At 54.3% G+C, this 66,903-nt stretch overlaps 6 protein-coding genes across 12 annotated transcripts; 4 read left to right on the plus strand and 2 right to left on the minus strand.

Moving 5' to 3' along the window:
* The first annotated feature begins 358 nt into the window (after positions 1-358).
* On the plus strand, positions 359-7,510 carry KIRREL2 (kirre like nephrin family adhesion molecule 2). Its single transcript, XM_069458124.1, has 15 exons — positions 359-866; positions 1,094-1,243; positions 1,840-1,989; positions 2,150-2,310; positions 2,711-2,861; positions 3,163-3,268; positions 3,371-3,519; positions 3,713-3,840; positions 3,913-4,045; positions 4,333-4,433; positions 4,598-4,817; positions 5,278-5,394; positions 5,660-5,760; positions 6,076-6,141; positions 7,175-7,510. The coding sequence occupies exons 1-15, from the start codon at positions 359-361 to the stop codon at positions 7,508-7,510; spliced, it is 2,577 nt and encodes an 858-aa protein (XP_069314225.1).
* A 1,647-nt stretch (positions 7,511-9,157) lies between these two features.
* Positions 9,158-17,932, plus strand: APLP1 (amyloid beta precursor like protein 1). Of its 2 annotated transcripts, none has more exons than XM_069458495.1 (17): positions 9,158-9,375; positions 10,290-10,433; positions 11,234-11,366; positions 11,572-11,684; positions 11,949-12,082; positions 12,195-12,379; positions 12,838-12,968; positions 13,345-13,419; positions 14,220-14,378; positions 14,456-14,584; positions 15,321-15,420; positions 16,201-16,308; positions 16,548-16,574; positions 16,749-16,828; positions 17,065-17,127; positions 17,258-17,401; positions 17,503-17,932. In XM_069458495.1, the coding sequence occupies exons 1-17, from the start codon at positions 9,229-9,231 to the stop codon at positions 17,599-17,601; spliced, it is 1,971 nt and encodes a 656-aa protein (XP_069314596.1). In that variant the 5' UTR covers positions 9,158-9,228; the 3' UTR covers positions 17,602-17,932. The 2 variants fall into 2 exon arrangements, with proteins under 2 accessions (XP_069314596.1, XP_069314595.1); XM_069458494.1 differs by having other exon boundaries at positions 16,767-16,828.
* Positions 17,933-20,771: 2,839 nt separating this feature from the next.
* Positions 20,772-28,374, minus strand: NFKBID (NFKB inhibitor delta). Its single transcript, XM_069458126.1, has 14 exons — positions 28,333-28,374; positions 27,636-27,760; positions 27,462-27,562; positions 26,073-26,173; positions 25,852-25,912; positions 25,275-25,492; positions 24,815-24,960; positions 24,626-24,731; positions 24,288-24,434; positions 24,140-24,191; positions 23,901-24,049; positions 21,876-21,992; positions 21,410-21,574; positions 20,772-20,825 (listed from the first exon to the last, which is right to left on the minus strand). The coding sequence occupies exons 1-14, from the start codon at positions 28,372-28,374 to the stop codon at positions 20,772-20,774; spliced, it is 1,584 nt and encodes a 527-aa protein (XP_069314227.1).
* Positions 28,375-28,814: 440 nt separating this feature from the next.
* On the plus strand, positions 28,815-30,312 carry HCST (hematopoietic cell signal transducer). 2 transcript variants are annotated; one of them, XM_069457975.1, is made up of 4 exons: positions 28,815-28,999; positions 29,391-29,414; positions 29,858-29,989; positions 30,219-30,312. In XM_069457975.1, exons 1-4 carry the CDS (start codon positions 28,957-28,959, stop codon positions 30,257-30,259), a joined length of 240 nt encoding a protein of 79 aa, XP_069314076.1. In that variant the 5' UTR covers positions 28,815-28,956; the 3' UTR covers positions 30,260-30,312. The 2 variants fall into 2 exon arrangements, with proteins under 2 accessions (XP_069314076.1, XP_069314077.1); XM_069457976.1 differs by having other exon boundaries at positions 30,222-30,312.
* A 192-nt stretch (positions 30,313-30,504) lies between these two features.
* On the minus strand, positions 30,505-33,057 carry TYROBP (transmembrane immune signaling adaptor TYROBP). 5 transcript variants are annotated; one of them, XM_069457008.1, is made up of 5 exons: positions 32,910-33,057; positions 32,484-32,510; positions 32,196-32,330; positions 31,979-32,025; positions 30,514-30,736 (listed from the first exon to the last, which is right to left on the minus strand). In XM_069457008.1, exons 1-5 carry the CDS (start codon positions 32,965-32,967, stop codon positions 30,671-30,673), a joined length of 333 nt encoding a protein of 110 aa, XP_069313109.1. In that variant the 5' UTR covers positions 32,968-33,057; the 3' UTR covers positions 30,514-30,670. The 5 variants fall into 5 exon arrangements, with proteins under 5 accessions (XP_069313111.1, XP_069313110.1, XP_069313109.1 ...); XM_069457007.1 differs by having other exon boundaries at positions 31,979-32,022; positions 32,907-33,057; XM_069457006.1 differs by having other exon boundaries at positions 32,907-33,056.
* Positions 33,058-56,628: 23,571 nt separating this feature from the next.
* On the plus strand, positions 56,629-63,928 carry LRFN3 (leucine rich repeat and fibronectin type III domain containing 3). The gene is made up of 3 exons (XM_069457218.1): positions 56,629-57,642; positions 59,066-60,495; positions 63,334-63,928. Exons 2-3 carry the CDS (start codon positions 59,081-59,083, stop codon positions 63,797-63,799), a joined length of 1,881 nt encoding a protein of 626 aa, XP_069313319.1. The 5' UTR covers positions 56,629-57,642; positions 59,066-59,080; the 3' UTR covers positions 63,800-63,928.
* The last annotated feature ends 2,975 nt before the right edge of the window (positions 63,929-66,903 follow it).

Raw genomic sequence — 66,903 nt, forward strand, 5'->3', positions numbered from 1 at the left:
GAGCAGGGAGAGGGGTCCTGGGAAATGAGGGGCTGGCGGCCTGGATTCCCGGGTTTAGAACGTGCTGTGCTTTGCAGTGGTAACGAGGCAGCAGAGGGATATATGGGGCGGGGGAGGTTCAGGTGGAGGAAGCTAAGCTCCCTTCTTCTTAGGGTCCCAATTGCCCCGCAGGCACCCGAGTGCCCTCTTCCCGACCCCCAGGCCCAGGGGAGTCCCAGACCCCGCGTCCCCAGGGCGCGGAAACTGGCGAGGCCCCCAGGGCTCCCATTTATAGCTCCGTTTCCACTCAGCGCAGTCCCTCCAGGGCCTGGGCTGAGCAAGTTTCTTCCACTCCCTCCCTTTCCTCTTCGTCACCCCCATGCCGCCCCCTCCACCCCGGCAGGGCACAGGTGTCCAACCCGGCCGAGACCCCCTCCTGGGACCCAGGTGTTCCGGCTCCCAGACTCCAACTGGGCTGGGGGGCCCGCCCCCCGGAGAACCCGGCCCGGCGAGCCCGATTCACGCGCGCCTCGGCCCGGAGTTTCTCAATGGAAGGGGCGGGTCCCCCGGGGCGGCCGGGGCGGGGCGAGCGGGATCCGGCCCCCCAGCCAAGCCGCTCCGAGACCGAGGGCGCGCCATGGGCAGGCGTTTCAGAGCGTCTGGGGCTGCGGGCAAGCAGACTTGGGGGGCTCCCGGAGTCTTCTGGCCTGGCGCCGAGAGGAGCGCGAAGGGGGCTCCGGGCCGGGGTGGTGGGAGGCGTGCTTCCGAGGAAGAAGTTGGCAGGAAAGCCAGCGCAACTGCAAATTTCGTGGACCTTGGGCGACACGCACTCAGGATGCTGGTCCCTGCCCTGCTTGTCCTCTTCTTCTGCATCAGAGGGCGCGCAGGTACCGCAAAGGGGGGAGAATGAATGGGGGCGGGGAGGGGGGTGATGGCCGGCTGTCACTTTACTAGGCAAAAGGGGTTGGGGGATCCTGGGTCTGGGGGAGAAGAACTCTGGAGGCCCGGGCTTCTGAGCATGAGGGAAAAGGGGGCTGGGAACTGGACTCCTGGGTCTTGAATGAGGGGGTTCTTGCATGTGTTAAGCTCGGCTCTGCTGCCCCCATTCTCCTAGGCACGTCGCCCCATTTCCTGCGACAGCCTGAGGACCTAGTGGTGCTGCTGGGGGAGGAGGCCCGGCTGCCTTGCGCTCTGGGCGCCTACGAGGGACTGGTTCAGTGGACCAAGGACGGGCTGGCTCTAGGGGGCGAAAGGGACCTGCCAGGTGAAGCTGTTCTCTCTACCCAGGGAGGGGCTGGGTCTTGGGTGGCGCTGCTGGGCTTGGGCTATATCTGAAGTTTCTATTTTGACATTTCCAAGTTTGAGAAACTGATGGGCTTGGGTACACATTTGGGAGTCCTGACTTTTGAGCTGCTTCTTTGGAGGTGCCCCATAGAGTTTGGGATTATTTTATTGTGAAATAGTATGTAAATGCAGAAAGGTGCAGTAAACATAAATGGAAGATTTGCCACGTTAAGTAGACACCTATGCAGCTAATAACCAGGTCCATTGCCAGCCCTCCCACAAGCCCTCTTTATTTCCTTCCCCGGTCACAGCCCTCCTCTCCTCACCCCAGAGGTAGCACGTCACCTAACTTTTATGGCAATCATCTTCCTGCATTCCTTTCTGACTTCATCACCCCCACATTTGAGTGACTCTGTATTGGGAGGGAGTAATGGTCTCTCTGGGCCCAGGACATACTTTTTAATAATGTCTTACCAACAAGTGTGTGGGACAGTTTCTGGTGTGGGATGTCTGGGGATGGAGGGCTGAGGCCAGGGACTCAAAACCATGGTGTGACGGCGTCTTTCCTGACTCCAGGGTGGTCCCGGTACTGGATATCAGGGAATGCAGCCAGTGGCCATCATGATCTCCACATTAGGCCTGTGGAGCTAGAAGATGAAGCATCGTATGAATGTCAGGCTACACAAGCAGGACTCCGCTCTCGACCAGCCCAATTGCACATACTAGGTGAGGACCCAGCCTACTTATCCCTTGAGAGCACAGGGGGGCAGCCAATGCTAGCTGGGAGTATCAGGAGTTCAGGGAGAGCAGGGGAGCGGTCAATTGGAACTGAGAAGATTAGTGTCTCAGCCCATTATCCAGCTCTGATCCCAGATCCATCCTGCAGTGCCCCCAGAAGCCCCCCTGGTGCTGGGAGGCCCCTCTGTGTCTCTGGTTGCTGGAGTTCCTGCGAACCTGACCTGTCGAAGCCGTGGGGATGCCCGCCCCACCCCTGAGCTGCTGTGGTTCCGAGATGGGATCCAGTTGGGTGGGACCACCTTCTACCAGGTCAGGTCCAAATCCCTGTGCAAGCCCTTGCTCATTTAGGAAAACTTGGGGCCCTCTCTGATCACAGACTCATCCAGAAGAGAAGAGGGCATGGGAGGGCAGGGGTTCAAGGGCTGGGCCCCCTTGGAATATGATTCTGGGTAAAGACTCTAGGGCCAGACTACCTGGGTTCAAATCAAGGCTCAGCCACTTGCTAGTTGATTGTTCTTGAGTAAATTATTTAACCTCTCTGTCCCTCAGTTTCCTTATTTGTACAATGAGGACAATAGTAGTATGCACTTGATAGGGTAATTGTGAGGATTAAAGAAAGTAATACCTATAAATGCCTAGAAGAGTGCCTGACACATAGTAAGCGCTCTGTAAGTGCACATAAACTCACTGTTGTTATCCACACCTCCAGACTGTGCTGAAGGAAGGGACCACTGGGTCAATGGAGAGCACCTTATCCTTAACCCCTTCCAGACGTGATGATGGAGCCACCTTGGTCTGCCGAGCTCAGAGCCAGGCCCTACCTGTGGGGAGGGACACAGCTATTACACTGAGCCTGCAGTGTGAGTGCAGCCGGCCCTGGGACAGAGGGGTGTGGGGCCAGGACTTCTGGGTCTAAGGAAGGAGGGGACTGTGGCCCTTGGGGAAAGAGGAAGCTGGGGCCTGGACTCCTGGATCCGAGAGAGCAGGAGAGGACAGAAGGCTGGGGGACCTGGAAACTGGAAGCCCAGACTCCTGGCTCAAAGGAAAGAAAGCACTAGGGACCCAGACTCCTGGAACAGAGGGACTAGGCACTGGGTGCCTAGGACAGCAATGCAGGTGTTCGTGGTCCTTGCTCCGCTGACCATTGTCCCACTCCAAAAGATCCCCCAGAGGTGACTCTGTCTGCTGAGCCACAGACTGTGCAGGAAGGAGAGAAAGTCACTTTCCTGTGCCAGGCCACAGCCCAGCCTCCTGTCACCGGCTACAGGTGAGGACAAAGACCAGCTCTCAGCAGGCTTAGGGAGGGCTGGGACCTGAGCGGGTGTGCCAGGGAGTGGAGACAAAGCTAACAGCACCACCACCTCCTCAGATGGGCAAAGGGGGGCTCTCCGGTGCTCGGGGCCAGAGGGCCAATGTTGGAGGTCCTGTCAGATGCCTCGTTCCTGACTGAGCCGGTGTCCTGCGAGGTCAGCAACGCCGTGGGTAGCGCCAACCGCAGCACCGCGCTGGACGTGCTGTGTGAGCTGGGGCGGGGCTGCGATGGGCCGGGGAGGGAAACGTGGGGTCCGGGGCGGGGCCTAGGCGTGCGGGTGTGCCCTAGACAACTAGTAGGGACTTGGGCCTTTGAGGATGCAGTGCTTCCCAGGGGCTGATCCCGGGTCAGGGGCTTCATTCCGTCCCGTTCATGTGACCCTTCCTCTTCCTCCTCCAGTTGGGCCGATTCTGCTGGCAAAGCCAGAGCCGGTGTCGGTGGACGTGGGGGGAGACGCCTCCTTCAGCTGCGCCTGGCGCGGGAACCCGCTCCCACGGGTAACCTGGACCCGCCGCGGTGGCTCGCAGGTGAAGCAGTGGCTGGCGGTGGGCCGGGCTTCCTCTCAAAGTCCCGGCCCTGATGTCCTTTCCCTGTCCCAGGTGCTGGGCTCCGGGCCCACGCTGCGTCTTCCGTCGGTAGGGCCGGAGGACGCAGGCGACTATGTGTGCAGGGCTGCGCCGGGGCTCTCAGGCCTGGGCGGTGGCGCCGCGGAAGCGAGGTTGACCGTGAACGGTGAGAAAGTAGGCTTTCTAGGGGACCTGGCGGGTCGGGGATGCGGAGTGGACGGAGGGGGCGAGGTCTGGTGGAAGTGGGAGTGGCCTTGAAGGAGCTTAGTACCTGGCGGGGCCTGGCGATTGGAGCCCGACCTCCTGAGGGCGGGGCTTTGGGAATCGGAGTTTGTTGAGGGGCGTGGCCCTGTCGGGTGGGGTTAGCCGCCCAGGCCTGGTCCCGCTTTGGTGAGAATGGCCTTGGGGGAGGGCGAGACCTCTCCTCTAGGTGACCCACCGTGTCCGTCCCAGCTCCGCCAGTAGTGACGGCCCTGCACTCCGCGCCTGCCTTCCTGAGCGGCCCCGCTCGCCTCCAGTGTCTAGTTTTCGCCTCTCCCGCCCCAGAAGCCGTGGTAAGGAAATGTCGCCCCTACCATGACCCATCATCCAGCTGTGATCCCTGGCCTCTCACCCGAACCTCCGAACTGCTGTGACCATCTCTGACTTTCCCAACATCCCACCAGCTTCTTCCCTCCGTCCCCAGTCTCCTCAATTCCCTCCCTCATTGTGCCCCCAGGTCTGGTCTTGGGATGAGGGCTTCCTGGCGGAGGGGTCTCAGGGACGATTCCTGGTGGAGACATTCCCGGCCCCAGAGGGCCGCAGGGGACCGGGTCCAGGCCTGATCTCTGTGCTACACATTTCGGGGACCCAGGAGTCCGACTTTAGCAGGGGCTTTAACTGCAGTGCCCGGAACCGGCTTGGTGAGGGAGGCACCAGAGTCAGCCTGGACCGTAGAGGTGAGACCCAGCTGGAACACCCCAAATCTGGGGATTCCAAATCCCGCATATATAGGGATCCCCAAACCCTGTGCTGCCAAACCTCCCGCCTGCAAATGCATAAACCCCCAAATCTTGGGAGCTTCAAAACTATGTGTTCATTGAGTCCCAAGACCTCAAAACAATAAATTCCCTCAAATACAGAATCCTAAACTGAGAGACCCCTCACAGCTAGGGGCCCCGAGAAAGGGAACTGGGAAATTGCAAAGTACAAACTCAAACTCTAAGACTCCAAGACAGGGAGTTTAAACTCAGTACTCTCAAACTTGTGGGCCCCAAATTCATGGGCCCTTAAACCCTGAGTGAGGGGGCTACAAACCTTGGGAATCCTCAAACTTGGTGAACCCAGGTATCCCCAAAGCCAAGCCCTGAGCCCCCACCCCCCAATTCCTTCTCAGGATGCCCTCTCTACTCCCTGCAGACTTGCTGCCCGCTGTGCGGATTGTGGCCGGAGTGGCCTCAGCAGCCACGACTCTCCTTATGGTCATCACTGGGGTGGCCCTCTGCTGCTGGCGCTATGGCAAGGGTCTGTGGGCCTGTGCCCCATCCCAGCCCTCCAAATCCCCAACCCCCCTTCCCCACACACGCCCTCCCCAGTGTCTGGGTCTGGCTCTGGGACCTGGCCCCTGTCCCATCTCTAGCCCTGTGCAGGGCCTGGCTCACCTTCAGGATCTGGGTCTCCTCGGGGCCACCTCCTCACCCTCTGCCCCTCCGTCCCACCCCCATCCTCTCTCCTCCCACTTATTGCTCTCCACAAGCTGAGACCCCATCGCCTTCCTCTCCCCTCTCTGTCCCGGCCTCAGGCTCTTTCTCAGAGCAAAAGAACATGGTGCGAATCCCCGGCAGCAGCGACGGCTCCAGTTCTCGGGCCCCCGAGGAGGAGACCAGCAGCCGTGAGGACCAGGTAGGATGCCAGACCCGACAGTGCCTCCAGACCCAAATAGTAACCCAGTCCCAAGTGGGCTGGCAAACTCAAATAGGGGCCTGGTCCTAACAGACCCCCCAGACCCAAATGCCCCATGTCCAAATGTGCCCTGACCCAGTTATTCCCTAGGCCCACTATGTCCCCAGTGTCCTCTTGCTGTGCTGAGTCTGGTCCCCAGGTCCCAGGTGCTCTCAGTCCCTCCTGCCTCTAGTGGTGGACTGAAGGTCCTTGGGGGCTGGCTCTGGTACAGAAGGATACTGTGACCACTCCGTCTCACTGTGTTCCCCACCCCAGGGCCCCATTGTGCAGACCGACCACAGTGACCTGGTTCTGGATGAGGAAGGGGCTCTGGAGACCAAGGTGAGTGCTGTGTTCGGAGGGGAGGAGCCCTCTTCACTGCGTCTCCAGCTCTCTCCCACTTTTGTCCCCTCATTTTTCCTTCTCTGGACCCAGACCCCTCTAGTCTCCTCCTCCGGCCTCCAGGGCCATCTCTCCCAGCTCCACAGCCTCAGTTCTCACTTCTGCTGCCTATGCCCGAGTGTCTATCCCAGTCTTGCTCCTCTGCCTTGAGCCCCAGACCCGGGTTCACTCTGCCTGTGCCTTCCCCATAGCTGTCACGTTTCAGGTGTTCTAGATGCTTCTGCCTGATTGCCCTCTCACAGACCCCTTCCACCTACCATGTCCTACACTGGCCGCACATCTCCCCAAACCTGCCCTTCCTTTGGGGTCCCATCTTGGAACAGCCCCATTGACTCCAGCCCCAGCCCCCAGGCCAGAGTCCTTCTCTCTCTCCTCTGGCCTGAAACACTCCCACTTTCCTTCCCACATCTACCCAACATCCCCCTTTGTTCCTCCACTCTCAGCTCAGACAGTCGTTCCCAGAAGCCCGTGCTTCTCTCACCACTGCCTGGTCATTCTGCCTGTGCTTTCCCCACTCGCAGCCTTGACGCCTCTGGGCTCTGTCCGGTGATTTGTCGTTTTGTCCTTGGCCTGGGATCTCCACGAGGACAGAGTCCAGCTCTTTCCTGGTGACACATCTCTAGCAGCAGCACAGGGCATGGCACAAGATCAAAGTCTAGGGGCTATTGGGCAAATGAATGACTCTCCTATCCTCTCTGCATCTTCTGCCACACTGCCACCCCTTAGCAGGCCTATATCTCTCCATCTCTGTCTCTGCCTGTTTCCTTCTGTCCCTTGGTCTCTTGTCACTGTTCTTTGTCTCACGTTGTCTCTCTGCTGGTCTATGTATCTGTCTTTGTCTCTGTGTCTCTGCCAGCTCCTGTTCCTTTCTGGTTCTCTCTCGGTCTGGCTCTATCTCAGTGTGTCTCTTCATCAGTGACCCTCACACCCCTGTACCCTCGTATACCCTACCAAGTCTTATTTGTCCCCGCAGGATCCAACCAATGGTTACTACAAGGTCCGAGGGGTCAGTGTGAGCTTGAGCCTTGGTGAAGCCCCTGGAGGAGGCCTCTTCCTGCCACCCCCATCTCCCCTCGGGCCCCCAGGGACCCCTACCTTCTATGACTTCAACCCGCACCTGGGCATGATCCCCCCCTGCAGACTGTACCGAGCCCGGGCAGGCTACCTCACCACACCTCATCCTCGAGCTTTCACCAGCTACATCAAACCCACATCCTTTGGACCCCCAGATCTGGCCCCTGGGACTCCCCCCTTCCCATGTGCTCCCTTCCCCACACCCAGCCACCAGCGTCTGCAGACTCATGTGTGACATCTCTCCAACGGATGAGTCCTGGGATCTTCAACTTGCCATAATGGGTTGTCCTGATTTCTGACGAACCAGAACAAGTTGACAAACTTACACCTCCAAAATTGAACACTGGGGGAGGGAAAGACCATTACAATTGTCAGGATCATTGATGTACAGTCAGCTTGGCCAAAGAGGATGCCCCAAATGGGAGCAAGATAGCCACTATGCCCACCATTCCCCAGTGTAAGAGAGATTCAAGATGGCAGATAGGCCCTCTGTAAGGGATGGGGACAGTGGGTGATGGGAGTTAGGGGCAGGGATGGAAGTTCTTTCTAGCCACTGAAAGAAGATATTTCAAGATAACCACTTGCGTTGAGAAGAAGGGTACCACAGGGCAGATCAAGACAGAGGGCAGACCCCACCCTGCCCTGGTGCTGCTTCCTGAGGGGCACTTTGCTTGGGCAATGGAAGTGCAGCCAAAATGGCCGTTCACTCCCTGGGAACCCAAGATGGCCACCATCTTGATTCCTTCCGCTTTTCTTAAAGAACTGGACCCAAGGAGTGTGAATAGGGTGAGGACTGTCACGTGGAGGTGAAGGGGAACCTGGGAACAACAATATTTATGTTTAATAAAAAAAGTCAAAGAGGCAAATGTGCCTTAGGGATTCTCCTGGCATTATTACCCTCCATCAAGGAAGGGGTCCATCAAATGTGTCTCAAGGTCCTTCCTTTACCCTACCTATGAGGTGGCTATAGGAACAAAACCATGATCCACCGCTCAGCCTTTGCTACCTGTTTAGCACTCTAGGCTGTTCTAATATACATCTATGCAAACACACATAGATGCATACAGAGTTGTAAACAGAAGCAGCCATAGACACACGCATGGGCATGTACACACAGACAGACACACATATAGATGTGCACACACAGCAGGGCTGCCCCAGTTGGCTTGCGGAATACAGAATTCTGCACTCTCATTTGAGGAGACAAACCAGTGAGCTCTGAAGGGGAGGTGGTGGGAGAGACTAGGGGTGAGAAAATAGAAATTCCCTGGTCCTTAGAGCAAGGGTGGAGGTCCAGACACTTGTCCTGAGGTGCTGGGTCCTAGGTGTGCCCATCAGGACCTGACTCAGGTCATCCTTAAAGAAAGGGCCTGGGGGCTTTGGTTTATGGACTCTTGAGCTAGGAGTTAAAGGTCCAGACCCCTGGGAGCTTTAGGAAGCAGGGAGACTGAACTCCCGGGCCTGCGGGAGAAGGGGCGTGGGGCCCAGACTCCCTGATCTGAAAGAGGAGGGGACTGAAGGCGGGGGCAGTCTGTAGTACTGGAGACCCTAGAGTAGGACAAAGCGCAAAGCTGATCGTGGGTGTCTGGGTCTGAGGGAGAAAAGAGCTGGGGGAGAGAGTGCTGAGGGAGGACTCCAAATCCACAGCGGTGCAGCCCATGACCCAGACTCCTGGCTCGGCTCTTCATGGGGTGGGACGCCTGGACTCTCAAGGGGCGGGGGCCCGGCGCAGGCTCCCACCCGGGGTTCCCGAGCTGCTCCACTCTGCGCAGAGCCGCCACGCTATTGTCCTGGCCAGGAAGGCGGGGCCGGCGCGGGGCGGGGCTGGCGGCGCCGGCGCAGCCCGGGGGCGGCGGGAGGAGGAGGCGGCGGCGGTGGCGCTGGAAGCTCCTGTCACCGCTGGGGCCGGGCCGGGCGGGAGTGCAGGGGACTTGAGGGCGCGAGGGCCGGGATATGGGGCCCGCCAGCCCAGCCGCGCGCGGTCTGGGTCGCCGCGCGGGCCAGCCGCCGCTGCCGCTGTTGCTGCCGCTGTTGCTGCTGCTTCTGCGCGCGCAGCTCGCCGTCGGGAGCCTGGCCAGCGGGAGCCCCGGCGCCGCCGAGGTGAGGCCCAGCCGGGTCCTGGGGGTGGGGGAAGGGGCGGGACCGGGCCTCGGGGCCCCGACGCGGACTTGTCCAGGGCAGAAAGCTCGATCTTTCCAGCCAGGTGGCCAGCCCGCAGGCGCCCCTAACGGCACTAGGCATTCACGAACCCAGAATTCCAGGCCCCAACTCCCCGACCATCTGACTTCCCAGCCCTCTCCCACCCCCAGGATACCAATTGCCTTTTCCAGAAGCCCTGGTCCCAGAAGTCCAGCCCCACCCCCAGACCCTCTTACCCTAGGTGACTCGGCCCCAGCCCCTTCCCACCCGAACACTGTACCCACCAGACACCAAGGCATTTGGATGTAAGAATCCAGGCCCCTTGCATCCTCTGGACCCATATGAGAGCTCTCGCAGGCTCCCAGGACCCAGGAGTCCATGCCTCCAGACACTACCAACCCCAACCAGTATGTAGCTCTCTAGTCCTCAAGGACCTGGTGTCAAGGCCTGCAGGGCCCTGAAACCAGGCCTTGTCGTCTTTACACCCTGCAATGGGAGCCGGTGCTAGGGATGGAGGGAGGAGGGGCCAGAACGCCTGGGTTCGTGCGGCCTCCTCCGCGATTCAGGTTTAACCCCTTCGGGCTCCAGCACCTCTACGCTGGAGTGTGGGCGGAGCCTGTCTCCGCAGCAACAAGGCCGAGAGAATGGAGGGGGGCGCACCCAGGTTGCCATAGCAACAGGAGAGCTGGGGCGCCCGCGCCCTATGGGAGCTGTTTCCCAGGGAACGGTGCCTCCACGGGGGCGGGGGCGCGGTCCTTGGGGGAGGGGGCCGGTGCTGGGGGTCTGAATATCTGGGTCCTAGGGAGCCATAGACCAGAGAACCCTCATGCCAACGTCCCCCGTGCCCTCACTGTCCCCTCCGCCTCCACCTCCAGGCCCCGGGGTCGGCCCAGGTGGCCGGACTATGCGGGCGCGTAGCCCTTCACCGAGACCTGCGCACCGGCCGCTGGGAACCAGACCCGCAGCGCTCGCGGCGCTGTCTCCGGGACCCGCAGCGCGCGCTGGAGTACTGCAGACAGGTGGGCGGGGCCCAGCGGAAGGGGCGTGGTCAGAGGGTCCAAAGTGGGGAGGGGTCGGCCATTGACAGGACACTTGCAAAAGGCGTGGTCCAGGGCGAAGAGGGAGCTAAGAAAGCTAGGGAGGCTCGGGGGCGTGGCCAACGAAGAGGGGAAGCTAGGCTAGGGCCCGACCTCTTTTGAGAAACTGAGTCAGGAAAGGCAGAGAACCGCTCTAAGGAAGATAGCCAGAGAAGAGGCAGGGTTTAGCAATCTGGTGGGCTTTGCAAGGAGTAGAGGTATAGGTGGGCGTGGCCAAAGGAGTGGTGGGGCTAAGACAAAAAGATACTTTGTGGACCCCCAAGATGGGGGAAGGGGTGGAGCCCAATGAGAGCGCGGGTGGCTAGGAGGCGTGGCTATGAAACACAACAGAAGGACACTTACCAAGAGGCCAAACAGAGAAGGAGGCGGGGCTTAGAGGAGGGTGAGACCTATGGGAAGATGAACCTGATGGGGGAAGGGGTCGTGACCAGGGAGGTGGGTTTAGAGGGTTGAGTTTATGGGCAGGTGAAGGGCCTTCATAAAGAAAGTAGACAGGAAAAGAGAGAGGGCCCAAGGATGGCGGGACTTTTAAGGGAGAGCTACTAGGAGACGTGGCCAATGGGCACGAGGATCTTAGATAGCTAAGGCTGGTTCTAGGGAGAAGCAGGGCCTAGGGAGATGTTCTTATGAATACCAGAGACTTGAAAAGAGCCATGGCCAACGAAGAGGGGTGGTTGGCAGGGGCGGGGCAGTGGGTTGATTGCTCCCACCCGTGCCCCCAGATGTATCCGGAGCTGCAGATTGCACGTGTGGAGCAGGCTGCGCAGGCCATCCCCGTGGAGCGCTGGTGTGGGGGTTCCCGGGGCGGCCACTGTGCCCACTCCCACCACCAGATTGTGCCCTTCCGCTGCCTGCGTGAGTCACAGGCTGAGAGAAGGGAAATGAGGAGGGAATCTCGCGGGGGGGGGGGGGGGGTGCTGCCTCAGGCCCACATTAGGGGGCTGGGTACCTGGATCCCAAGCTGGGCAGAGAAGCTTCTGAGGATAAAACATCGGCATTCTGAGGAGGGTGGGGTTGGTGGCTGTGGGAGGGTCTCAGCCTGCTGTCCCCCATTTCCCAGCTGGTGAGTTTGTGAGCGAGGCCCTGCTGGTGCCTGAAGGCTGCCGGTTCTTGCACCAGGAACGCATGGACCAGTGCGAGAGTTCAACCCGGAGGCATCAGGAGGCACAGGAGGTCAGAACCTTGGCCCACCCGTCCCCACCCCTCCCAAACCCAGGAGTCCAGGCCTTTGACACCCTCCTCCACTGGAACTGAAGAGTCTGGGCCTTCAGCCCCCTCTTCCCACTGGGATCTAGGAATTTCATGCCCTAACCCCTTCCTCCAAAACCAGGAATCCAGGCTCGCAGCCTCATCCTCCCCCAAGATCCAGGTTCCCAGATGCCCCATCTACCCCTTCCTGACCCACAATCCTGGCATCTGGGTCCACTCTTCCCACAGGCTTGCAGCTCCCAGGGCCTTATTCTGCATGGCTCGGGCATGCTTTTGCCCTGTGGCTCAGATCGGTTCCGAGGTGTGGAGTATGTGTGCTGTCCTCCTCCAGTGACCTCCCACCCATCTGAGACAGCAGTTGGGTGAGTGGAAGGGAACCCTCCATGCCCATCCTAAGGCTCCTGAGGCAGGGGATGGAAACCTGAGGGCCTGGGCCTGGGTTCTTACTGCCTGGGTCTTCTCCTGCTCCCTCAGTGATCCCTCCACCCGGTCATGGCCCCTGGGGGGAAGAGTAGAGGGGGGTGAGGACGAGGAAGAGGAGGAATCCTTCCTACAGCCAGTAGACGATTACTTCGTGGAGCCCCCACAGGCTGAAGAGGAAGAGGAGGAGGAAAGAGTCCCACCCCCGAGCTCCCATGCCCCAGCAGTGGTCAGCAAAGGTGAGGCAGTCTCTGAACCCCTAAGCCTCTCCACCATGGAGGGAAAATGATTTGGGGGAGCCTTGGTATGGGGCAACTTTGGGAGGGACTGATGGGAGAGAAGCCCAACTGGAGGGAATAGAAGAGATAGGAGTGGCTTTGGATGCAGCAAAGGTGGCAGGACTCGCCTGTGAAGAATGCAAAGGGACAGGGTGGTTTGAGGGTGCTTGTAAGTGGAGGGGCCACTTGGTAGGTCCTCAGGGTCATTTGGGGAGAGCTTAGCAGATGGTGTAATGGGTTCTTGAGATTTTCAACAACAGCCTGGTATAAAATCACATCTCCCATGATGCCAGGCGGCAGCTATGGTTAAACTGGATGCACAATGGTCTCCGGCATGCTCCAGGAAATGTAGGTCTCCGGGTAGAAAAGGTGACCTGAAGGTGGGCTGCAGGCTGACCTCCTGATCCCTGGTTTTACAGTCACTCCCACCCCGAGGCCCACAGATGGTGTGGACGTTTACTTTGGCATGCCTGGGGAAATCAGCGAGCATGAGGGGTTTCTGAGGGCCAAGATGGACCTGGAGGAGCGGAGGATGCGCCAGATTAATGAGGTGATGATATGGGGGACCCTAGGATCCCCCATATCGCAGAGCTTCCTGAATGTCAGGAGACTCCTCAGAGACACTTTAAAACTACCTCCAAAGGTTCCCCAAGCCTCCTTCAACCCTGAGCCCTCAACACCACCCACTAAGATGACCAGGATCCCTGACCCACCTAGAATCCCACTGAGATGCCACCAGATTCTATGGAAGCTCTGATCCATGGTACTCTTCCTCTTTAAACTCTTTCTGGGTCTTCCCTCTTGGGAACCCAGGAGCCAATGTGTCTTAAGGGATCTGGAGGCTCCAAAGTCTTGAAGAGGGATTGGGGTACTCGCCAAGGGGATCAGGGTGGATGCTGGGATCCTGAAGCTCCCCTCCCTGCCAGGTGATGCGTGAATGGGCCATGGCGGACAACCAGTCCAAGAACCTGCCCAAAGCCGACAGACAGGCCCTGAATGAGGTAGGACAATCACCAGCAGGTCCTACTCAAGCCTTTCTGCCACCTGGGGCACTCACAGCTTCAGCCTGGCTCTGGGCACGTCCCGCCCCACCCAGTTCCACCCCTTCCTACTTATCTCTGCCTCTTTTGGCCTCACCCCTACATTGGCTCTGCCCCTCTTGGCTGCATCTGACCTGACATTGCTCTCTGCTCACATAGGCCAGGTTTAGCCCCGTCTTCACCTGACCACCTTGAGGGCTGGCTCTGGAGTCCTCTCCCAAGCTGAGCCCTCTGCAGATGTAGCCAGGTCCCTTTCAGTCTCTCTTTGGTGCATTCATGTCCCTGTTGGCCCAGACGGCACTCTGTCTGGTCCTCCCCTCAAATCTCACCTCTCTCAGCCTCACCTTGGTGCAGCCCTATCTCATGGAGATCCTGCTCAGGTTGGCCCCCATCCCAATTCTTGGTCCCACCCCTACTGGTCCCATTTAGGTGCAGTTTGACCCTGCCCAGGAAGGGAGCCATCCCTTCCCTACAAGCCTTGGTCCCTTTCACCTTAAAACGGCCAGTTCTGTTCCCAGATTGTTCTCACCCAATCTGACAGTTTACACCCTCAGATTGGCTCCCCGGGCCCCCTCACTCCACCTGGCCCTGTGGCCCACGCCTTCCAGTCAGCCTCCTTTGACCCAGGTTGGCTCTGCCCAGGCCTGGGCCCACTGGACCCCACCCCAGGAGGCCCTATAGTCCTGCCTTTCCAGACTGCCTTTGCCCCAGGCTTTGACCCATCTTCCCCTCTCCTGATCCTGTGCCCACCCTCCTGCCAGCACTTCCAGTCAATTCTGCAGACCCTGGAGGAGCAGGTGTCTGGTGAGCGGCAGCGCCTTGTGGAGACCCACGCCACTCGCGTCATCGCCCTTATCAACGACCAGCGCCGAGCCGCCCTGGAGGGCTTCCTGGCGGCGCTTCAGGGGGATCCGCCTCAGGTGTGGGGGCTGTAGAGGTAGAGAACAGGGGCTGAGAGGGCCGGGGCAGGCCTGGGCAGCCTTTGTCCCTTCCACAGGCAGAGCGCGTCCTGCTGGCCCTGCGGCGCTACCTGCGCGTGGAGCAGAAGGAGCAGAGGCACACGCTGCGGCACTACCAGCACGTGGCCGCCGTGGATCCCGAGAAGGCCCAGCAGATGCGCTTCCAGGTGCCCCATGCCTGGCTGCTCCTCACGCCCCAGTCCCTCGGCTGCTCGTGCCCCTCGGGCTCTCCTCTTGTCCCTTGGACCCCCTTTCTATCGCGGGAACAACCCTTTCCAGTCCCTCAACTCTACTTCTTCCCCTTGGATCCTTACTTCCTGCCCCTGGACCATCACCCTACCCTGGGCCTTTGACCCCCTTTCTTGTTCCTTGAATTCCTACCGCCTGTCCCTTGGTCCCGGCTTCTGTCCGTTGGAGTTCTTCCTCCTTTCCCAGAATCCCCTTCCTGTGCCTTGAACCCTGTTCTTGTCCCTCAGTCCTCCCTTCTCCCAAACCCCACTTGTTCTCCCTGTTCTGTGCCCTCAGATTCTAATTCCTGTTTCTTGGATGTTTTCTCCCTGTCCATGAATACTCCGTTCTGTACTCTTGAACTCCAAATCTTGTCCTTGAACCGCGTCATTGCTATATGACCCTCCAATCCCACTCCCTGTCTTGGTAACCCCCTCAGATCCCGCTTTCTGCTCCTCAGACCTTACTTCCTGCCACCCCTGCCCCCCTTGTCCCTACTTCCCATCGTCTGTCCCATATTCCTGTGTCCTATACTTACCTTGTCCCCCAACCCCGCTTTTCCTAGTGCCCACTCCTTTTCCTCAGACCCTATTGAATTCCTCCTACATCCCGCCTCAGTTTCCCCATCTCCAGCCCGCACTGCCCAGTTCGTCCCTCATCCCCGCTCCCCACCAGGTGCAGACCCATCTGCGAGTGATCGAGGAGAGGATGAACCAGAGCCTGGGCCTGCTGGACCAGAACCCCCACCTGGCTCAGGAGCTGCGGCCCCAGATTCGTGAGTGCCCATCTCCCCGGTCCCCATTCCAGACCTCCGAGGGAAGATCTTGACTCCCCAATGTCAATCCTCCCAACTTCAATTATCTATCCCTGTGTAACAAACCACCCCAAAACTTGGTGGTTTAAATGAACAACCATTTTTCTTTGTTCATAATTCTGCCATCTGGTCTGGGTTCAGCTGAGTGGTTCTTCTGGTGGTCTTGCCAGAAGTCAGGTGTGCAGCTGTGTTTAGCCAGAAGGTCATCTAGGGACTGGGACTCCAGCACACCTGGGCCTCTCTCCCTGTCCAAGTAGGCTCAGGCCTCTCTTCTCCATGGAATCACTCCATGTGGTCTTGCCAGTGGGATAGCTGGACTTCCTACGTGGTGATTCATGTTCCCCAAAATGCCAGGTCTTCTGAAGGCTCGGGCTCACATTTTATTGGTTAAAGCAAGATATAAACCCAGTCCAGATTCAAGCAGAGGTGCCTAACATGAATACCAGAAAGTGTGACCTACCACAGCCTAGATCTATGGTGACTTCCTCCCGGCTATCCCACACCTAACCCGAATTCTCCTGACACTCAAGGATGCCATAGTCTTGAAATTAAAACTCCATCCAGCTCCCCACTCTCCACTTTGCCAGGTCACACTTACGGCTGCCCCACACTTGGGGCTGACTCTGCCGTCTGTCTGGTCTCCTAATAACTGCTGTGAAGATGCCCCTTCACTCCCCCTGCTGTGTTTTGTGGCGCCCCTATGCTCACCCCCTCAGGCACCTTTCTGCGTGTTCCCCTCAGAGGAGCTCCTCCGCTCTGAACACCTGGGTCCCAGCGACTTGGAAGCCCCCGCCCCTGTGGGCAGCAGTGAGGACAAGGCTAGGCCACAGCCTCCAGATTCCAAGGATGGTGAGTGAGCCGGACTTGGGGAAGAAGCCCCAAACCTCATTTCTAATCTCCTAAAGTGTGAGAGTGTCTCAGCCACCACAGTGCGTGGCAGGACGGGGAGGAATGTCTAAGGCTGTGGGGGGCTCTGTAGGATCCCTGGTGCTCCTTCTTGGTCCCTGGGAGGGCGTTTCTCCACCCTTCCATTGATGATATTCTCCTCTCTTCACTGCTCCACCTGCCCTGCCGCCTCTGGCTGCCAGCATACACCCCCATGACCCTTCCAAAAGGTGAGTGTCTCACATAGTAGACCGCAGCCACCAAATCCCACTGAGTCCTTGAACCCAGAATGGAAAAGGGTCCAAACACTGGGGACCCCAGACCTCCTGGGGTGGAGTCCGGTGTGCTTTCTGGCCCCCTCCCCAGGGGGATAGCACCCCTCTGGACCCTCAAGAATGAGATAGGACTTGTGGGATCCACAGAACAAGATGCTGCACCCCCAGAGAAAGAGAAGATGTCCCCCCTGGAGCAGTATGAGCGAAAGGTAAGTTAGTCGGACATGTGGGCTCCTACAGGTGGACAAGAGCAGGGCCTGGACTGCTGGGGCTGGGGGAAGAGGGTGCTGTGGGTTTGGTTTCCTTGGCCTGGGGGGGGGAGGGGGACAAGGACATGTACTCTGGGGTTCTAGGAGAGAAGAAGGCTGGGGGACGCCTTCTTGAGCCCCTGGGGAGGAGGCTGGGGCCCAGACCCCTGGGTTGCTGACACCTCCTGCTCCCCCAGGTGAATGCATCTGTTCCAAGGGGTTTTCCTTTCCACTCATCAGAGATTCAGAGAGATGAGCTGGTAAGAGGGTGAATTTCCCAGGTACCGGGGGGAAAGATCAGAGGTCAGCAGCTAGGCTGTGACTCCCAAAGCTACACAGGACCCTGGTGAGCCTGAAAGATGCCCTCTGCCCCACGTCCTTTCCCTGCAGGCACCAGCCGGGACAGGCGTGTCCCGTGAAGCTGTGTCTGGTCTGCTGATCATGGGAGCAGGTGGGGGCTCCCTGATCGTCCTCTCCATGCTGCTCCTGCGCAGGAAGAAGCCCTATGGGGCCATCAGCCATGGAGTGGTGGAGGTGAGACTCCAAGACAGGGTTCCAGAGCCTGGGCATGGGTGGGCTGTGAGATCTGCAGGAGGTCCCGGTGCCCCACCGTCCTTCCCCTGCCCTGGTTGTAGGTGGACCCCATGCTGAGCCTGGAGGAGCAGCAGCTGCGGGAACTGCAGCGTCATGGCTATGAGAACCCCACCTACCGCTTCCTGGAGGAACGACCCTGAACTGGCGGCCCCTTCATGCCTTCAGCTGAGCCCAGACCTTCCCTCTTCCTGAAGCCCCAGAACCCCAACTCCCAGCCTCACATGGGGGAGAGACTCTTGAAAAGTTCATTTCACACCCTTTGTGAGGGGGCTGGAAATTCTTATTCCCCCTTCCATTTCCAAATTCCATCCCCAAGAAGCCCCCAGATATTCCCAGCTGCCTCCCTACGTGGGACCTCCTCACCTTAATTTATTTTGCAAGTTAATTTATTGCTCCTTAAGGTGACCGACATCTTGGTCCCAGTGTCTGTTATTCCCTGGAATTCACCCTTCCACGTTTTCCCCACTAACATCCCAATAAAGTCCTTTGCCCCACCAGACCATCCTGTGTTCTATGAGAGAATGGGGGAATTAGTGTGTAATCACAGCTGGATGTGGGGGTCCATCTTGCCCAGACCTCCTTCTCCTCCTTAAGCCGGATAAGAGAGCTTTGAATCTGGGCGGGGCCTGCAGGACCAGCTGGTGTGCAGGGAGGGAGGCCCAGGAACCTTGGGAAGGCTCTTGGCGCTTACACGGGAGCTTTCCGTGGTGCTGAAGGGCCGTGACTTCTCACCCTCCATCTCCTGGTCACCCACGTGGACCCCAAGGAGGCTGGGCTCTGGCAAGTTTCTGCTGCCCTCTGCTCGCCCTCACACACAACCACACACAGTGTCCACCCGAACCCATGAGCCCTACGGGGGACTGGGAATCTTGAAGGATCCTTCTCATCCCCAGAAGTCTTCATCCCTTCTTAGGGAGTCTGTAGGAATCACTCTGGGGCATGAAAATTCCAGTCACGTGTCCCATAGAGGGCTATATGATGTTTGCAAGTGCCTGTTGGAATTTATACCCTCACTTGTCCCATTTTGTGACATGCTGGAGTTAGCCCTCTACAGATGCTCTTACCTGCCCCAAGAGCATAGCTGTAAGGATGAAAAGGGTTGATGCTTGTGGAGATGTTAGAATTGTGCCTGCCACTTAGCAAGTGTTTGTTAAATACATTTTGAAACATTGTAGCAGCAAACACTCCTGTAGTGTTCACCCTGGGCCAGGCACTACTCAAGGGCTTTCCATGAATTGGTGCCCTTAGTCATTACTTCCATCCCACGGAGCAGACACTATGACCATCCCTATCTATAGATTAGGAAATGGAGAGACAGAGAAGTTACATCACATGTCCAAGGTCACCATCTAGGAAGGGTCGGAGCTAGGAATCAACTCAGGAAGCCTGGCTCCAGCACCCACACCCTTGGCTACTCTGCTAACCTGCTGTCTTTAGTAATTCAAGGCTGTCCGGTATGGTGTTCAGATAGTGCACTGCAAATTCCAGGTGATACCATTCCTAGACATTGTAGATTTGCTTTTTTACCACAACTTCCCAGCAGATGGCAGTAATGTGTTGTGTTTGTCGGGGTGTGTGTGTGTGTGTGTGTGTGTGTATTATAATGTCAGTTGTGTTATAATGTCAGTATATCACACGATTTTTCTGACATGACTTGGGGAAGGGAGCACCTATTTCTAATTCTCCCAAAGGGCCTATGAGGTAGCAGTGTCTCTTCACAATATACACATGTAAATACAGGTCATGTATATTAAATATACACCTGGTAGGTGTTGGGAGGAAGATGCCTTCATGATGCAAGTTGGATACAATGCCACAGCTTCCTTAGAGAACTCAGTTTGCACCACCATTCTGATACAGGTCATACCTTCAGTTATACTCAGACGAGCCCAGCAGAAATCTGTCGCTAACACCACAAGCAGGGGGAAAAGCTGCCTTTGTGTTTTCACAACGAAGAGTGATCAACAGGCTAACAATAGGTAATTCATACCCAGCCAGAGGGCACTGCTTTAAGCCTTAAGTTTTGGGGCAGAGACACTGGCATGTGCCCTAAAGTGTGCTAAAATACGCTTAGTTGGTGGTCCATGAGAGGATCCGAGTGGGGGAGCCATGAGGGCTTTCTGGAGTGGGGGCTCTTTGGGTGATTAGATCTGGATGGAGGCCAGAGCAGAGGCTGCGTGCAGGTACGAGAAGGGGAGCATCGTGCAGGTCCTCTGTCTGAGTGTGGTTTTCTTCAGAAGCAGTCGCCAAGGCAGGGGTTTGAGGGCCAGTTTATTGGGAAGGAATGGGAACACCTGTAGAGGAGGTGGGAAAGGACTCCAAGAAGGGAAAGCTGCCAGTAAAGGCTATCTTATCAGGCCCACACCACCGCGGGGAACTGGAGCTCCATTCTGCTGGGCAACGTGCACTTGTGAGTTATCCCAACAGAGAGGGGAGGGGCCTGGCATATTTACACACCATCAGTCCGTGCCGAGAGCTGCTGGAGCAGGAAGTGGGCATGAACTCCCTGGCTTGCCGCTCGTAGGCAGAGCAGAGCGGCACCAGAGGTCTGACCATGCCTGCAGGCAGATTCAGGTGCTGGTACCGGTAGGCAGCACCTGTGTGTCCACAGGGTGAGGGTGAGGGGATGTGGACCTGGCACCCACAGTGGCTGCTGCATGCCCCACCCAGGCACATGCATCAAACGCGAGTCCTCTGTGGGGTATCCCAGCCATTCCCCTGCACTAATGCCCCCAGAGATCAGACGACAGCAGTTCTAGTCCAAATCGAGTTTAATAGAAGTTTCAGGGATGCTCATTCAGATTAGGGGAGGGACTCGCTGCGAATGTGGAGGTCTGGGACAGGGCCCAGCTGCGTTCGGAACTAGAAAGCAGCAGGACCTGACGAGCTCTAATCTGAGTGGGTCCTTCCTATGTCTCTGGCTTAGAACTCCAGGGGTGTGGGTGCTGGGGAGGGTCGGGGGCTATCTTAGGAGCCCCAAGTACCACGTAGGGGGATAACATCTGGGTTTTTGGGTATGAAGAGCTGAGTCAGGGGAGAGAACCCCAAAGGTCTCAGTGAGGACAAGGTTAGGGGCCCAGGGTGTTTCACAGAAACAATCAAGGGGCCTCGATTTCACAGAAATCATCAAGAGGGCTCCTCCAAATATTGGGGACTGTTCACCCCCCAGCAGCCATTTTGGGGTTTTAATGTAAGACCCTAATGGCAGGATATTCCACATACATTATCATGGATTTGCACATTAGCATACGCTGGCTGTCCCACAGGACGGTGGGGACTGGAAAATCAGTCCAGGTTCTGGGTTTGAGTCCTAAGAGGACAGGCCTGGGGGCGCCACACGGCTCCTCTTCAACAGCTGCCGGAGCTGTGGACAAGGCAAGGCAGAGTGAGCGGCCCGGGAGGTGGGAAGGCGCCGTGCGGGGTGGGGCTGGACAGGAGAAGCTGAGTGGGGTCAGAGGGATGTGACACTCAGGGGTCCAGAGTCAATTCTGGGCTGGAGGTGAAGGTCTGGGTCACACTGAATCAGAACTGTGGGCAAAGGGAAAGGTGCTCTGGCTGGGGGTTCCCACCCTGGGGTTAGCACCGAGGGGAGTCGAAGGGAAGAAATGAAGGGTCAGAAGTCACATTTGAGGTCAGGACCCAGGGCTAGGGGCGGGGACCAGGGGTCATACTTGGGGATCAAAGGTCACACCTTGAGGTCAAGATTCAGGGTTGGGAGTACAGGTCATACCTTGAGGTCAGGGTTGGGGTAGGGGTCAGAGGAGTCACCATACTGGGGTAAAGGACCAAACATGGAAGTCAAAGGTCACATTTTGAAGTCAGGGTTGGATCAGGGTTGAGGTCACCTTCTGAGATTAGAAGTCACCCTCTAAAGTCAGGGTTGGATGGAGTCAGGGAGGGTCACCCTGTTAGCTCAGAGGCCACTCTGCCGCGAGGCTCCGTGCTTACCCCCTCAGGGCCCGGCCCGGGCCGCAGCAGGTGGACAGGCTGCTCGTTCTCCAGGTTGCGCAGCGTCGGGTCCGCCCCAGCTGCCAACAGGCGCCGCACGATGGCCTCCTGGGCGGGCCCCGGGGACAGGGCGGCCGCCATGTGGAGGGCTGTGTTCCCGTGGGCCTGGAACAATGACGGGAGGGCTGATCAGGATCTCGACTCAGCCGGCCTAGGCCCTCCAACCGCATTTCATGTTCTGCCACGCCCACATCCTACACGTGCCCCTTCATAGTCCTTCGAGCCACACTCCACACGTCCCTCTGTGTCCAGGTCCTACACACCTCCCCGCAGTCTACCTCCTACACACTCCCCTCAGATCCCACACGTTGTCCCCCCACATCCACAGCCCACAGGACCCCCAACATCTCACTGCCCCTCTGCGCCAAATCTCACACAATCTGCGCCTCCCAGCCTCGGCCCCCACCTTCATGTTGACAAAGGCCCGCAGGTCTCCCCGCGGCAGCTCCAGCAGCAGCTGAACCAGGGTGGGGTTGGCAGCCTGCACGGCCAAGTGCAGAACTGTCTTGTTGCTCTTGATCTCCTGTGGGGAGAGGAACAGCAGAGGTCGGATCAATCCTCACACCCAGGCCCCCTCCCACTGTACCGAGGGGCCTTTAGATACCCTGGCCCTCCATCGCCAAGCCCCACCAGGAGTGCCTTAGTCAGTTGTATGTGTTGTGCACTACACAGTACTGTGTCTAAGGGGGTGTCATGCACACCAAATTCCTCACAGAATTATACATTTATCCCCCCACCCCAGCCCAGCCACAGCCACAGGCCAATTGTGAGCAAAGAACTATACATTTATTATGACAATTTTCCTACCCAGTGTCTTTGAGAAACAGACTCTTTTTCCAATCCCTCAGAGGAGCTCTCTGGGCTGGCCCTGGCCACCCCACATTCTATTTAACACATTAAAATGCATCCTGTCCTAAGGGGACTGTGCTTTATCTAGAAGGACAGGAGTTAGGCAGCATTAATCAGTAGACTAACTCATATCGTAATACCGCACCGCAACATTAAGTTGTTCTCTTCATATTTTGGGGAAAATAAAAGACATTTTCTAAAATGAAACTTACATTATGTGCCTTTAAGGAGTTTGTAATAATGATGAACATCACAAACTTTATGTGCTTGTATGAGGCAAAACAACCTAGTTTGCTCACCAAATAAATCATGGAGAGAACCAAGCACTAGAGATTAAGCGTGGCTTTAAAACACAAATCATCATAATACACGGGTTTTATTTGGATCTTGATTTTTTTTAATGAAAAAAAAAATTTGTCACTTTAGAGCCCAAAGGAAATTTGAACGCAGCCAGGATATTTGATATTATGAGATTATCATTCATTTTTTTAGGGCAGGATGATGGTATTGAGGTTAAAAGACATACAAATATTTGGGGAGAGGAACAGCAGAAGCCAGACCAATCCTCACACCCAGGCCCCGTCCCACGTATCGGTATTTCCATACAAATATTTATAGAAAAAATTATATGCTTGAATTTGCTTAAAAATAACCCAAGAAAGTGGGGGAGTAGATGGGGCAGGATGGGCCATGAGTTGCTGTGATTGATGTTGGACCCATGGGATTCACTTTCTGTACTTTTCTATATTCGAAATTCTTTCACTAAAAACTATGTGTGTGTGGCCGTTTCATTCTCTAGCCAGCCTGAGAAGGAGCTACTGTCACAGGAGAGGAGAACAACATCATTAAGAGCTGAGTTCTAAGGTCAGACTATCTGGGTTCTAATCCCTTCTCTGACACTTATAAGCTATAAGATTTTTGTATTGTTGTTTTGGTTTTTGTGTTTTGTTTATTTGGTTTTTGAGACAGAGTCTCACTCTGTTGCCCAGGCTAGAGTGCAGTGGTGTCATCATAGCTCACAACAACCTCCAACTCCTGTGCTCAAGCGATCCTCCTGCCTCAGCCTCCCAAGCAGCTGGGACTACAGGCACACGCCACCACACCTGGCTAATTTTCCATTTTTTGTAGAGACAGGGTCTCGCTCTTGCTCAGGCTGGTCTTGCACTCCTGAGCTCAAGCAGTCTTCCTGCCTCGGCCTCCCAGAGTGCTAGGATTACAGGCATCAGCCACGGTGCTCGGCCACAAGCTATAAGATTCTTGACCCTCCGTGCCTCTCAGTTTCCTTATCAGTAAAATAGGGAAAGTAACAACAGTACATGTGTCAAAGGGTGTTTGTGAGGCTTCAACAAGCTAATTCATGAAACCCAGTGCTTGATGACTAGTGAGTACTTGATAAATATGTGCCAAGATCAGTAATATTATTCCCAGTTGACAACTAGGGCACAGGGACGCGAAATAATGTGCCCAAGGTCACACAGCTAGGAAGAGGCAAAGTCGGCATTTATTTGGAGTCCCTCTAGATATCCAGGTGGCCCCATCCCACACACCATCCCCAGGGCTGGCCACCCCACCCCCAGCTCACCTGGCTGGTGTGATCAGCACCCATGTACAGCAACATCTGGACACAAGCCAGCCTCTCTTGGGCTTGGGCACTCAGCATCCGGGGACAGAGGTCGGGTGGGCGCATAGCGACGTTGAGAGCCAGGACGGCTGTGTGGAGTGGGGTGAGGCCTGTAGAATAGACAGTGAGGAACCTGCATCTAGATCACCCGCCCTGCCCAGTGTCACCCACCACAACAGCCCTGCCCGTACCCAACTTACCCTCGAAGTCTCTGGCTTCAAGGTCAACCTGAACCCTTGAGTTAAACACAGCCTGGGAGGAAGAGAAGTTCTGGGTAAGGGTCTCCCCATGCCTCCTAACCCTGTCAATCAGCCCACCCCAAACACCCCACCTGCCCGCTGGCCATACCGAGAGGACTCCCGGAAGCCCATAGGTGGCGGCCACATGCAAGACAGAACGTCCTTGATGGTCGGTGGCATTGGGCTCTGCTCCCAGGCTCAGCAGATCCTCCACAATCAGGGGCTGATTGGCAGCAGCGGCCACCAGGAGAGGGGTCTGCAGGTCACAGGAAAGGTCAGTCTGGGGCCCCAGCACCCTCCCCTCTGAAAACCAGGAATCCAGGCTCCCAGGCTCCTCTGCCCTCAGACCCGGGAGTTCAGGTCCCCAGTGCCCTCTTCTCTAGGATCTTGGAGTCTATGCCCCCAGCTCTCTCCTCCCTGAGCCCAGAGTCTGGGCCCAGCCCTCACCTTGCCCTTGTGCTCACGAATGTCCAGATGTTGGTACACCTGGAGCACCTCAGCTGCAGCGTATGCTGCCCATCGCAGCCCCCGAGCCGCAAACAGGTGCAGGAGCCTGAGAACAGGTGGGGGACAGCAGTGAGAACAGCCCCCAGGCGAATCGAGAGGCTGCAGATGACCCCATTCCCCTATACTCACGTGTCCCCCTCCTCATCCTGGGCTAGCAGCTGTTGTGGCCCCAAAGCCAGCATGTGAGCTCGGGCTGTATCCAGAGATGGCCCAGTGACCACAGCAGGCAACTGTGGGGGTCCTGGGGGGAGCCCAGAAACTCTCCAGGATCCTGCCTGTGACAGGGAAGATTCTGCATAGAGCCGAGTATCCGGGGGTTCCTGAAGAGTGCGGGAGGTGGGGGGAGCCAGTCAGCTGAGAATTCCCGCTTTCCAACCCACCACACACACAGTACAGAGCCCCTCAAGGGCAGCCATCGGGTGGCTGCCTATCCCATCTGTGCCAAGTGACCTTGGACCTTTAGGCATCGGTTTTGCCCATTGGAGAAATGGGATCTTAACCCAGCCGTAGTCATCTGAGAATACTGCATGAGGACAACTGGGAAGTTTTAGGGACCCCTTCGGCATCCTGTCCCCACTCTGTATCTCACCTCCATCCCCAGGGGTAATGGGCACTGCTGCCCTGGGTCCGAGGGTGGGTAGAAGTCAGGAATCAGGAAACTTTCAGCAGCAGAAGTGGGGTAGGAGTAGAGACTGTCTGTGTAGGCGGCATGCGTGTTGGGGTCCCAGTCTGGAAAGCCCATAGGGGGGGCCAAGCTGCCAAGTCCAGAGCCCACAGTCTCCTGTTGTGCTGGGAAGTGAGGATGGCCTGCGTGTAAGAGGAGGGGCAGGGGCAGGTCTGGTTACCAGAGCTGGGGAAGTCACAGCAGGGTTGGAGGGCCTGGAGTCTCCCAAGGTGCTAAGAGCTAGTATTAATATTTCTGGGACACCAAGGGCCTGGGACCTGGACTCCTGGGACACCACAAGGCTGGGAGCCTGGGCCCCTGGGACTCTGAAGGACAATGTGCATAGACTACTGGGCTCCAGAGAATCTGGGAGCTCAAACGGCTACTGGGACCCAGGAAGAATGGGGGCCTGACTCCCAGTGCCCCAGAGTTCTGAGAATCTGAGTCCCTGAGGGAAGCTGGGGCAGGGAGCTGACAGAAGCAGGTGAGGTTCCAGACTTACCAGCCTCAGCCTCACTCACAGATGGGGTCAGGGGCTGTGACAGCGGAGACGGAAACTGTCCCTGTAGAGGCATAAGCAAGAAGCAACGAAGGTGAATGTATCTGGCAGATTCCTCAGCACCTGTTCCTGACCCACAGGGCATCTGAGTCAGGACTGCATCTCTCATCAGCGCTGAGAGCCCAGCAAGCCCGGAAGTCCCCGCGGACAGCACACGGTCTCACCTGCACCCCACCAGCCTCAGGCTGCTGCTGGCGGCGCCTCTGCTCTTCCAAGAGCTTCTTCACTGTCTGTGTCGGGCAGTGGCCGCGCTCATTCCGACCCACTGTGGGGGGAGGAGGGACGGCAGACATCAGGGGTCCTTAAGTCACCTAAATGCACGGGGGCGGGGTGGATTGGGGCGCCCTCCCCGTCCTCCCGCGCGGAAAAACTGGCACATTGCTGCCGCCTGACTCCTCCAAAGCCATTAGAAGCTTTTGGGTGGGGCGTCCGCCTCCGCCTCTGCCGTTTCCTTCCCTTTGCTCCGCACTTTCCCTCTGACCCAACTTTCCACCAGCGTGGTGGAAACTGAGGAAGGGGGGAGGAGAGCGCCCCTCTGCAGCACCCCCAACTTCCGTAAAAAAGTCCCACCCCCAGATCTCCCAGTCCTAAAGCCTCGGAGGTCGCTGGGCATCACTCCCTGGAGACTTATATCCAGGTTCCCAGTATCTCTCTGCCCTGGTAGCTGACCTGCTACTCTTGCCCCGAGAGACCCCCTCCCAGAGGAACCACGAGTCAGTAGTACCCCAGGTCGTCTGGGATCCACAGGTCCAGATCCCCCACCCGCACCCCGACCCCTTCAGACTCGGCTGTCCCAGAACCCAGCACGCTCTTCCCCAGGTCCCAGGAGCCCAGGCGCTCAGCCCCCTCCTCTCTAGGGCCAGGGGGTCCCCGATCCCGGACTCATGACCCCGGAAGGCAGGACCCTCAACCCTCACCCTCCCGAGCCCGGGCTCCGGAGGAGGAAGGGTTAAACGAGGGCGGGCAGACTCGGAAACAGCCCAGAGGCGACGCGCTGACGTCACGGTGCGCACGCAAGGGAATCTTCCACCTCCCCTTCCCCTGCGCTCCTGCGCCGCAGGTGTCCGGCTGGGCTGCCCGGCGCGCGGCGGAGCGTGGCGCTCGCGGAATCCCCGCGCTGGGGGAATTCCTGCCGGCCCCGCACGGTGGCGATCCGGGGAATCCCGGGACGGGCCGGGGTCGGCCGGTGTGGACCCTGCGGCCGGGCGCCGGACCTTCCTCCCCGCGGCGCGCGGCCGACTTTAAACAACCACGCTCCAGAGCGCTCAGCGCAGCCGCTCCTCTAGGGGAAGGGGTCTCGGCCGCCGGCCCCCATCCCCCACAGGACCAGCCTCCCACTGTTCACCCCCGAGACCCCTGACTCTGCATCCCCAGCCCCTCCTCCGCCACGACCTGGGGGTCCCAGTCCCCCCGTCCCCTCCAAACACCGGGACCCTCACTCTCTGCACCCAGGACTCGACGCTCCAGCGCCGTCCCTCGGGGACTCCGGTGTCCGATCCCCAGCCCCCCACTCTCGAGGAGCTGACCGCGCCCCCCACTCCCCAGCCCATTACCTCGAGGGTTCCGGGGCGCGGATTGCGGGCCCCCAGGGCCGCGGCCTCGGCGCTGCGCCAGCCTCGCTGTTTCCCCGCGGAGCCGCCGCTGGGTCCCCGATCTTGGGTCGGGGCCCCCGCGAGTTTTTAAACTGGGGTTCTGGCACCACCCAATCCTGGGCAGGGCCCGCCCACAGGCCTGGGAGTCCCCGCGTCGCGTCGCGCTCCAGCAAACCCCGTCTCCGCGTGGGCGGGGCTGAGCCGAGGGCCGGACCCCGGAGTCCCGGGGGCGGGGGGTTCAGGTCTGCGGTCTGAGGGGCCTAGGGTGTCGGACTCCGGAAGGAGGGCGACACTGGAGCCTGGACTTCTGGGTCTCTGTCCAAGGGAGTGCTGGAGGCTTTGACTGCTGGGCCCTGGCCGGCGGGGGTTGGGGGGGGCAGCATTACAGGGTCCTGGGGAAGGAGGGGACTGGGGTCCGGAATCCCGGATCCCCAGGGAGGCAAGGTCGGTGGGTCAGAGTAATACAGGTATGCTCAAGTTTCTCGCTCTTCCCCACGTCATTCTCCTTTTTCAGAGGTGAGGTTTCGGGTCTGCATCCATCATTTGAAATAATGTACTGATTTGCTGGGTGCTGTGGCCGAGCTGTGAGCTGAGCAGGCAGGAATTCCCGGCCCTCGGCTGACTGGAGTTCCAGTGGGAGGCTGTTCTCAGTTCCCACCTGGTGACCAGCCCGGCAGTGACCGTGCTGACCACATTTCTCCCCTGCTTTCAGGACTCCGTGCTCTCCTGGGTCTCCTCCCTTACTCGCTCCTCCTTCTCGGCTTTCCTGGCCAGTTCCCCCTCTTCTCCCGTTCGGTGGGGGGCGGGGCGCGGGTTCTCCGTCTGTACTCACTTCCTTGGTGATCTCATCCAGTCCCGTGGCTCTAAATACCATCCAGAAGCTGTCAACCCCCAGATTTACATCTCCAGACCAGACTTAGCCCCTGAACTCATAAATGCAGCTGTGGTCGCTCACCACCTCCACAGGGAGACTATCAAGGGCATTTCCAGCTCCCTGTGCCCGAACCTTGACACTTTCCCCTCAAACCCACTTCCCCCCAATTCTCCATCTCTGCGCATGGACACTCCATCTTTTCAGTTTTCCAGGCCAGAAGCCTTGGCCATACTGGACCTCTCTCATACACACCCACATCCATTTCATCAGCAAATTCTGTTGGCTCTACCTCCAAAATGTTTCCAGATCTCCCCAGCACCCACACCCTGGTCCCCGTCACTCCTACTTGGACCATCACAGCAGCTTCCCGGGTCTCTCTCGCCCTCCCCCCAGGTTGTTCCCCAAAGGCGGTAACAGAGACACCCCACCACACACACACACACACACACACACACAGGAAGCAGATGGTCTTGCCACCAGCAGTGTGACATCCGCTATTGCTGCTTCTCTACTTCCCCACTGTTCTTCAGGACCTCTCTGGACCACAGTCCTTTGCCAGACCCTTCCAGACCCCAGCCCATCATGGTCCCTCCAGGCCACATCCTGCTCCTGTTTTTGCTCCCAGGTGAAGCCGGCGTTATGGGGATGGCAGGCAGAGCATTCCTGAGAAGGGTGGCTTGGGTGACATCTGAAGGGAGGGGCACTGAGGATGGGGTCCTTCTCCCTGTGCCCCTTCCCTTCCTGGATATCCATTTGGCTTCAGGCCTGGCTCCCTGGGGGGAGTGGCAGGCGAGGCTGGGAGTTGTGGAGTGGCTGCTGCCTGTCCACCTCCCCTTCTCACTGCCAGGTCTCTGCTGCTACTTCCAACTTCCTGTCTGTCCCTGGGAGCTCCCCTTCCCATTTGCCCCCCTTTCTCATCTCCAGTGTGGCGATGACTTCTCGGGATATCGCCTTTCCCTGCGCCCTGTTTTGGAAGTCACCTCTCCCGCTCATCCACCTTCTCTCTCTTTCCACAGTGGCTGCAGCTCAGACAACCCCAGGTGAGAAATCACTCCCCCACCTTTACCCTGGCATCAGGTACCACTTCCATCCCAAAAGCTTGGCCTGAGGGTCCCAGAACACTCCAGTGACTCTCCAGGTCACCCAGTTGTCCTCTCTCATCCTCCAATTGGAGCACCCCCGAGGATCTGCAGCCTTCTCAGGGCCCCATCTGGCCTTCTCCATCACTAACTCAAAGCCCCAGGGAATCGGTGACCCCCAGCCTCCCTTTGGAAGTACGCGTGTGCCCAGTGCACAGCCCCGAGGGTCCAGGGACACCTGGCCTCTCTGGGTCTCCATCCCCCCTTCCATTCCCCACGTGCAAGGGAATCTGGGCTCTGCCTCCCTCACAGGGGACTTCCTCGTCTCCCTGTGAGCGAAGCTCAGCCCCAGGATCCAGAACCCGCCCGAGCTGCCTTCTGTCTGGCCCCGCCCCGCTCTCCAGGTGCCTGCGCCGGATGTGGGCCCCTCTCCCTGCCGCTCCTGGCAGGCCTGGTTGCCGCTGACGCGGTCATATCGCTGCTAATTGTGGGGGCGGTGTTCCTGTGTGCTCGCCTAGGCCACAGGCCCACCCAAGGTGAGGGCAGGGAAGGGGTGGGGCCTGGAGGGTGGGCGGTATCCCTACGGAGAGGGTCCCATGGAGGGGACCCCTGGGGAAGCCCTGGAGGAGGTGCTGGGGAAACCCTGGGGGAGGTGCCTGGGGGAACCCCTGAGGAAACCCCTGAGGCAGGGGGTCCCCAGGGAGGTGGAGATGTGGGGCGGATGGTGGGTGGTCAGGCTTCATGCTTTCTCTCCCCCACCCCCAGAAGATGGCAGAGTCTACATCAACATGCCTGGCAGGGGCTGACCCCTGTAACTTCGACCTTTGACCCCTGACCCTCTCATACTAGATGGTGTGTGGTGGCCCAGGAATACCCTCCTCCCTTTGGGGTTGGAATAAAGCAATCGAAGTACCTGTAGTCTTATTCTTCCTCAGAGAATTCCAGGGTTCCCAAAGGCTCCCTCCCATTTAGCTATTCAGGGTCCAAGACCCCCTCAGGACCCCACCTATCCACATCCTCGGGCCCAGGGATCTGGCATAACTCAACAATGTTTTTGTGCTTCATGTTTATTTGGGAGCAGCAGTGGGGAGAGGCGTGATATCTCAGGGAGGGCACCCTGTGGGTCTGTATCTTGGTAGGCGTAGGAATGAGGTACTGGGTGGGCATCAGGAATGGCTGGATCCAGGCATCAGGTTGTTGACCGGCGTGGTTTGGGTTCATTTGTAATACTGCCTCTGTGTGTTGAGGTCACTGTAGACATCTGACCTCTGACCCTGGAGCTCCTAAAGGAATGGAGCCATCGGTGGAAGGGGTCCACGGAATAAACTTAAAACAAAACCCGGCCTTCCTCCAGTGGCCTGCAAAGGCCCCTGGCAGCTTCTTCAACCTCGTAGCCACAGAGGAGAGCTGGATTTTATTCAAGTGTGTTCCGTGTTCCCCTTGTCCCTCTGCCTCATCGTTATGCCCCAGCCTCAGAACCTTGGCACACGCAGTTCCCTCTGCCTGGAACACCAGTCCCTCACTCTTTGGTCTCCTCCGCCTTCAAGTCTCAGCTCACGTCACCTCGTCAGAGAGGCATTTCTCAAAGTCCCCGTCTGTAGTTTCTTCCCCCCACGCCTCAGTCACTGTTACAACAGCCACCTTAGTTCCTCCGCTGTGCCTCCCAAAATGATTTCACTGGTTAATTTGCTTCAAGTCTTCCCAACTAGATGTAAACTCTGCTGCAGCATCTGGTACGTATATGTGCTCCACACGTCCCCTGGAGGGGTGAATAAATTGGGGCTTTGCCCTAAAATTTCACTGCCCCCCATAACTGGAAAGCTCCCTCGGTCTTCTGGACCTCACAGAACCAAACTCGAGATTCTTATACAAATGACTAGTCTGGGGGTGCATTTTTCCGGGGAGGGTCTCCAAGGATCTCGTGACCCCCTAAAGCGTTAAGAAGGAGCACTGACAGAGACGGGAGAGACGCCCTGTCTGCATCGTGCTTTGTGAGAAGGGCTTCAAGGGCACTCGCACGGCCCCAAGATTATATGCACAATTGTGTGTTTTTTGCGTGGATTTTTCTGAGGAGCCTCTAGCTTTTCTCAGCTTCCCAAAGGGATGCAGGAGCCTCCCCCCGCCCCCGCACCCCTGCCAAAAATTCTAGGACTCCTCTTTTTAGAGTTATCAAACTTGCGCTGAATTATATCCTCTGCCCTGTTGAGAGCTTCTCCCAGAAATCAGCCTGTCCTAGGGCCGGGCTTTTTCCAGAACAATTCTGGGCCTGCCTTCTGGTGAGGCCTGCACCTGCCCTTACAGAGGCAAGGCCACTCCTTTATTTCCTCTGCACACATTTTAAGCTGAGCATAAGGCTGTGGTTGATAATTTAACACAATTTTGGACAGATACCACATTTCCCTTCAGGGTTTTGGGGAGCTGCTGGGCAAGTGGCCTTAGGGTCCCCAGGAGGGCACGGGTGGGTATTTAGGACAGACACCACAGGGCAGGTGTGAGAGATGAGAAACAGAGGCTGGTATTCTCACCTGATAAGGCGACTCAGTCTCGGTCATACGCTGTTTCCGGGTCACTGCTGGAGTTGGGAGGGTGGCACATGGTGCAAAGACAGACAGGGCCGTGATTGGGACTATTTTGTTGTTTCAAAATCAGCCCCTCCGTTACCGTCCCTTTGGGTGTTTGTGACAGGGAGCTTACCCACCCTGCCCAGAGCCTCCCAGGCTGGCCCCTGCCAGGCCCACTCACCCTCCACAGCCCCTCGGCCCCGAGGCACCAGGCGGCCCAGCGAGTACACAGCCAGGGCAATGAGCAGGGTGAGCACCAGGTCCCCCAGCACGATCCCTGCCAGCACGCCGGGGCTCACCGATGCGCAGTTGCATTCTGGGAACATGGCACAGGGGTCAGGGAGGTCAGTGCAGGGCGGGAATTGGGGGGGAGGGTGTCACCAGGGGAGGGTTTGGAAAGATTGGGGAAGGGCCAGAGTTGGGGAGGTCTTTGAGAGGTAGGGAGAGGGATTGCAGGGTCTAGGCCTACCGCTCTGGGCCTGGACAGGACTGAGACCTGAGGAGGGAAAAAGAAGGTAGACTGAGGCACGGAGCTATGACAGGGAGTGGTGTAGAAGTTGGCGAGGGTGGGTCCTGACAGCCAGGAGGCGAGGGTGGACAGCAGCATCTGGCAGGACTTGGTGGGCTGGCGTCTAGGCTCTTGGACTGTGTTACTTCCACAGCGACTTGTCCTACCTATTGCGACACCCTTAAGTGTCCCCTCCCTCTGCTTCTACCGGAGGCTACGTCTTGGGGGCCCAGGCTCTGGGAGGGATCCACATGCTTTGAGGGACTGGGGACCTGATCATGTCCCAACCCTCCCGTTGGTTCTCTCCTTCCACCCAGCTCCCTGCCGTGCCCCCAGCTGAGCCCAGGGACTCAGCAGGCACAGCTGCAGAAGCCCCCAACTCACCACCGACAGTCAGGAGGAGGGGCAGGAACAGCAGCCTGCTGGAGGGTTCAAGGCCCCCCATGATGCCAGGACACCAGTGGACACCACAGTCCGAGGGCCGGTGGTCTGTGGTGTAGCGTCCAACTAAGTGAAGGAGGAAGTCTGGGGTGGGTGGTGGCAGGAGGGAGGAGGAGACAATAGGGGAGGAGGGACAGAGAAAGACAACACCAGAAAGAACGGGGCCCAGATAACCCAGGGGCCATGCCACCAGCCCTAACGGCTGGACACGAAGTGCAAAAGGTTGACGTGCACTTCAACCCTTGACCTCCATCCCCAACCAGGGGTCAGACATCATTGGAACAGGAGGGTCAGTGGCTCGGCCCTCCTCTGGTTGATTGAAGCCAGCTCTGCTTCTGCTCAGCTGGGCAACCTTGAGCAAGTCACTCAACCTCTCTGGGCCTCAGTTTCTTCATCTGTAAAATTGGGAGTACAATAGTACCTACTTTGTAGGGTCGTTACAGGACTTAAGTGAATTAATGTTCCTAGAACAGGGTCTGACACTTATCAGCTTTTTAATAAGCATCGGCTATAATTAGTATTATTTGATAATTGGAAGCTTGTGATAGTCATAGGACGTTAAAAGAGCTATCAGCACGTGGGCTCTGAGGGCAGGCAGGCTCTACGCCCAAGCGTTAAATCGGTTCCCCCCCACCACACTCTCTTATCACCCCCACTTTACAGAGAGGTGAAGACATTTGTCCAGGGTCACCCAGCAAATAAAGGTAGGTGGAACCCAGGACCTGAAGACAGATTTTTGACTCTTAGAGAGAAGGAAAAAAAGATGAAAAATGGGGAAGGAGAAAAGGACGGCAAAGCCGAGGAAGCGGGTGAGGGTTAGAGAGCAGCGCGGCGCGGGTGCGCGCGGGGCAGGTGCATGCGGCAGGGGGACAGGACTGGCGGCTCAGGCTGGCAGGTGGCTGGGCTGGCCTGCTGAATGAGGAAGTGGCTGGAAGCAAGGACTGAGGGAGGCCACCTCGGTAGGAGGAGACAAGGACTTCTAGCCTCCAGCGGGAGCCTAAGCTGAAACTGGGGAAGGAGGAACCTGAGGTCAGGGCGCTGGAGTTGCGCCAGCTACAGAAAGTCCCCCAGGCCCCATCGGCCCCATGGTACCCAGGGCCCCAGGCCTGGGCTCGGGACAGAAAAGGTCGGTCAAGGTACCAAGGCTGAATGGCTGGTGGGGGAAGGGAGGGGAGGGCATTTGGAGTCTGGAGGAGGGTCCAGGCCCAGCTGGGGCGACACTGACTGCGAATGGCCACCATTGCCCAGGCTTGGTCGAGTCCTGTCCCTAAAGAACCCAAACCTTTCCCATTACTAGGACTAGAGCGAGCACGGAGGAGACAGTCCCTGTAGGCCCTCCCGGACACACCAGGCCTCTCAAGGTGCTAGAGCAGGGTGAGCGAGGGGCAATCAGAGACCTGGGCAGGGCTGTCAGCCGGGAGGGCCTCGATCTCACTCGGGTGTTCACAGGTTCCCTGCCGCCCTCGGCTTCAGCCTCTTGATCTCCAGCCAGGCCTGTGCTGTCCCCAAAGATATTCAGTCTAACAGCCAGTACACCCAGGCACTATCCCACCAGATGTGGCCATAACACCGGGCCAGGGTCCTAGGCTCCCCCGCTTTAGTTGCTGAGATGTGGGGAAGTCTAAGGGGTCCCATGAGGATGGACTGGGGTGGTGGCAGACATCTGAGGGTCATGTGGGTTCTTTACTAACCAGAAGTGAAGTATTTCAGTGTTTTAGACATGTTACAGCTGTGCCGGTGCATACCCGAGACTGCAGCCTGCGCTGGTCTCCCGGCCAGATGGGCTGCTAATGCCTCCACTTGGGGTGAAGGAAGAGGCTGACATGGAGGGCTCCCAGCTGACAGGGCGCTGCCCCGTGACAGTGCCCGACTCCAGGAAGTGGGGCTGAGGGCCTCCGCACAAGCCCTGTGAAGTGTCTCAATCTCTCCTGGCAGCAGGCCAAGAGCTGGGGAAGGCCAAAGCTGACTTCCCCAGAAAGCAGGCAGCGTGTGGAGCCTCTGACCAGCTCGCCTCTGTGCAAGCCACAGCCCCTCCCCACTCGCCCGGCTTCCACTTTTGCCCCCTAAGCTCATCCTCCCCCCAGCAGCCAGAAGAAGCTTTTGAAAAAAATCGGACAAATAACCTAATTCTGTAAATGGCCAAAAGATTTGAACAGACTTCACGAAAGAAGAGACGTGAATGGCCACGAAGCGTGGGGACAAGTGCTCAAACTCATCTGTCATTAGGGAAATACAAATTAAAACCACAATGAAAGACTAGCACACACCCATTGGAAGGACTAGAATTAAAAAGACTGACCCTATCAAGTGTCAGCAGAAACGTGGGGCAGTTGGAAATCTCAGACGCTGCTGGTGGGAACGTAAAATACAACAACCACTTTGGAAAACAGTTTGGTAGTTTCTTACAAAGTTTGACATTCACCTACCCAGTGATCCAGCAGTCCCACTACCGGTTATGTACCCAAGAGAAACGAAACGTACATTCACCTATAGACGTGTGAGGCCCACAATGTCTCCCCCTGCCACCTCCCAGTCCTCCCCTCCTCCCTCTCTGTCCCTCACTGCGCTACTCACTGGTTCTCTCACCACAGTGGTCTCCTTGCTGTTTCTTGAATAAGTCGCACTCATTCTCACCTCAGGGCCTTAAGTGGCCCCTTCTCACCCTCCAGGTCTCAGCTGAAATGTCACACCCTCACCAAGGCCTCCCCTGACCGCCACGGCAAAAGTCACCCTCACCGCCCCCGCCACCAGTTTCATTTTCTTCCTGGTATTTGTCATACCTGAAATTCTCTGACTTGTGTGTTCTCATTTTTACTATCTGCCATTTCCTCGAGAATGGGAACTCCATGAGCACAGGGACCCTTCTGTCTCTCTCATCGTTGTATCCCCAGCACACATAGTAGGTGCTCAATAAACATCCTTCGAATATTAGACTAAATGACTACCAGTGGTAACAGGTTCAATTAGACCTAGCTCCTCTCTGAAGAGGTTTAAGGGGTATCTCAGACATGTACAATACATCTTCTTGAAGGAATTGCTTGATAGATGAGAATGCTAGCATCTCAGATACTGTCTGATTCCACTTACATGAGGTACTTAGAGCAGTCAGATTCAGAGGCAGACAGTGCCATGGCTGCCAGGCTAGAGGGGAGGAGGGCACGGGGAGGTAGCGTTGAGCGGGTATTGAGTTTCAGTTTTACAGGTGAAGAGTTATGGAGACGAGTGGTGGTGACGGTTGCATAACACAATGACTGGATTTAATACCACTGAACTGTACACTTAAAAATGGTTAAGATGGTAAATTTTATGTTATGTGTATTTTACCACAATAAAAACAAACAAAAAAAGATTGCCGCCATCCCCCGATCCTCTTGCCCCTTCTTCCATGGAATTTTTAGCAGAGCATATGGCCACCAACAAAGACCACATTTCCCAGCTTCATTTGCATTCAAGTGGTATGCTGTTATGACACATATTAATATATTGGGTTTCGTCCCTGGTTCCTGGCTCCCACAGCCCTTGTTCCAGCCTTTTGTTATAACATTGGGCTAACATAGCGGGCCTCAGGAAACAATGTCTCTGACCTTCTCCTTCCCCTGTCCTCTCTCGTCTGCCCAAGGCAGGACTATAATCCTGCTCCCCACCCCACCCACCTTTCCGATTGTGGGTCCTAAGACCTTCATTCCAGAGAGGGTCCCACCCCATATCCTGGAAGCTAATCACATTTGAGACAGTTGTCCATGAAAACCCCAGACGATGGGTTTGGAGAACTTCCAGATAGCTGAACTCGTGGGCCTTCCTCGAGTTCCAGAGAAGGCATGGAAGCTCCGTGCCATTCCCACACACCTGGACCTGTGCGTCCCTTCGTCTGTAGCCTTTGTAATATCCTTTGTGATAGACCAGGAAACATTTAAGTAAACGTTTCCCTGAGTTCTGTGAGCTGCCCCAGCAAATTAACTGAACCCAAAGTGGGGGTCTTGGGAAACCCAGTTTGAAGACAGTGGGTCAGAAGCTCCGGAGGCCCAGACTCACAACTGGTGTCTGAAGGTAGGGAAGTCTTGGGGACTGAGCCCTCAACCTGTGGGATCTGCTGCTGTCTCCAGGTAGAGTGTCAGAATTGGAGGACACCAGCTGGTGTCGGGGGCAGAACTGATTGCTTGCTTGGTGATGGGGAGAAACACCCCCCCACACACATATTTGGTCACAGAAGTCTTCTTCTGTGTTCATGATTGTTGTGGTGCGAGAGCAGAGGAAAAACATGCTTTGAGGTTTTTCCAAAACAGGTGGCTACGTGGCTTCATCCTGGTCCACGGGCGGTGTGGGAGCTGAGTGGGCAAATGTATAGGTCACAGCCCCTGTGGAAGGGTGTCTGGGACTCAACTCCACTTCTTTGATTTTCCCACTCGCTGGAATTTGAACGTGCAAGGGGTCATCTTTGAACAAGTAGTTGGGGACAACCCTGTGAGGATGAAAGAGCGGCAAGACAGAAGGAGTTCCAAGCCACAGCAGCCCTAGACTGCTACACGAGAGAGAAACTGCTACCTTGCTTAAACCACTTGTGGTAAGTAATCTCCAAAGAAGGTCACCAGGAATTCATCCCTCCCGATGTACATGCCATCCCTCTCGCCAAGAGGTAGAGAGTCTATTTTCCCTGCCCTTGAATCTGAGGTGGCCCCATGACTTGCTTTGTCCAAGAGAGCAGTGGAAGTGATGTTGCGCTGGTTCTGAGCCTGGGCCTTAAGAAACCTCACAGTTTACACTTTTACTGTCTTGGAACTCGACTGCCATGCTGTAAGGAAGCCCAAGCTCCCCTCCCGGAGAGCAAGGCTACAAACAGAGGCCCTAGAGGATGAGACGCTATGTGGAGAGAGAGACCACATGAAGAACAAAGACACCCCAGCCAAGGTGCCCCAGAGAGGTGACAAAAGTCATCCTGGATCTTTCATGCCAACTCAGCCACCAGCCAAATGAAGCCACTTGAGTGGCCCCAGTCAGTACAATGTGGAGCATCCCACAGATTCAGGAGAAATAAGAAGTTATTGTTTTAGGCCACTACACTGGGGCAGGGGGTTCTGTTCCAAAGCCATAGACATTGCAACAGTGCTGATATTTTGGAGACTTTGTTACTGCAGCCAGACCAGCTGGCTGCAAATGCCCAAATGCCCTGCTTGAACTAGCTGAGTTAAGACGGTGACGTGTGTGAAGATCTAAGGTTACAACATACCCCCTAAGGGAAGGCTGAGCATGCAAACAGCAGAGCAAAGGGAGTAGCAGAACTTCCGACAGATCCAGACTGCCTCCAGGGCCGTCGCGCCCTAGCTTGCCTCTGCTCCTCTCTGTGCCAGCCTTGCTCTTCCTCACTGCAGCCACTCTTTGCTCCTTATGGAATAGCAGAGTTTCTGCCATCAATAGCTCACTTTTCTTGGTACCAAATCATAGCGCTGCCCTGAGGAAGGGCTGTGATTGGCTCAGAGTGAGTCATGTGACCAGCCCCAAACCAATCACCTGTGGCTGGGGGGGGAAGTCTGTAAGAAAATGACAGCGTCCATGAGAACATTGAGATGGAGTGGGAGGGAGGAACAGTCCCTAGAGGAAGCGTACGGTTGATGCTGTTGGTACCTCACCCCTGCGCCCTCAGCGCTGGCCATTTCCAAGCACGCTACCTGGCTGCCAACTGCCTGCACGCTGGCCCTCCGCTCATGGGCTCTTTCTGACTAGAACCCATTCTGCCCAAGGCGGGGCATACTGGAAGGGCCAGGAAATTAACGCTCCTGAGGGGAGCCCTCAACCAGTAACTGATGGGAGTGTGTGGACAAATACCCCAGCTCCTTCACCCCTTGAATGGGCAACACTAGGGTGCATAGTCTACACTGTATCCCAGAAAGCTCCAGCAAGATTAAGCTCCAATTGCCCGAGACGACACATCTTTCACTGACTTGCCCTCCCCTGTCTTTTTTCCCTACTCCCCACCGGGTCTTCTCTGAACCCCCCTAAGTAAATGACTTGCTTTGAATCCTCTTCTCAGTGTTTGGTTCCTTGGAGAACCCACACTAAGGCATAGGAAGCGGAATTCCCAGAAGGAAGGAGTAGTCCTGGGCCATCAGTACAATAGATGCCCATGACATCTCTCCATCCCCACCCCCTTCTCAAAGAACCTGCTGCTTCCACAGTTTGAAAGTAGGACAGTTTGTGCCCAAGCCCTGCTGGGGCTGAGTAAGCCAGGGTTTACACCTGACCCAAATATAGCAGTCAGGGTTCTCAGTGGCATAGGATAGAAGCCACTGTAACCAGTTTAAAAAGAAAAAAATGGATGTGTTCAAGGATATTAGGGACCCCACCTAATCTCTAGGAGGGCCAGGAAATCAGTCCCGGGGCTACCCAGATCCTACTGCTGCCATGGGGAACAAACACCACAGCTCCACTGCTAGTGCCACCAGGATTTTCTGCTAAGGCGTCCGTCATTTGCATTAGGCACTTGGGGAAAGTTTGGCAGTTTCTCAGAAAATTAAACATAGACTTACCAAATGACCCAACAATCCCAATCCCAGGTATTTACCCAAGAGAAGTGAAAATGTAAGTTCACACAAAAACCAGTACAATATGTGAATAGTGGCTTTATTCATAATTGACCCAAACTGGAAACAACCCAAATGTTTTTCAAGGGATGAATGGATGAACAAACTGTGGTATGTCCATGCAATGGAATACCACACAGCAATAAAAAAGAATGAACTATTTTTTTTTTCAGAGTCTCACTCTGTTGCCCAGGCTAGAGTGCCGTGGTGTCAGCCTAGCTCACAGCAACCTCAAACTCCTGGACTTAAGCAATCCTTCTGCCTCAGCCTCCCAAGTAGGTGGGACTACAGGCATGTGCCACCATGCCCAGCTAATTTTTTTCCATATATATTTTTAGCTGTCCAGATCATTTCTTTCTACTTTTTTTTAGTAGAGACGGGGTCTCGCTCTTGCTCAGGCTGGTCTCGAACTCCTGACCTCGAGCGATCCACCCGCCTCGGCCTCCCAGAGTTCTAGGATTAAAGGCGTGAGCCACTGCGCCCGGCCAAGAATGAACTATTGATACATACAACAACAGCAATAAAAAAATGAATGAACTATAAACATAACCACATAGACCAATCTGAAATGCAGCACACTAAGTGAAAGACACTAGACTCAAAAGGCTACATACTGTATGATTTCATTTATATTAATATGACACTCTAGAAAAGGCAACGCTATAAGGACAGAAATCACATCAGTGGTTGCTGGGGACTGGAGGTGGAAGAAGTGGTTGACTAAAAAGGGAAACAAGGGAACATTTTAGGGTAATAGAATTCTTCTGTATTTTTATTGTGGGGGTGATTACATGGTTTATGCAGTTGTCAAAACTCCTAAAACTGTACATTAAAGTGGATGAATTTTATTCTATGTAAATTATACCTGAATTCTAAAAATTGTTTTAATGAAATGGACATTGTAAGTGCCAAAGAAACTGGTAAAGAGGTTTCACACTCTCTTTCCTTCCTATCAGTTGCAATGTTGATGACTAAGAAGATGTTTCCCACCCTAGCTGTTTGGAAAGTACCAGCAAATGTTGGCTTGCTAGCAGGTGAGGGAGGCAGAACTCCAATGGCCCACCAACACTCTTTGTTTCCCTTCTTCTATTGAAACAGAATTTGTAATTGGACATGAGGTTCCCTAGCCAGGACTGTTTCTCAACCTCTTTGGAGCCAGGTGAGGCCATGGAACTCTTTTCTGGCCAATGCAATGTGGGAAAAACGATGTGGGCAACTTCCAGGTTGTGTCCCTAAAGCCAAAGTTGTGTCCCTTTTCCCATCCTTCCTCTTGGCTGGAATGTGGCCCTGACACTGGCAGTGGGCAGCCACCTTAGACCACAACAGCTGCTCTCTATTTGTAAAATGAAGGCTTTTTAAATGTAATTCGAGTAATGCTTGATGGCTTCATCCACTGTGGTTCATCCGTATCATCAATGCAGCCATTACAAATAGATTAGAACTCCACAAGCTGATGTGAAGGAATTTTAATTGAGAAAAGCCAGCTGCAGGGACGTGAATATGGTACAATTCAAAATAATGAGCAAAAAGAACCCTTTATAAATATGTGTATATGTGTTTACATATTAATATTTGAGTGATGGTGGAGAAAGCTATGGAAGGATACATCTTAGGCTGCTGACTGCTAATACTGGTGACCTGGGTCAGGGTAGGAGATAGGGACGGGCAAGAGCAGGAAATACTACCCAAAATCCAGAATAAAACAAGAGAAGAGCCCAAACCCAAATGCCCTCACTTTGTTCTGAAGGCATTTTCCAATCCAGGAGAAATTTGGGACTAAATGGGACAAAAGTAAAGACCCAGGCCCACGCATACTGGACAGCCTGAAAATCAGTCAGCATTGTGAGATGGGAGCTGAAACCTTCACCCTCAAGGTAAAAGTGAACCAGAAGTCATGGAGCCCTCACTTGAACTTACAGCTCACCTTTGTATCTCTTGAGTGAGTTAGATAAACCCAGGTCTTGTCCTGGATTAATGGTGTCCCCAGGTACCTGACGGAGGCAAGCGAATGTCCCCTCCAGAGTAAGATACCACCATAGTAGGCCTTTAGGTTCTTCCTACAAATCTAAGACATCAGGAATGAGAACTACAAGAACCAACAGATTTGAGAACGTAGTCACAAACTCTTAGATACTGGAATTGTCAGATACAAACTATTACTATTTTACAGCTACACGTATTTGCAAGAAAACAAAATACAAGTTTGAAAATCTTATCAGGAAACTGGAAACTATAAAAACTGAAAAGCATGTTAGAATACAACACAAAAAGCAATTCTAGAACTAGAAATACAATCACCGAAATTAAAAACTCAGTGGATTCCTTCACTGCCTTTTTTTTTTTTTTTTTTTTTTTCTTTTTTTTGAGACAGAGTCTTGCTCTGTGGCTTGGGCTAGAGTGCCGTGGCGTCAGGCTAGCTCACAGCAACTTCAAACTCCTGGGCTCAAGCAATCCTTCTGCCTCAGCCTCCCATGTAGCTAGGACTACAGGCATGCGCCACCATGCCCGGCTAATTTTTTATATATATTTTTAGTTGTCCAGCTAATTTCTTTCTATTTTTAGTAGAGACGAGGTCTCACTCCCGCTCAGCCTGGTCTTGAACTCCTGACTTTGAGTGATCCTCCCACCTCAGCCTCCCAGAGTGCTAGGATTACAGGGGTGAGCCACCACACCCGGCCTCTTCACTGCCTTTCAAGAAAAAAAGAAAAACAAACTCAATGGATATTTTTTTCTTTTTCTTTTTCATAATTTTTTTTTTTTTTTGAGACAGAGTCTCACTCTGTTGCCCGGGCTAGAGTGCCGTGGCGTCAGCCTAGCTCACAGCAATCTCAAACTCCTGGGCTCAAGCAATTCTCCTGCTTCAGCCTCCCAAGTAGCTGGGACTACAGGCATGTGCCACCATGCCTAATTTTTCTATATATATATATATATATATATATATGTATATATATATAGAATACATGTCTATCTATACATATTTCTAGCTGTCCATATAATTTCTTTCTATTTTTAGTAGAGATGGGGTCTCGCTCTTGCTCAGGCTGGTCTCAAACTCCTGGGCTCAAACAATCCACCTGCCTCGGCCTCCCAGAGTGCTAGGATTACAGGCATGAGCCACTGCGCCTGGCCTCAATGGATATTTTAACAGAGATTAGAGCTCAAAAAAAGAAGCTAGGTCAGAAGAAACTATCCAGAATTCAGTAGAGACCAAAAGATGGAAAATATAAAACATTAGGATAAAAGAGAGTTTATAGCTTATTTTATTATAGTCCCAGAAGAATGGGATAGAGGTAATATTTGAACAGATCAAAGTTATAGCTATAGCAGGAATGTAAGGTTGGTTAAATATTAGAAAATCAATTAATGTAAGCCATCACATTCACAGGTTAAAGGGGGAAGCAAATCACTACCTTAACAGATGCAAAAAAAAAAAAGTATTTGATGAAATTCAACATCAACTCATGATTAAAACTCTTAGCAAACTAGGAATAGAAGTGAATTTTTAACAGCACTACCAAAACCTACAGCTAACATCATTTACAGCTGAGTATTAAAACCTTTAATGGTTAAATATTAAAAGCTTTCCTTCTGGCAGCTGGAGTGAGACAAAGGTGCTGTCTGTCACCACTTCTGTTCATTTTGTCCTGGAGACCTTAACCCTGCAGTAAAGCAGGGAAATAAAAGTTATTGATATCATTATTAATAAATGATATGGCTGTGGTTATAGAAAATTTACAAGGCTCCATAGACTAATTTATTAGAATTCATAACAGAATTTAGCTAGGTTGCTGGATATAAAATCAATAAAGAAACATCAAATTTATTGCTACATACTAGAGACAAACCAAACCAAAGTAGAGAAAAATAATCATTTATATTATAATAAATGGTGAGGTACCTAGTAATAAATCTAACAAACTAAATGAAAGGCATGTACATGGAAACTTTATAAAAGACTTTTTTTAAAAATCTAAATAAATGGTATGATATGTTATTGGATCATATGTCAGTTTCCCTATTAATTTACTTATATATTCAATGTATTTTTAATCCAAGTTCTGGTGCATTTTTACTGTGGAACTGGCAGGTGGATCCTAAATTTTATACAGAAATGTAAAGAATTAAATATAACAAAAGATGTTCTTAAAGAAAAACCAGGTGGAGGTCTCACACTACCTGGTACCAGGACTTGTTGTAAAGCTACAGGAATTATCACAGTGATTGGTGAACTAGAACAGAACAGAGTCCAAAAATATACCCACGTATATATGCCCATCTGATTTGCGATAGTAGTTTTATTGCAAAGCAGTAGGGGAAAAGGTGGTCTTTTCAATAAATAGGCTAAGGTAGTTTGCTATCCAAATGGATAAAAATGAAGACCAGTGCGGTGGCATGTGACTGTAGTCCCAGCTACTTGGGAGGCTAAGGTGGGAGGATTGCTTTAGCCCAGAAGTCTGAGGATGTAGTGCACAATGATCGCCACTGTGCTCCAGGCAGGGAAACAGCAAAATCCCATCTAAAAAAAAAAGAAGACATTAGACTCCAACCTCACACCAAACACAAAAATCAACTCTAGATAGATTATGAACCGAGATGTGAAAGGCAAAACAAAAATTTTTAAAAGATAATTTAGGAAGATAAATTCATAACCTCAAGGAAGGGAAAGCATTCTTAATCAAGACTCCAGAAAGCACTAACTACAAAGAAAAGACCAATATAGTTTATGAATTAACATTAAGGATTTGTATTCACCAAAAGGTACCTTAGAGTGATGTAGCTCTATGGATTTATATTTTAAAAGGTCATTATTTCTTAGAGATACCCACTTGCTAAAAAAGTTTTGGATAAAATAATAAAGACATCTGGAATTTGTTTAAAATAACCCAAGGGGGAAGAAGTAGGTTCAGGTAGAGGAAATAAGATTGGCCATAAATGGACAGTTATTGAAGCTGGCGAGAAGTCTGTGAGAATTCATTATACTGTTCTCTCCACTTTTGCGTATGTTTGAGATTTTCCATTAAAAAAAAGGTTACCATTAGAAAGCGGTCACAGGCTGGGCACGGTAGTTCACGCCTGTAATCTTAGCACTCTGGGAGGCTGAGGCGGGAGGATCGCTTGAGCTCAGGAGTTCAAGACCAGTCTGAGCAAGAGCGAGACCCGTCTCTACTAAAAATAGAAAGAAATTATAGGGACAACTAAAAAAATATATATATAAAACTAGCCGGGCATGGTGGCACATGTCTGTAGTCCCAGCTACTCGGGAGGCTGAGGCAGGAGGATTGTTTGAGCCCAGGAATTTGAGGTTGCTGTGAGCTAGGCTGACGCCACGGCACTCACTCTAGCCCGGGCAACAGAGTGAGACTCTGTCTCAAAAAAAAAAAAAAAAAAAAACATAGAAAGAAAGAAAGTGGTCACAGCGTGGGAGAAGATCTTTGTGATACATAATACCACAATACAGGCAAGGGATTTGAGTCCTGCATATGTAAAGAGCTCTTTAAAAACAAATAGTGAACCCCAAAAGAAAAATGAGCAAACTCTCAAGCCGGCACTTTACAAAAGAGGAAATCCAAATGGCAAAAAAGGTATGAAAAGGTGCCCAACCTCGGAGGGGAAATGCCAAAATCACTCCATAACTATCTTCCCCTCCACCCCCTAGAAATGCCCAAATTTTCAAAATCTGCCAATGTCAGGTATGTGGAGCAACAGAAAATCTCACACACTGCTGAAGGAGAGGAAGTGGTTAAACCACTTTGGAAAACAGTTTGACATTGTCTTTCCCAGAGACCCAGTGACTCATTCAAGGGAAACAACCCAAATGCCCATCACAGGAGAACAGATACATGCACTGAACCATGACCACACAATGGAATACAATGTCATCATGAGAATAAATACCCTAGATCTATTTGCCACAACAGGGATTTGTCTCTCAAAGATAATGTTGGCTGAAAGAAGACAGAAGACGTGTACAAAAGAGTACATACAATGTGGTTCTCATTTACATAAAGTTAAAAATAATCCGAATAGACAAGGGTGTTTAGAAAGCACGCATAGGTGGCAAAATGCAGCTGCCATTGGTCTTCACAGAAATTTCCGCCAAAGGGTGGAACTTATTTCCCCACTCTTGGAATCTGAACAGGTCTTGGGACCTGATTGAGCTAAAAGAACAAGCAGTGTGGCAGTTGCCGGCAACAGCTCCTTGACCAAACTCAGACATTAATGCCTACGAGGTCCCTTATTGTATAGTTATCACGGACTCAGCATGTTAATGAAAACTCCTGCAACAAACAGCTCATCTAACTTCACTGAAGCCAGTATTTGCCACATTTTGCTAAACAAGGAGCCCCTTTATCTTCAAATACCTATTAACATCTCATGGGTCTTTGTGAAATACTGGTAGGATGCGTGATTAATTCCAGTTGGGTTTTGGTCTGGGTTTTTTGAGTTTTGGTCGGTTGGGTTTTCTTTGTTTTTGTTTTTGTTTTTGTTTGCTATTATTAAAAAATAGTGTCATAAAACTTCTTGTAGTAAAATCTTTCCCCACTCTAAATTCTAAAAGTATAAATGGTGGATCAACAGATGTGCACATTTTCAGGCTTTGGACTCTTCTTCAGAAGAGTCATTCCCATTTACACTCCAACCATGGTGACTGACCTATAAAATTGGAGGGAAAATAAAATGGTTGGTTTGAGCCACTTAATTTGGGGATAAATTGTTATGCAGCAATAGATAACTGAAACACTGAGATTGCAAACTCAACTCTAACTAACTGTACAGCGGCCAGGCATGTCATGTAAACCAGTGAGCTGGGCCCAGTGTGGGACGACAGGTGTGGCAGGAGCCCTGGGGCACTGGGGAACCCATGCTGTGCTGCCCTCAGATCTCACCCTCCCCTTCCTGCCTGCATCCCAGGCTGCAGTCGCCAGTGTCCTCCATCATACGGATTCAGCTGGGATGCAGCCAGTGGGAAGCACAGGCAGGAGACTGGAGGGCGGGAGCCAGAGGCCGGGGAAATTCTCCTCCTCCAGGGTCATTCCCCTCTTTCTCCTCCACAGCTCCAGTCCTGCCAGCCACACAATCCCACTGTGTTTCCAGCTTCTACTAGGTGTCCCTATCTCTGGTGTCTGGTGACACCACCTCCTCCCTTTGTTCTTCCAGCCCACAGGGGCAGCAGCTTCCCTCTGCTAATTTCCAGTTGCTTCACTGGCTCCCTTTGGGCCCCTCAGCTCTGCCAACCCCTGCACGCCCACCTCCAGGTGCTAATGTCCCTCTGTTTTAATATGGGAGTGGTTTCTGTGTTCTTGTCAGGTCTTCACAGTGTTATAGTAAGCCTTTACAACAGGTACAGGGCTTCCAGCCCACTGGGCCCAAGTAGGAAAGTGGGCTCCGTGTTGTCAGATATCCCAGGATGGCAGAAGCAAGGAATCAGGATTGTCATGGGAAATATTCCAATAGCCAATCACTGTGACTGGGACTTCCAGGGAGGTGGAGACAGCCAAAGAGACTGAAGAGGAGCAGCCAGGGCAGATCCCACACCGGGACTAGTCCCTAGTATGTGCAGGCACTGTGTGAGGAGCTGGGGACACAGCGGTGAGCAAGAGAGCTGAGTCCTGGCCCTTGCATGCTCACGCCACAGTGGGGGAGACGGGCAAATGACAAGAATGACTACCATTTGGTGCATACCATGCAGAGAATGAAAGGTGGGTGCTGCTATGTGAACGTGGGTGCAGGGGATCAGGCTTTAGCTGGGGTAGCACAGTGGCAGCTCTGAGACAGAGCCATGAAGGGAGCTAGCCTGCAAAGACCTAGAAGAGCCATGTTCCCGGAAGAGGGAATGGCCGTCCATCACTAAGGCCTTGAGGCAGAGGCAGGCACACAGAGAAGGCTGGCATGGCTGGGACAAAAAGAGCAAAGAGGGGCGTGAGGGGATGATGGGAGGATGGAAGGGCTGCAGTGGCCACAGGATGGTGGCCATGGGGACCATCAGCAGGGGTCTGGATTTTACAAGCAATGAGAAGCCATTGAGAGGTTTTATGCAGTGAAGTAATGTGATATGATTTATGTTTTTGAAAGATCCCTTTATCTGTGGTGTGAGGACTACAAGTAGGGAACAAGACTAGAGGCAGGGAAAGCAATTTGTAAGCTACTGTTGTGGCCCAGGTGGGAGCAAACGGTGCTTGGACCAGGGTGTTCACAGTGAAGCGGTGAGAAGTGGGTGGGTTTGGGAGAGCACTGAGTCACAGAAACCACCAGGGCAGCTTTAAGACAGGAATAGCCTGGAGGGCTTGTTAAAATGCAGACTGCTGGGTCCCCTCCCTAGAGATTCTGGTTCAGTAGGTCTAGGGCAACGGAGAATTTGCATTTCTAGCACATTGTCATGTGATGCTGATGCTGCTGGCAGGAATCACACCTTGGAAACCACTGGTCTAGAATAACACTTTCTAATAGAAATACAAGGAGAGCCACAGCTGCGATTTTAAAGTTTCTAATAGCTACATTAACAAGTAAAAAGAGACAAGTAACAGTAATTTAATAAAATATCTCACTCATATTTATTTGATAATAAATAGCTAATATTAGCATATCTAAAATAGCATCATCTCAACATGTTATTGATCTTTTATAAATGATTAATGAGATCTTTTACATTCTTTTTATCATACTAAGTCTTTGAAATCCCAGTGTGAATTTTATGCTTACAGCACATCTCAGGACTAGTCAAGTCTTCAATAGCCACCTGAGTGACTGGCTAGTGGCTACCACACTGGACAGCACAGGACAGGCTGGAATGTCAGCTATTGTTGCAGGACCAGTGAGTTGAGGGTGGAGACTTGCCTCTTGAATTTAGCAACAAGGATGAGCTTTAGCAATAAAAAGTTTCATTTATATGAAGCAGAGAGAGAGGAATGGAGAGGGGGTATGTAAACATTTCCCAAAATTCTGCTGTGGTTTTATTATGTAATGAGCAGGCTGACAAAACTCAAAACCAACATTGGATATTAACATCACAAAAAAAGACAACCAGGTATCACGGTCCTCCTGAGGAAGAATTCAGCACCATCTTTGAAATATACTTGCCTCCAAATGGAACCTGAATCTCATCCAGCCTTTAAGTTCGCAAGACACACAGGGGACAGAAGAACATATTAAAGGACACCAGGCGGGCCGGGCGAGGTGGCTCACGCCTGTAATCCTAGCACTCTGGGAGGCCGAGGTGGGCGGATCGTTTGAGCTCAGGAGTTCGAGACCAGCCTGAGCAAGAGCGAGACCCCATCTCTACTAAAAATAGAAAGAAATTATATGGACAGCTAAAAATATATATAGAAAAAATTAGCCGGGCATGGTGGTGTATGCCTGTAGTCCCAGCTACTCGGGAGGCTGAGGCAGTAGGATCGCTTGAGCCCAGGAGTTTGAGGTTGCTGTGAGCTAGGCTGACGCCACGGCACTCACTCTAGCCGGGGCAACAGAGTGAGACTCTGTCTCAAAAAAAAAAAAAAAAAAAAAAAGGACACCAGGCGGTGCAACCAGCCAAATCAGACCGTGAGATGAATGAGGGAGGGGGAAGTAACAGATGCAGTGCATGGACCCTGTTTGGATTCTAATTTGAACAAGCCAAAAGTTATAAGACATTTGTAAGACAATTAGGAAAAATTGGAGACAGGTCGGATATTATTAATAGATACTATTAAGGAATTATTGCTAATATTTTAGGTGTGATAAAGATGTTAGTTATGTATTTTTGAGAACCTGATATTTTAGAAATACGTATTATGGATGAAAAAATCATATGATATCTGGGATTTGCTTTAAACTGATTTGAGGGGAGGTGGAATATAAAACAAGATTGGCCATATGTTGATAATTGTTGAAGCTGGGTGATGGGTACTTGGAGGATCATCATTCTATTTTTGTGTGTGATTGAACATTACCATAAAAAGGGGGGGTTTGAGGGGGGCGGGTGGCTGTGAAGAAAAGGAAAGAAAAGATAGGAAAAAGGATCTGTTTTTTCTTTAAAGACCGGTGCGCCACGAACAGGCTGGACAGCTGACAAGGACGGCTGAGATGCAACAGAGCGAGAAGGCGGCTGGGCAGAATCCAGGACATATGCAGGCGAGGAGGGTGTGGGTCTCGCGCTTGCTCGAATAAGGGACCACGACGCCGCCCCTGGCTGCCTTTTCTTCAGCTCCGGCGGGCGCAGCTCCCAGATCGGGACGTGCGCCCCTACCCACCCGCTAAGGTCCAGTGGCTCAGCAGGCCTTCCGCGCCTGCGCAGCACCGCCCTTCTCCGGGCGCGGAGCCCAGTCCCTGTACCCCATTATCCCCTGCGCTGCTCTGGAGGCGCGCTCTGAGCGGGCGAGGCCTCAGCCTCCAGACTTGAGCAAGGTGAAGCAGAGGGTGTCGCTTGGCCTTCTGGGAAATGTAGTTCACATTTCAGGCAGGAACCACTACTTAACCCGACGGTGAGACTACGCGCCCCACAATGCATAGCGCGCAGCGGTTGAGCGATGCGTTGCTGCCCCCACGTGGCGGCTGAGAGGCTATTCCCCAGTCTGGGAACGGTGCCGAGACGGTTGGGGCGGAGGCGGTGTCGGGGACACGGAGGGTCGCCCTGGGAACCTGTGGAAAGACTTTCAAGAGGGGAAGGCCCCGGGATCTGGGCCAAGAAAGGGTGGTAGTAATGAAGAAATTGGAGCTAGGGCCCGCTATGAGGATTAAATGAAATCAGGGCAGTAACTGTTGGCTGCATATTATGGTTATTATTACAGCTGGTACTTACAGAGAGTAAGCACTCTTCATATGTCAAGCACTGCTCCCAGCGCTTTACATGTATCAGCTTATTTAATCCTCCCAACAACCATGTGAGGTGTTATCAGCCCCCCTTTACAGGCTTGAAGCTGAGACCAGAGAAATGAATAATTTGCTCGAAGTCATTCAACTGGTCAGTGACTGGTCAGCAAACCAGGATGTTGGGCTTCGAAGTCTGTGCTCCTCTTCACTATGAATATCTTACCACCCTCATATCGCCCCTATTAAATTATGCTAAAATTGTAATTAGCACATGAATCAACTCAAAGTGGCCATTAGTATGTGAATTTCTTTGAGTTGGTAATTATCTGTGCTTGTTCCTGCCCAAATTTGTGATTTGGCCCTGCTCTGGGACGAAGTTTACAATCAACATAGATTTATAATAAGCATATGAGTTAGCACAGGTTTCAGTTCACAAGGATCAGATTTCTGATTAACACTTGAATCAGCAGTGGTTTGTGTTAGGAGCTGGAGTCATCAGGTTTCTGATTTGCACAGGGATTATGTTCTTGCCTAGAAAGGTCTATTCCTTTTTGGTCCAGGTAACCGCCTCCTCAAATGTTGCTCCCATCCCTTCCCTGAAACTCACCACCACCATCCAACAGGCAGGCTTGGTGATTTCCTTGCCCCTCGTGTCTCTCTCATCTTGTTCTTAATGTAATGTCATGGTGACAACTCCCCTGTTCACAAATTATCTGTTGTCTTTCTGCCTTATAAGAAGAAACAAATCCAAAACAGGGATTGTGTCTGATTCGTGGGCATGTTCCCAGCATCAGACCTGGCACACAGTGATGGCTCGATAAATGTTGGGAGAAAGAGTGCTGGACACTCACCATCATCCTCTGTGCTGACCTAAAGACTTAGCAAATCAAACCAGGTTCACCTTGCCTTCAAAGGGATCAAATTTGTGGTTACCCACTCCAAAGGCAGGAGACCAGAATAGGTGGGTGGATGGTCAGGGTGGGACTGGGGACTTCTCCCTGGAGCAGGATTTGGTGTAGTGGGTGAGAGGAGCACCCACAGCCTCTTCCTGCTGCCTCCCCCTGAGGTTATGGATTGATGTTGGTTAATTCTGGGAATGCTGAGGCCATAATAATTCATACTCCTTTTGCACAGTTGTAGCTGGGAAGGAGCTGTCCAGCCTAGGAATATGTATTATTAGGCTCCCTTGTATCCAGGGTGTAAACTAAAAATAAAAGTTCTAAGCCTCCCACCAACTGAACAGACTCCCTTTTGGCCAAAAGGACCCTGAGTTCTCAGGCACACCTCATTATACCCTCTCCCTTTTTTAATTTAGACACAATAATTGACCAGCATTGATGCTAAAATGGAGATCATAAGACTAACAAAGACAAAACATACTTTGTGGCAATAAGATACCAAATTATAAACAAGACCTAAGGTCATGCCAGGCAAGGGTCAAGTCATGCCTTTCAATCCATAGAATCTAGTTGTACAGGTCTTCTTCTTTCTTTCTTTCTTTCTTTCTTTTTCTTTCTTTCTTTTTTTTTTTTTTTGCTGCCAGGGTATCACATGACAGATAAATTATCTTAATTTAGGCATTCCTTCTTGCTGACTACAAATTTTTAGACAAAGCTTAACTCTCTCAACAAATTGCCAATTACAGAATCTCTAAATCCACCTATGACTTATAAGCCCCCGCTCCAAGATATCCCACCTTTTGGGGCTGAACCAATGTATACCTTCCATGTACTGATTTATGATTTTACCTGCAATTCCTTTCTCCCTAGAATGTATAAAACCAGACTGTAATCTGACCACCCAGGGACCCCTTACTCAAGGCTTCTTGGGTTTATGTATCCCCTAGCCAGAGTCACTCATATTGGCTCAGAATAAACCTCTTTAAATTATTTTACAGAGTTTAGTTTATTCAGTTAACAAGGGGAATCATGTGACTAGTTCTTTTCAATAAAATATGGGCAGGAGGGAAGTTTGTAGGTCACTTCTGGGCCAGGCTTTTAAAGAAGCTGGTGAACCTTCTCCATTCTGTCTCCTCTCATTTGCTAAATGGACGCAGATAATTCTAAGCCCAGGAAATAATGGAGTCACAAGATTAACAAGTCTGGTGTGTGAATCGCCAGATGGAGGACAGCTGTCAACCAACCAGGATACCTATGAACAAGGAATAAAATATTGTACGAAGTCACTGGAATCCAGGAGGTTGTTTGTTACAGCAGCTGGTGTTACAGTAACTAATACACTCATCCTTCCCCTCTGGGTCCCTGATGTCAGCATAGCTTGAGCGCCGTCATTCTGGAAAATGAGCCTCTAATCCCCAATTCTGGTGTTCAGGCTTTCACGTAGCAGGTCTATGCATGGCCCAAAGTCTCTGCTAGTTAGAAGTTACCAATATGTTTCCCTTCATTCTTGGCACAAATGTAAACTTTTCCCCATGTTCTTGTGGAAGTCTTTGTCCATGCTGATAGCCGGGAGTCATTAAAGCAGACCAGAAATCTGTGCTTAAGTCTTCCAGGATTGTCAAACAGAACCTCATCCACAGGGTCTTTGTGGTTGCCCTGTGGAAGTTGGTGGTTTCCTGGGACCCATTAGCCTGACTTAGGGTGGTTATTATGGGGTGTTGGGAAGGGATGTGCTCCTCTTCCTGCCCGTCTCTTTTGGCCCCACCATGTGGAGATGCACCTTCAGGCCTGATCTTTAAAGTGAGTCCCTAGTCCTCAATACCAATTCTGTGCTAATTACAAAGCCAAGCTAATTCCAGTGAGCCCCACGGGCTAGACTTGGGTTGGCAGGTACCAGTTGAGGAACAGGAAGATACCACTTCCATCCCTTTTGCTCTGACAACCCCCTGACTTAAATAGTGCCCAAGTCCCTTTATAAAGTGACCCTTTCTTGGCAGACTGGCTGACTTCATTAATTTAAGTGTGCATGTATGTGCATGATGTGCGTGTGTGCGCACGTGTGTGTATGTACCCATCCCTTGTAGGTGTTTGATATGTTTCTTGTATGTATATGTAGGTGTGTGGCTTGCACATGTGTGCAAGAGATGCTCTGTGTGCAGTGTTGTTGCTACACATGTGACCTCTTATATGCCTGGTTGGAGGCTATGTGTGTGTTTTGGAGGTATGTCTCTAAGTGTGTGCCTGTATTTGAACATGAGTCCAGGTGTATGTGTGTTCCATGTGCCTGCATGTGTATGTTCTAGGGAGCCTCAGAGCACACGATGTGCATGTGTGAGTATAGGTGTGTCCCTGCGTGTGTCTGTGTCTGTTTAGATATAGTCTGTGAGCATCGGATTGTGTGTGGACACAAGCAGTTCCCTTCCCCTCAAGGCCTCCTTAGTGCTCGGGCAGCTTAACCTTATTCTCTCTGCTGTGGCTGTTTCTGTTGCTTTGTCCCTTTCTCCAGAAGCTGCAATTAGCAAATGCAGCAATTAAGCAGAGTCCCCCAAACAACCATCGCAGCAGGACCCCCTTCCAGGAGCTAATGAGGGCTGCGGCATATGTAGACACTCATGCAGTCCCAGCCAGGCACCTCGGGCCCCCCAGCTGCACAGCTATGGCACGAAGGCACAGGCAAGTGCACACAAACAGCCCACCTGCCTCCGTGTACTGCTCCTTCAGTCTCAGCATAGCACTCCCCTGTCCCAGGAAGCCCCCCAGGCTCAGGGTGGGGGCAGGGATGGCGCTCTGCCTATGGGGCCCCGAACCCCTCTACTTTCCCCCATCAGAGCCTTGACCACCCTGGCCTGTGCTTTGTCACGGCAGCCCTCAGTGTTTCACCCTGCGCCTCCCCTGTCACAACCCTGGGCTTCCTTCATGACGGTCCCGATCTTTCTAGCCTGAGTTTCTCCCCTCCCAGCCCTGACCTCGCTGGGATGTCTGAAGATGTGACTTTCTCCCTTTTGAAATGTGAGTTCATTAAAGGCAGGACCTGGGCTGTCCCGGTCACCGCTTTTACTGTACTGTCATCTAGCACACAGCATGCCCAGAAACCCGCGGTAAATATTGAACTAATGACAGCATCTTTGCCTCTGCCTCTCTCTGTTTCTAAACTCCTCTTCATGTCTCTAAATATGTTGGTATCTTTGGTGCACATTTGGGGTACTACATCCCCTCAACCCAGCAGGTTTTAGCACAGCTGTGGTGGACAGTTCCACAGACATTGCGGATGTCCCTGGTTTGGCCCAGTGGTTCTCAAAAGTGTGATCCCTGAGCCAGCAGCATTGGCACCACCTGGGAACTTGCCCCCTGGTGATCCTGATAGGCTACGCTGTCAGAACCACTGGTCCCGCTCCTGCAAGGCGTCCCTGTCACTTTCCTTCCTCAGCTGTCACGTGGCTCTGAATACTACTCCCCCCCCGCCACCCCCCCCACAACAATCACCCAAACAGGTTAAGAATTGGCGGATAAATGTCCCAGCCTCTCTGAACTTTGCTGTGGGAGCAGGGAGACAATTCTGATGTGTTCTACAGGGTTCCCTAAAGTTCTCCAGCAGAACTGAGCCCAGTGGCCCAGTGATGTGCCCTGGTCCTCATCAATGCGTCTTCTATCACCTTGCTCTCCCCCGCCTCACTCTTCCCTCTCTCCTGCCCCTCTGTCTTGGCTTCACCCCCCAAATCAACCAGTTCCACTGAATTCTAATCCCAGTCCTGCTCTTAGGATCACCACCATGTCTTTCCCTCTGTCTCCCCCACCTCCATCGCCTCTGTAGCATTGCTGAAGCTTCTGCGTCCTTTTACTGAGTGTCTGAGTGACCACTATCTGCCACACTGGGCCAGGAGCACTGATGAACTTTGCTAATGATCTGGAAAGGCAGGCCGTAGGGCTGAGTTAATTTTAGCTGCAATTTTTCAATACACATAAGTAGAAGGAGCCAAAAGTCTACTCTGAAAGCTTCAGCAGAGCTGGAGATGTCAGAGTGGATGTGTATGACACCCCTGCCCTGGAAGGTCACTTTACTCCTCCACTCAGATAGGGGTTCCTGGGAGTGGTTTCCAGGTTCCTGAGAGTAGGGCCGTGTCCCCCTCAGACCACCCAGGCCATGGAGCAGGGCTCCTGAAAGATCAGGTCTCCCCAGTTTGCTATAACCAAGTTCCCAGGCCAGGCTTGTAGACTATAACCCATACCCCTCTTCCCGTGACACCATCTGCAAGGAAAGTGTGGGACCCCCTCCCCCTAACCTTCCCTCCTCTGTTCTCTCACAAGCATCAAGACAGGCACACACCATTCCTGGTGAGTCATGCGTTGATATAATTCTATTCAGGGTCTTCCGTGGGTCTTCTGTGAATGAGGAGGAGGGAAAGAGAGCGGACACATTTCTCTGGGTCAACCTGGCCAACCCCCTGCCTCTGTTCTATTTCCTATCTTCTCCCTCCTCCCTAGGATATTTGGTCAGTGTGTCTGAAGATCTGTACCTAATCCAGGAGGGCACAGGGGCTTGGAGTCGCCCTTGAAGCCAGCGAAAGGAGCCTTGGGAAGGAGCCCCTCTGGCCTGTTTCTGGGCAGGGCCCAGGTAGGGACACTTCACCTGTGGAAAGGACATCCCAGGGAGGTGGTGCTGAGATAGAGGGGCAGAAGGAGACTGGTTTGGGGGGCCGGTGGCTCTGGGATAGAGGGCTACATTCAAGGATATGAATGAGCACCCGACACACATGTACACAGAGCCACCCTCACAGCTCAGGGGCTGCATATCACGGCCTCTGTGTGTGGGTGTGCACGCGTGTCTCTACTGCTGGCTCTCTCTGGTTCTTTTTCTGACTTGTCCTTGTCTCTTGTCTCTCTATCTCTCTCTGGGTCTCTCACTGTCTCTGTGTCTTTCCATCTCTCCTTGAATATGTGTGTGGGTTTCTATCTCTGTCTCCGCCTCTCTCATTCTACTCCTCTCTGTCCCTCAGTCTAAGTCTGCCCATCTTTTTGTCTCTGTCTCTTTCTCTGTCTCTCTGCCTTGGTCTCTGTCTCAATCTTTCTGTATCCAGAGATTCTCCTTCCCAGCATCGCCAGGGCGACTCCATGAGAGGTGGGGCCAGGGCGCGCCTTTGAGAGACAGGGGCTGCCTACGCCTTTAAGCGCGGGGGCGCGCGGGGCCTGCGCCTTTAAGCGCGGGCGCGCGCGCGGTCCTGGGTTCCCGGCGAGGAGGCCGCGGGAGCGCCCGGACCCGGCCCGCCTGCCCGGCCCCCGCCCGGCCCCCGCCCCGGCCCCGGCGGGGGAGGGGTCTCTGAGCGCGGCCCCTCCCCCTTGCGCCCCCGCCTGCGCTGCGGTGCCCCCATTCCGCGTGTCTCTGCCTGTCTGTCCGTCTGCGCCCAGGCCTCGCCCCACCCGGCCCCAGGGCTGCCCGGCCGCCCCTCTACCCACCGCAGCCGAGCCCCTCCTTCCCGGCCAGCCCCCGCCGCGGCCCAGGAAGCCAGCCGGGACGCCGCCGCCCCAGACCCAGGGCCCTCACCTGGACCTCGGGGGCCTGCACTCCGAGATTGAATCAAGAGATCCGGAAACCCCGAGCCTGGGACCCTGATCTGGGGCCAGCACCCCGAGATACAGCTGTGGAACCCCAAGACCTGGAGCTCGAACCCCAATATCTGGGGCTGGAATGCCAACATCGGTTGCTGGGACCCCAAGATTTTGAGCCTGAACCCCATAATTTGGAACATAGACACCAGGATTTAGAGTGGAACCCCAAATTTTGGCATCTTAGACCCCAAATCTGGAGCTGAACTCTGAATTCTGTGCCTGGGACCTTGAAATCTGGGACTGGATTCCCAAATCAATACCCTGCAACCCACCATTTGGGACCTGAACTCTGGGATTTAGGCCTCAGTTTCCAAGATCTGAACCAGGGGATTCCAAGGGGCCTGAACCTGAGTTTGGGCCTGAAGTCCTTGCTGCAGACCTGAATGCTGAAATCTGGGGCTAGAGACCTCCAAATCTTGACTCAGCACCCCAGTATCTGGATGCAGAACCACCGGTGTCAGATCCCAGGACCAGGCTTGGAACTCACACCCTAAACTCCCCCATTTGGCTGTTTAGCAGCCCACAGCTGTTTGGAATCCCAAGACTGTGGGATACCCGGTCCCTGAACTACCCAAACTGGGGCCGGGGTCTCTAAAACCGGACCCTAGAGGCCCAATATTTTGGGGTCTGAGACCTCAAGTATTAAGGTCTAGAGACTCCATTACCACATATTTGAGTACAGACACGGCAGACTGTCCCTGTACAGAAGTCTTGGGGACAGGGAAGGCATGACCAGACGCCTCCTCCAGAGCCCTGACCTCTGACCCCCTTGGAGCCTGAGGACCCTGCTCCCGGGGGTGGTTTCTAGCTCAGGTAAGTCAACTGAGAGACCTCATGGTGGGGAGGGACTTTGGAGGAGCTCTGTGGCTGGGGGTGGAGGTAGGTGACAGCCAGGTCCCTTTGGCACTCTTGGGGTTTCCCCAGGAAAAAGACATTCCCCGTGGGTCTGTGCAAACACTGTCTGAACATTGGTCAGCCCTGCCCCTCTCTGACCTCCCCATCCCCAGTTGATGGCATGTCCAGGTCTCTGACCCCCACCCTTCCAGCTTCTCACCGTCTGTCCTATCTGACCGTCTCGGCTGCCTCTCTCGTCCACGCTGCTCTCCCTGGTCTCCTCCCTCTCCCTCCCCTCTCAGTGACCATCTCTGCTCCCTTCTCTCTCTTTATCATCTTTGAAACCCCCGTCCACAGCTCCTCCCTCTAGCACCTCTGTCTGCTGCTTCTCTCAGTGACCATCACGTCTCTGTCCACGGTGCTGTCTCTAATCATCTTGCACCGGCTCTCTTGCCCTTTGTCCACCCTGACTCTAAGCCTTGGTCTGTGACCGTCTCCAACCATCTTTAACATCTGTCTACCACTCTTCTCTCTAGCCGCCTCTGTCCATCTCTGCTCTCTGCCACCTCTGTCCACCCTGCCCTGTCTCCAACCATCCTTCACCCTCTCTCTTGCCTCCTTCTGCCCCTGACCCTAACTCCCAGGCTGCAGCACCGGACTGTCTCTGGCCTTTACTGGCCACGTCTCCTCTCTCTCTCTCTCTCTCTTTTGTAGTTGCTCTCTGATCATTTCTGTCCTCTCTGGCTGCCTTCCCTCTCTCTGATGACCTCTCCCCACACCCATACTCCTGATCAGCCGTCCTGGTCTCCGTCTGACTCTGCACGCCTGTCCTCCCTCCTCTCGCTCACCTCCTTGCTGCCTTTGGACCATTGCTGACCACTTCTCACTCCGACCATCTTCAACCGTCTCTCCTGGACCTGAGCACCCCCGAGCCCCTCCCTCTCTTTGTCCACCTCTCGTCTTCCTGACCACCTCTGACCACCTCTCCTCTCTGCTCGTGTCTGACCACTTCTCATCACCCCTGTCCCCTGCCCACCTCTTCTCTTTATGGCCATCTGTGACCCTCTCTTTCTGACATGTCTAATGACCTCTGGCTTACCTGCTGCCCACCCTGGCCAACTGTCCTCTTCTCTGACATCTTGGACCCTTTCTAACCACCTCCCTTCCCTCTGACCACCTCTGTTCGTTCTGCCCTCTGCCCTGCCGTGACACATCTCTGAGTCTTGGACCATCTCCTCTGGCTTCTGACCGTGTCTGACCACTCCTCTCTCTGACCACCTCCAACCGGCTCATTTGCTTTCAGCCCACGGTGACACTCTCTCCTGGTCTCGGACCACCCGGACGCCCCGTGGGGCCTCTCTTCTGGCCTCAGCCTCCCTAACGCCTCCCCTCTTCCCCGCAGGCCGCCCCGCCCGCGATGGCCGTCCTCCCGTTGCTCCTTTGCCTGCTGCCGCTGGCCCCTGCCTCGTCTCCACCCCAGCCAGCCACACCCAGCCCGTGTCCCCGCCGTTGCCGCTGCCAGACGCAGTCACTGCCCCTAAGCGTGTTGTGCCCAGGGGCAGGCCTCCTGTTTGTGCCACCCTCGCTGGACCGCCGGGCAGCCGAGCTGAGGCTGGCAGACAACTTCATCGCAGCCGTGCGCCGCCGAGACCTGGCCAACATGACGGGCCTGCTGCACCTGAGCTTGTCGCGCAACACCATCCGCCACGTGGCCGCCGGCGCCTTTGCTGACCTACGTGCCCTGCGCGCCCTGCACCTCGATGGCAATCGGCTGACCTCGCTGGGCGAGGGTCAGCTGCGTGGCCTGGTCAACTTGCGTCACCTCATCCTGAGCAACAACCAGCTGGCCGCCCTGGCAGCCGGTGCCCTGGACGACTGTGCCGAGACCCTCGAGGACCTCGACCTCTCCTACAACAACCTCGAGCAGCTGCCGTGGGAGGCTTTGGGCCGCCTGGGAAACGTCAACACGTTGGGCCTTGACCACAACTTGCTGGCTTCCGTGCCCGCTGGCGCCTTTTCCCGCCTGCACAAGCTGGCGCGGCTGGACATGACCTCCAACCGCCTGACCACCATCCCGCCGGACCCGCTCTTCTCCCGCCTGCCCCTGCTCGCCAGGCCGCGGGGCTCGCCCGCCTCCGCCCTGGTGCTGGCCTTTGGCGGGAACCCTCTGCACTGCAACTGCGAGCTGGTGTGGCTGCGGCGCCTGGCGCGGGAGGACGACCTCGAGGCCTGCGCCTCGCCGCCTGCTCTGGGCGGCCGCTACTTCTGGGCTGTGGGCGAGGAGGAGTTTGTGTGCGAGCCACCAGTGGTGACTCACCGCTCGCCGCCCCTGGCGGTGCCTGCAGGTCGGCCGGCTGCCCTGCGCTGCCGGGCGGTGGGGGACCCAGAGCCTCGTGTGCGTTGGGTGTCACCCCAAGGCCGGCTGCTGGGCAACTCGAGCCGTGCTCGCGCCTTCCCTAATGGGACACTGGAGCTGCTGGTCACTGAGCCAGGCGATGGCGGCATCTTCACCTGCATTGCAGCCAATGCAGCTGGTGAGGCCACAGCTGCTGTTGAGCTGACTGTGGGCCCCCCGCCACCTCCCCAGCTAGCCAATAGCACCAGCTGTGACCCCCCGCGGGACGGGGATCCTGATGCCCTCACCCCACCCTCGGCTGCCTCTGCCTCTGCCAAAGCGGCTGACACCGGGCCCCCTACCGACCGTGGCGTCCAGGTGACTGAGCATGGGGCCACCGCTGCTCTCGTCCAGTGGCCAGATCAGCGGCCTATCCCAGGCATCCGCATGTACCAGATCCAATACAACAGCTCAGCTGATGACATCCTCGTCTACAGGTGCAGCATCCAGCCAGTGGAGTAGCTTGGGTGGGGGAGTGAGGGGGGATGGCTCGGGTACACCTACTAGTACACCAGACTGAAGCACAGCTAAGAAATGCTATAAGGTTACAAAGGAAATCGGACAGCAAAGGTAAAAAACTAGGCAGCAAGGATAACAAGAATCAGGTGGAAAGTGTAAAAGACATCTGACAGCAGTGGTGAAAAGAAATCAGACAGTAGCCAGGCACAGTGGCTCATGCCTATAATTCTAGCACTGTAGGAGGCCAAGGCAGGAGGATCACGTGAGCCCAGGTATTCGAAACCAGCCTGGACAACGTAGTGAGATCCCGTCTGTACAAAAAAATAAGAAAAATTAGCCAGGCATGGTGGCACACATCTATAGTCCTAGCTACTCAGGAGGCTGAGGCAGGAGGATCACTTGAGCCCAGGAATTTGAGGTTGCAGTGGGTACTCTAGTCTAGGTGACAGAGCAAGACCCTGTCTCAAAAAAAAAAAAAAAAAAAAGACAGCAAATGTTAAAATAAATCAGGCCACAGGGCTGAAAAATATCAAACAATGACGATAAATCGCCAAGCACAGTGGTTCACGCCTGTAATACCAGTACTTCGGGAGGCTGAGGCAGGAGGATTGCTGGAAACCAGGATTTCCAGACCAGCCTGGGCAACATAGGGAGACCCTGTCTCTACCAAAAAAATTTCTTAGTTACCCGGGTGTGGTGGAGCACACCTGTAGTCCCAGCTACTCGAGAGGCTGAGGCAGGAGGATCGTTTGAGCCCAGGAGTTTGAGGTTGCAGTGAGCTATGATCACACCACTGCATCCAGCCTGGGCAACAGAGCGAGATCCTGTCTCTAATGATGATGATGATGTTAATGGTAACGATAAAAGAAATCAGGCTGCAAGCATCAATAGTAACAAACGTAAAAAGGAAGTCAGGCAGCAAGAGTATAAAGCAATCAGGCCAGAAGACAAGTTAATGTGGGGGGGGAGGTAAAAACAAATTTAAGCAGTAAAAAGAGAAAAACCAGGTTTTCCAGATGACAGGACTAGATCCAAGCCAGGCTGCAGGGAGAAGAGGAGATCGAGCAGGAAGGCACAGGGATCCCAGGAAAAATGGAGTGAGGCTGCCCCGCCACAAAGGAAATCAGCCCAGAGATTAAAAGGAAAATTGTGGGGAGGAGGTTGAATAGAGAGACTGGGCTTCAGGTTTGCGCAGTGTGAACTGCTGCACATGTTTAGAGTTGTAATATGATGACATCTAAATTTTTGATTTTCTAAATCAAATTGAACCTTATTCCAGCTCCACTTGCCAGGTCAACAGGAATATCCGGTTTGCCACATTTGGGGCTTCCCTTCTCTCTTCCATTGTTGCCAACACAAAACCTGGAGTTTACAGACTCCAAGAGATGGGCAGTGCAACTTCAGCCCTCAAGCCACAGAGCACTTGGTACATCTGCTGTGACCACATGTGGTCAGCAGTCGTGATGACCAAAGTCACCAAAGCCCAAGCTTGCGTGGATGCCTGTGGATGACTCCTTGTCCTCACTGCCATGCGGGGCACAGTCCCAAGGCCTGGGAGTCTCAAGGGCTGGAGTCTGTACCTTGGGAACCTCGTACCTGGATCCCCTTTCCCTCCCCTGGGGTCCACACCTCGAGAGATGGCCACCTAATTTTCTTTTCGATCCTGGAAACCCAGTGAGCTCATTCCACTCCTTTTCTCAGAACATTACTCAGTAGATTCCATGGAGGGCCGACCCCTGAAAATCACACAAATCATGGCCCCCTTGCCTGGTGGGGGATGGGACGGATGCTCTCCAAGAGAGTCACCCGCCCACAGGTGATCACGGAGCTCCCCGTACCTCTCCCATTAAAGCAGTTCAGGAATAAAACAGATTATGCCACAAGGTAAATCTCCAACAGGGTGCCCCGCCACAAAAGGAAATAGAGTGGAATTGGGTGGGAAGGATAAAAGGACTTGGGAAAGGAGAAGATAAATAGAAACCAGGCAACAGAGATAAAAGGGAACTAGCTGACCAAGCTGGAAAGAAATAAGGCAACAGGGAGGGAAAGAAGCAGTGGTGACTGAGGTGCATTCGTCTAATGAAAGGGACTCGGATGACAGCCCCACTGGAAAGCAGGCTGTAGATAGAATATTAACAATAATGCAGGGAGGTCTGGGGGAACTTACCGACAGGTTAGGAGGCAATCAGGCAGCCTGGGGACAGGGAAATCGGGTGGTTAGATGAGAGAGGGTTCTAGCTGTTCTCTAGAGGAAAAGCAGGCAGCTGGAGAAGGGAAATTTGGGGGAGGCTGGAGGGAAGTCGGGGACCAGAGGGAAGTTGGGTGAGGGAACAGAGGGGATGGGCAGGGAAGATCAAGGGAACTTGCATGGGGGCCGTAAGGCAAAGGGTTCAGGTCAGAGGGAAATCAGGCAGGGTCAGAGCAACACTGGGCAGGGGACTGGAGAGGGGACTGGAGGCAGGGCCGCAGGGAACTTGGGCGGTGGGACCAGGGTGAAATCAGGCAGAGGGTTAGGGCGAGGTTGGGCGGGGCAGCTGGAGGGAAACTGGGGGGCAGCGCGAGAGGGGAGCCAAGCAGCTGGGTGTGGAATGAAACGGGACTGGGAGAGCTCAAGTGGGGGCTACGGAGAACGCGGGCAGCGGACTAGAGAGAATCACTCTGGGGGCTTTGGGGGCAGGCTGTGGGGGAGCGAGGAGGGGCTGGAGTGAAACTGGCTAACAGACTGCAGGGATGTCAGTGGGGGCTGCAGGGGTGTCGGATAGCACGGGACGGGTACCGGCAGCCAGAGACTGACCCCTGCCTGCCTGCCCCTCCAGGATGATCCCGGCGGACAGCCACTCTTTCCTGTTGACCGACCTGGCGTCAGGCCGTAGCTATGACCTGTGCGTGCTGGCCGTGTACGAGGATGGTGCCACGGGGCTGACAGCCACGCGACCCGTGGGCTGTGCCCACTTCTCCACGGAGCCAGCGCTGCGGCCGTGCGGAGCCCCGCACGCACCCTTCCTGGGAGGCACCATGATCATCGCGCTGGGTGGTGTCATCGTGGCCTCGGTGCTCGTCTTCATCTTCGTGCTGCTTATGCGCTACAAGGTGCATGGCGGCCAGCCCCCCGGCAAGGCCAAGACACCCGCGCCTGTCAGCAGCGTTTGCTCCCAGACCAATGGCGCCCTGGGCCCCACGCTGGCTCCGCCGGCCCCTGAGCCCGCTGCACCCCGGGCCCACACCGTGGTCCAGCTGGACTGCGAGTCCTGGGGGCCCAGCCACGAACCTGTGGGACCCTAGCCAGGTGCCCCCCTCTAAGGCTCCTCCGGCCTCAGGAGCAGAAGAACCCGGACACCCCGAGGGACCTGGGCTCAGACTCACCAAATTGCTCATGGTTTTTAAAACTCTGATGGGGAGGGTGTCGGGGACACCAGGGCACAACAAGAAAGTCCTATTTTTCTAAGCTTGGGCCTGGACCTTTGCCCTTGTCTCTGTCTGTGGGCGTGGGGCATCGTGCATGGGGCTGGAGCTGGGGAAGCCTCCTCTGGGCAGAGACCCCCGCTCTGTTTGGTCTGAGGTTCCCGAGGGAGGCTGAGGACGGCCATCCATTCAGTCAAAAGATATTCGTTGAGCACCCACTCTGGGCATGCCCTGTGCTGGGTGATGCTATGGTGACCCAGACAGCCCTGAGCCCTGCCCAGGGTCCAGTGGGAGCCACATGTGTCTCCAGACAGTGATAGAGTGACCAGGGATGTGGCAATGAGGGAGGCCTAGGGAATTGTGATCTCCCAGAAGAGGGGCCTGACTCAGCCTAGGGTGTGGTCAGGAAGGGCTTCCTGGAGGAGGTGGCTTGATCTGAGAATGACATCTGAAGGAAATAATTGGGCAAAGAGCAGAAGGAAAGCTGTTGCAGACAGAGAGCACAACACAAGCAAGGGCTTAGTGAGTACCAGGCACTAGGGTGCTACAGTAGAGGCGGGGTGGGAAGGATGAGCTGGGTCCAGGACCTCCAGGCCAAAAAGCTCAGACTCTGGCCCAATGGTGCTGGGGAACCATGGAGGATTCTATGCAAGGGAGGGATAGGGAGAGATTGGGGCTATGAGGAGGGTGGACCAGAGGGGGCGACTAAAGCTAGGAGCCCAGGGGGAAGCCAGGGCAGTGACCTGGGTGGGTGAGGGCAAGGGTGCACCAGGGTGGCACTGGGGGAAGGAGAAGGGAGTCAGTTGGCTGGGACACTCAGGAAGCTGAGTGGATGGTGATGGTGCTAAAGACCCATGGGGGAAGGAAGGGCCCGGGCAAGGCCCCTGGCCTGGCCAGGGGAGGGAGAGGGTAGGGCTGCCCTGACACAGGACAGGGAGCAGGGGCAGTCCAGTGTGGGACTCTGTGGATGTGGCGGGCACGGAGGATGTCCAGGGAGTGGCATCCAGGAGGCTGTAGGACCCCTGTCCTGAGGTTGGAGCTCAGGACAGAAACGAGGGCTTTGTCAGCAGAGATGGGGAACCGAGGCCACAGGGGGCAAGATGACCCCTGGGAGGGGTCCCAAGTGCCAGCCACTGGGACTTTCCGTACTTCAGGGCGAGGCAAAGAAAAACCTAGCAAAGACTAAACAGGAGCAGCAGGCAGAGGGGCAAAGGGAAGAAAACCAGGCAATTCAGACCCACGCCACTGTTGTGTTTAATGATATAAATAAAGGCTGTGGTGACCCCAGGGACAGCAGTGTTAGGGGTCAGTTGGGGCAGATGCCAGCTGCAGCCGACCCGAGAGGAGGAGATAAGAAGCGTGGACAGGGAGAGTAGACCCTGTGATTCTGTGGGCCTAGCCTGGTTCCCATTGATGTGGAACTTTCGGCCCCATGTCTCCCCAGGGCTGGTCTTCACTCTGTCTTAGCCTAGGCCCCCCTCGGACACCAGGCCTGGAGGTCTGTAGGACCAAACTCTGGGCCTAGGAAATGTCCGGCCTTGTTGGAGACCCAGGAGTGGGGTCGGCGGTGAAAGGAACAGAGCTCCCTGGACTCAGGGCTTCTCTAATAACAGGCCCAGAGGCAGGACCGTGGACGGGGCTGGGGTCCTGCCAGCCCTCTGGAGTGACGCTGCTGGGAGGGGCATGAGAAGAGGGGCCAAGGCTGGACTGGCCATTGTCATGACCTGGTGCACATTGCACATGACCCTGTCCTCAGGCGATGACAAATCCTAGATTCCGCCACAGCTTTTTTGGTGGGTCTAGGTCTAGGCCATCAGCCAGTCCCAGGGACCCGATCCGACTCCCCAGCCCCCGGCAGCATCGCGAGGTCCTTCCTCTGTTGCTTGTTAGCCTTGGGTGGCTGAGGTCAGGTGAGGTCATCAGGGATCCTGAATGCTGGGGAAAGGGCCTAGGGATGAGGTGCCTGGGGCCAGCTACCAAATACCAGGCACTGCCGAGAGGGGGAGCCAGAGCGCACTGTTCCTAAACCCTCTTTTTTTTTTTTTTTTTTTATGAGACAGAGTGTCACTCTGTTGCCTGGGCTAGAGTGAGTGCCGTGGCGTCAGCCCAGCTCACAGCAACCTCAAACTCCTGGGCTCAAGTGATCCTCCTGCCTCAGCCTCCCGAGTAGCTGGGATGGGACTACAGGCATGTGCCACCATGCCCGGCCAATTTTTCTATACATATATATTTATTTATTTATTTATTTATTTGAGACAGAGTGTTGCTCTGTTGCCTGGGCTAGAGTGAGTGCCGTGGCGTCAGCCTAGCTCACAGCAACCTCAGACTCCTGGGTTTAAGCGATCCTACTGCCTCAGCCTCCCGAGTAGCTGGGACTACAGGCATGTGCCACCATGGCCAGCTAATTTTTTCTATATATATATTTTAGTTGGCCAGATAATTTCTTTCTATTTTTAGTAGAGACGGGGTCTCGCTCTTGCTCAGGCTGGTTTCAAACTCCTGACCTCGAGCGATCCTCCCACCTTGGCCTCCCAGAGTGCTAGGATTACAGGCGTGAGCCACCGCGCCCGGCCAACCCTCATTTTTAAATGTGAGCAATGCCTACCGTGTGCCGTAGCGTGCCGGGGACTCAGTGCTGAACAAATGCAGGCACAGGTGCTGCCTCACGTAGCTCACCCACTGTTGGGGACACGAGCGTTAAATAATCACGCAAGCAAGTGTAAAGCGTCTGTGGTGACGAGGGGGGCCCATGCAGGGGACACGTATGGAACTGTGAGACCCTGTAACCAGGTGACCTGACCGAGCAAGAGGTTGAGGAAGGGAGGCCTCGGCTGGGATGAGGATGCTCAGGTTGGAGTTAACTACGCAGGGGGTGCGGAGGGAGTCCCGTGTGCTGAGGGACGCATGGTGAGTAAAGGGGCCGGAGAAGGCCCGGGGGCTGCAGTGGGGGGACGGAGGGGGTGACCTAGTGTCCAGTCTGGAGA

The sequence above is a fragment of the Eulemur rufifrons genome, chromosome 24 (assembly GCF_041146395.1).
Source record: "Eulemur rufifrons isolate Redbay chromosome 24, OSU_ERuf_1, whole genome shotgun sequence".
In the NCBI taxonomy this organism is placed as follows: domain Eukaryota; kingdom Metazoa; phylum Chordata; class Mammalia; order Primates; family Lemuridae; genus Eulemur; species Eulemur rufifrons.

Excerpts from the sequence above, each read along its gene's own strand:
- NFKBID (XM_069458126.1), bottom strand. The coding sequence starts at position 28,374 with ATGGTATTTAGAGCCACGGGACTGGATGAGATCACCAAGGAA. Across the intron at positions 25,913-26,072 it reads CTGAGGCTGGTGGGGTGCAG|GGACAGTTTCCGTCTCCGCT; the intron begins GTGAGACCGTGT and ends ATGCCTCTACAG. Across the intron at positions 24,050-24,139 it reads TGAAGCCAGAGACTTCGAGG|GCCTCACCCCACTCCACACA; the intron begins GTAAGTTGGGTA and ends TCTATTCTACAG.
- APLP1 (XM_069458495.1), top strand. The coding sequence starts at position 9,229 with ATGGGGCCCGCCAGCCCAGCCGCGCGCGGTCTGGGTCGCCGCGCGGGC. Across the intron at positions 10,434-11,233 it reads CGCTGGAGTACTGCAGACAG|ATGTATCCGGAGCTGCAGAT; the intron begins GTGGGCGGGGCC and ends CCGTGCCCCCAG. Across the intron at positions 12,083-12,194 it reads CCATCTGAGACAGCAGTTGG|TGATCCCTCCACCCGGTCAT; the intron begins GTGAGTGGAAGG and ends CTGCTCCCTCAG.
- TYROBP (XM_069457006.1), bottom strand. The coding sequence starts at position 32,967 with ATGGGGGGCCTTGAACCCTCCAGCAGGCTGCTGTTCCTGCCCCTCCTC. Across the intron at positions 32,511-32,906 it reads CCTCCTCCTGACTGTCGGTG|GTCTCAGTCCTGTCCAGGCC; the intron begins GTGAGTTGGGGG and ends TTCCCTCCTCAG. Across the intron at positions 30,737-31,978 it reads AGACTGAGTCGCCTTATCAG|GAGCTCCAGGGTCAGAGGTC; the intron begins GTGAGAATACCA and ends CCATTCCTTTAG.
- KIRREL2 (XM_069458124.1), top strand. The coding sequence starts at position 359 with ATGCCGCCCCCTCCACCCCGGCAGGGCACAGGTGTCCAACCCGGCCGA. Across the intron at positions 1,244-1,839 it reads GGGCGAAAGGGACCTGCCAG|GGTGGTCCCGGTACTGGATA; the intron begins GTGAAGCTGTTC and ends TCCTGACTCCAG. Across the intron at positions 4,434-4,597 it reads CTCCCGCCCCAGAAGCCGTG|GTCTGGTCTTGGGATGAGGG; the intron begins GTAAGGAAATGT and ends TTGTGCCCCCAG.
- HCST (XM_069457975.1), top strand. The coding sequence starts at position 28,957 with ATGGTCCCTCCAGGCCACATCCTGCTCCTGTTTTTGCTCCCAG. Across the intron at positions 29,000-29,390 it reads GCTCCTGTTTTTGCTCCCAG|TGGCTGCAGCTCAGACAACC; the intron begins GTGAAGCCGGCG and ends CTCTTTCCACAG. Across the intron at positions 29,990-30,218 it reads AGGCCACAGGCCCACCCAAG|AAGATGGCAGAGTCTACATC; the intron begins GTGAGGGCAGGG and ends CCCCACCCCCAG.
- LRFN3 (XM_069457218.1), top strand. The coding sequence starts at position 59,081 with ATGGCCGTCCTCCCGTTGCTCCTTTGCCTGCTGCCGCTGGCCCCTGCC. Across the intron at positions 60,496-63,333 it reads GATGACATCCTCGTCTACAG|GATGATCCCGGCGGACAGCC; the intron begins GTGCAGCATCCA and ends CTGCCCCTCCAG.